Raw genomic sequence first — 72,089 nt, 5'->3', positions numbered from 1 at the left:
ATCCTTATGTGCCTGGAGTCCCACCAATCATCCCTGCTATTGCGCCACCTCTTTTACCTGTTGTTGCCGACCCTACACACAGTCTTGTGCGGCCACCAGACACTCTAGCCCCTTCTGCACTTGCTTCCTCTCATGTACACAAAACTAGCCTTCAACCTCGTGAACTTGCAGCGGATGCTTTTCCTCTATTGTCGCAGATTGATTGCACTTCTTAGTTTCAACGTTGGTTCCCACCTAGAAAAGTAATATTCGCTCTCTTCAAACCACATTAAAGCTTTCTTCATTGCTACCACTTTCAAATGATTTCCCTGATGCTCCTTCTACCACAATGCCAGCATCCCCACCTCTTTTGCCCCATTTTGACAAAGACACTCATTGCACCCATTCCCTTCAAGAGCTATATGCTACCACCACTCGTCTTGATGCCTTTCTAGCCGAGTGTGGAATCGTGGATCCTCTTTTACTGACCACGTTTATGTTGTGGATGACGTTGAGCTCCTTAGTGACACACTTGCTGATGATAGCTCTCTCACTATTGATGAGGCATTAAAAAGCCCTGAACTCCCCCTTTGGCATGCCGCGATGGAATCCGAGCTCTCTTCCCTTGCCCTCAATCACACATGGACACTTGTCCCTTTACCTCCAGATCACAAGCCCATTTCATGTAAATGGATTTTTTGACAAAAACTTCATCCCGATGGCTTCATTTCTCACTATAAGGCTTGATTGGTTGCACGAGGCTTTAGCCAAGAAAAAGGCCTCAACTACAATGAAACCTTTTCCCCTGTACTTTGCATGTTGTCTTTCAGGCTTCTTATGGCCCAAGCCGCATCACTCGACTTGGAGCTACACTATCTAGATGTTCAAATGGCATTTCTACCTAGAGACCTTCCTGTAGTAATTTACATAAAGCAACCACCCAGTTTTGAGTCCTCTACCCATCCCACTCATATTTGCAAGTTGCATAGATCCTTGTATGGGCTTAAACAATTGCCTTGCATAGATCCTTGTATGGGCTTAAACAATTGCCATGTATTTGGTATCAAAAGTTTAATTCTTTTATGCTTTCTAGGGGATACACTCACTTAAAAACTGAACCTAACATCTACATACATCATATTGCATCTCTTTTTTGGTTGTAGCTTTGTATGTTGATGACATTCCCATTTTAGGCTCTACCCCCAAATTGTTGCTCACGCCAAAGCAAAGTTAGCATCCATGTTCTCTATTACCGATTTAGGTCTTTTAACATTTTTTCTTGAAATTCAAGTTTTAAGGGATCGTGAAATTGGTACGCTCATTCTTTATCAAACCAAATTTGTGGAAGAGATTTTATCAGACTTTGGCATGTCAAATTGTTCACCTTCCACCACACCTATGCCTATCACATGTAAGATCTCTACCCGTGATCCACCTGTCTTTCCCCAAGATAAGGACCAAATGCAACAAATTCCTTATCCTCAAGGCATTGGCAAAGCACGTTATTTAGTAAGTGGCACTCGCCTTGACATTTGTTTCATCAATAATTTCCTTTCACAATTCATACATAATCCTGGCATTTAGCATTGGAAAAGCTTCAAAAGAGTTTTAAGATATTTGAATTTCACAAAAGATTATGGGATATGCTATTCCAAAGATCAATCCGGGAGTCCACACCTATCCTTCATGGGATGGTCTGACTCGGATTGGGGGGGGGATGTTGATACACGTAGATCTACTTCGAGTTTCATTTTTGTGTTCGTAAGTTTCATTTTGTACATTAGAGTTAAACTTTAAAATACATATAAATTATTTAAATAAAACCAAAATCTAGGAAAACCTAAGAGTTTTGAAGGCAAGCAACCCAAATTTTTTTAAATAATAATACATTGAATTTTTTTTCTGCATAAAAACTACCAATTGGGTTATTGAAAAATTGTATACTTTTCCACCAACTTGGTTAGAAAATCCATGTTTGCTATGTCATGATCACACAAGCTCATATTATAACCACACAAGCTCTTGTGCCACGTGCTCTGTTGCGGCTTGCTCTCTCTCTCTCTCTCTCTCTCTCTGCGTGATCTATTTTGAACTTTTATCGCACAACTCTCCTCGTGCAGCGCTTTGAGTAAAGCAACTCTCCCTCATCAACCCCCATCAATTACACCCTTGCGCATCACCTTAGTTGATTTGATTTTTTTAATGGGTAGCATAAGAGCGTTTATGAGAGTTTACAGCTCTGAATGCTGCCACTTGGCATGATCTTATTGGTGTCCTTCTCTCTAACCCTCATCAAATTAAAGCTTTGTTTTCACTTTCTACATTACTTTTTTTAGAAACTTGGAATAGGTTGATTAAAAAAGGAAAAAGCTCTCTTAATAATACTCCACCTTCAGCAGTTCCTAACTATAGCCATGATCAGCCACATCCTCATTATGCATCAGTGTGTCACGGGTGGCTCCTGCATCATCATTGTGTTAGGGACTCGGGTGAGTGGCTTTAGACTGTAGTGCGGGAGTTTGCTAACCCAGCGATCTCTTGCTTTGAGTATTCAGTGTCTCATCATTTGTAGTTTGTAATTTAGAAGAGTTTTAGTCTAATACCAATTTTATTTACTCTTGTCTTCTTACAACAGATTTAGCATTGAAGAGAGGATGATGCTTGCTTCGCACAAATGAAAGTCTCTACATCAGATTTACCAACATACTTAACCAAACATAAGTATAAACTTTTAATTTTGCTCACTCTACTCCCAATAATGAGAGTCCCCAACTTGGCTCCAAATAGTGCGAGTCCCCCAAACTCAGCTTCCAACACTAGGAGTCCCCCACACTAACGGAAAGGAGGGCACAACTTTTCATGATTACTATAATTGGGGAGAATAGCGCCACCTCCCCCCGCACACTTGTCTAACCCTCGTGTGTGCGGTATTTTTAATTCTCTACTCACACTAGATTTAGATTGTGCACTTTTTGCTCATATTTTCTATGTATATATGTCATTGTGTGTGTTATACTAATAGCTTTAATGCTTTTCATGTTGATTGGGTACCACTCGTGTGAGCTTTAAAAAAGGAGGATTACACATTTACCTCAATTTAATCATTGTTTTAACATAGGTGCCACTCTTGAAACCTTATCTTATAAAAATAATTTTGTTGCAAGCTAGAGTAATGTTGGTCTTATAAAAATAATTTTTGTTGCAAGCTAGGGTAATCTTGGTCTTAGTTTTTTTTTAAAAGATGTCTTTGTTTGAATGATCCCTTCTTATTGAAATAGTTACAAGCTTTTGTTAGCAAGCTTGCATTGCTACCCATGCAAGTCGAGTTACATTAAGGGGGCATGTAGAAATTATAACGTAAAGTTTTTAAACCATATGAGCATTTACATTATTTAAAACAACAGGGGGAAGAGAGATGTAAGGGGGTGAGGGGTGGTAAGAGATACATACAGCCTCTAGTGGATTTCCTTAAGGCAAGGCTAGACATGTGGAAGCAAGTCTCAAAGATGCTTTAATCATGAGGCTACCTAAATGAACACGAAGAAACCTTGGCCAAAGCTATTGTTTAGGAACATCACTCACTCCAGAAGGTACCTCTTAACAAGGTCAATTGATACGGACAAAATGAAAAGGATAGGGACAATGGTATGATTCCTATCAAACTAGGAAACACAAAAACCATGGTTGTATTAGACACCGAAGATGGCATCAACATTGCTACTAAAGCCATGTGGCAGAAATAGGGGAGTCATGCATTGCGTAAAACTCGGGGGGGGTCACTATATATAAATCCTCTATATCACGTGCGTTCAAGGCCTATTTAAAAAGTCCCTTATCTGTGAATTTTTTAGTGAATATAATGTATCCTTTCCTATTCAAATCTGTAAATTTTTTTTAAAATACAATAAATAAATCCCCTCTGTAAATATATTTCTATAAGTTTTAAATATTTAAAATGTCCTTCTGTTGAACCCACGTGATACTTACATATTTATACGAGTGACCCCCCCCGAGGCGTAAAACAAGAATGGATATGCAATTGGCAAATGGAAATTTAGAACGGCCACTTGGGCTATTAGAAAATTTATTTGTGAAATCCTGTGTAATAGAGTATGAGCACACTTTTGTAGTGAGGGACTTTGGACAGGATCCCAATTATGAAGTGATCTTAGCGATGCCCTTTATGTGACAAATGAAATCCATTCAAGACTGGGACTACAACTACATTTACTTACGCCATGAGGATGTTATCACGTGAGTGAACCTCATTGATTACACCTATAGGGATGTGGCCTGGACACCTGTACATGAGCTTCATTCTTTCTCATCTGACCTGACTCCAGTTTCTACCGAAACTAATTCTAGTGCAGCGAATGCTTGGATCCTGCAAATGCCCAGTCAAGAACTATTGGAAGAGGAACAAAGAAAGAACAAAAGGTTTTTGAAAGAGGAAGCCTATATAGCTGAGCCTTTTCCAAAACTTCTAATGGATTCCCATGAACGGTTACAACTTTTGTCTACCATAGACATGTGCATGGTTCCTAAGGAAACCATGTTCTGTGATGAAGAGAGTTACGATGTAATCCCGATTAGAATGGTTAATTTAGTGCACTATGTGGACGTACTACACACTCACGGTTTAAGATCCCTTTAGTATTGCATGAAGCTAGCACATGTAACATCAAAGTTAATAGTGCAATTGTAGAGCTCATAAGACAAACAAGTCTGATCATATGGGACGAGGCTCCAATGACACATCGCTATACATTTGAAGCTTTGGGATAGAACTTTGCAAGATGTAATGCAGAATTCAAAAGTTTTTGGTGGCAAAGTTATGTTATTTGGGGGTGACTTCAGACAGGTATTGCTTGTAGTGTGCAAAGGTAGCCATGCTGATATTGTGGATGCCTCTTTTTGTCGTTCTATACTTTGGAGGCATGTTAATGTTCTTATGCTCCAACAAAATATGCGTGTTATGCATGGTGCAACTAACCATATTGAGTCAGAGTTTTGCAAATGGGTGCTTGATATTGGAAATGGGACTACACAAGGGAAAGTTAATGTGCCACAACATATGTTGTTAGAAAATGGTTCCTTGGTAACTTTAATTAAGTGGGTGTATGATAAATTACATTCAGTTATGCAATACTCGAGCTTCTTTAGAGATCACGCTATACTTGCACCACAAAATCAAGAAGTTGAGAAAATTAATGCATTTGCATTGAAATACATGGGAGGCTTATGCAGAGAGTATCTTAGCACAGATTTAGTGGTGGTTGGTTCAGATAATAATGCCAATTTGTACACGACAGAGTATTTAAATAGTTTAAACCTTGGGGGTGGGTATCCCCCCATCGTTTAGTACTTAAAGAGAATGCACCTGTTATGATTTTGTGTAACCTGGACCCTCGATTTGGTCTTTGTAATGGTACAAGATTGATATGTAAAGCATTCCATTCAAAGGTAATTAAGGCAGAGGTTATTACTGGAACAAACATTGGAGATAGGTTTTTATCCCTAGGATAACTTTTATTCCTGTGGCACTTCAACTTCCATTTGAAATAAGGAGGAGATAGTTTCCTTTAAAACTTGCATTTGGAATGACTATCAACAAAGCTCAAGGACAAATGCGTAGCGTTCTTGGATTGTATTTGGCTACAGATGTGTTTAGTCACGGGCAGCTTTATGTTGCTATGTCCCGTGTGAGGTCATCAAATGCGGTTAAAGTTTACCTACATGACACTCATCATGCTGGTACACGCAGTGTTCATACTGACAATGTTGTATATGACGAAGTTCTGAAAATGGCTGCCAGAAGAGATTAATGACCACAGTTCCAAGCTAAAGAAACGCCTTCAATAATTTTTTCGCTCACCTGTTTCATTTGTCTTCAAAAATATTACTTGCTGATTTCACTCTTTTATAAATAAAATTTGGCTTACAGATTAGTTGCTTTGAACTAATGGCGGCTACACGTACCTTCACATATTTATTGGAGGACCTTGATAATGCATCAAACCTTCCAAACCGGCGTGGGTCCTCAACATTACCCTTCTTCATAAGACTGTTTAATGATTACTCACATTTGAGGCAAGTGAAAGTATACATGTATCATTTTCTTTATGGTTTATGATTTTTAAGCCTTCAATTTGAAGTTTGATATTTTCAATGGCAGAGATGATTCCAATACACTGGCCATGGTACATACCCTTGCGATCATATTTTCTGTGATTGCTCTTTTTATAATGTTTGCTATGTTCTAAACATAGACAAAGGAGAACTACGGGCAACTGTATCGTGGTTAGGTGATGCTTTGCCACCAAGTATGGATGTTATTGGTGTGAGAACATTCAATAGACATTCATACACTTTTTATCAAAATGTATCTCCACCGATATCTCCCCATTACATTCATTGTAAGTATAGCATATGCCATGAGGATCATACATGTTTAGGAAAAGGAAAATGTATGGTCTTCCCTAATAATGGTGAATGTTTATATTTTAGCACGTGAAAGACGTAGGTCTAGGCAAGCTAGACGCCCAAGGCGTGGAAGGGGACACCTTGCAGCGATTCGTAGACTCTTTTAAATGTGGTAAGTTCTTTACATTGTAATAATAAGTATTTTTGTCCTTTTTTGTCGTTCTAAGCATTAATGTTTTCATGTAGGATTAGATCTATGGAAAGCAAGTTTTATTGGTGGACTTCTTTTAGAGATGTTCTAGATATTCTAGATATTCTACATTTCTTGATGGCAATCTTTCAATTTTTTATTGGTGGACTTCTTTTAGAGATGTTCTAGATATTCTAGATATTCTACATTTCTTGATGGCAATCTTTCAATTTTTTTGCATGTATTATTTCTTCTATATTGACTCATGCGTAATTTGATCATCAACAATACTTTTTAAGTTAAATGGTGTAATGAGCCTTGGTGCCATTTTGTTATGAATGAATGATAATGGTGTAATGTACCTTGGTGCCATGGTACCAAGGTGTTCTCTTTCAATAATTCACATACACACTATGTATGCTTAGGATGGATTATACATGTACATTGCACAGAGAGAGAGAGAGAGAGAAAGTTGATGTGTGGGAGTTATGTACCTACACATGTAGATGGCTATGAATGGGCGTGTGTTCTCATTTGATGTCTATGACGACAAAGATGTGCAAGGTAATAATAATTTGTGTTTTTAAGAGGAAGTACAAGGTTTGATGTAGCACAATATCTAATGGCCATGCTTCCATGAGTTTAGATCCGCCAATGTGGGAAGGTGCTATTTCATGTCAATTTTTAGTTGATCTAATCGAGGCTTCAGGTGTATGGCGGTATGTGAAGTTCTTTGTTATATATATGTTTACATATAGTTAATTTTTTATACTTATGAAATATTATTATGGCAGGGAAATCCTAGATAAATCTATGATACTATTAGGAGTTTTTGGTCGTGACCCATTTATTGGAATGCTCATTTATCTTGGGTTCTATGAGGTTAACATTGAATATTATAAAGAAGAAGGACATGTCCACCTTACAGTTTGATGTATTGGGTATGAAAAACCTGACAATGCAAAATTAAGTGCTCGTGGTGGCTATGAAGATTACAGATTTAGGGTGTATATGCTTTCTTCTTATCCCTTTGTTACGAGAATGGATTGGCATGTTGGTATAGGTAAAGATGATGGTCCTTTGTTTTTAATTTATAAATGTGAATGAATTTTTATTGATATGTCAATATTGAATCTATTATATTTTGTGTGAGGTAGGTTCTCATGAGGTTGGTCCATGGATATTTAGACAAGAGACCCCTGTTGCTCGAAGACTTTTTGATTGATTATGGACATTGTACTTTCTTTTTATTGGACTCTTTCATTTATCATCTTAAGCTGTTTGGGAATATTTCAATTATATGAAGATGCTTTGCTTTTTGGCTTGATAAATCAAACATTAAGTGTTTGTATAAATTCATGAGGATATATGCTTTAATTTGTTCATGCACATTTAAGTACATTCACACAAGCAACCATACCTATCCAAGTGACTTATGTATATCTCTTCATGTCTTAACTCTATGTATAATGTGACTGTGAAGAGAGAGAAAGGGGGTAGAGAGAGAAAATGATGAGAGAGAGGGATATAGAGAGAGACCATGCAAGAGAGAGAGGAGAGAGAGAGAGAGAGAGAGAGAGATTTGTAGAATTGTTTTCCTCCACTCTCCCTCCTAAAGGTCTTTGTGAAAGTCTAAAGACCTTCTCCACTTTCTTAGGTTAGGTGAGAAGATACTATGTACAAAGTGTTATGCCCTGCTTCCAAAATCTATGGCATACTAGGCAAAGGGGACACTGGGACAAGGGTGCCATGATCAGATTCAAAGATACAATATTTGCGAGGTAGAGAGCGTTAATTCTCACCTTGCCTGCTGCTACATATACATGCCCTCCCACATGTGCCGTATTATTAAATTTAAGTTAACTTTTCATTATTGTTTGTCTATGTTGTGCACGCGCACAGAGAGAGAGAAAGAGAGAGAGAGAGAGAGAGAGAGAGAGAGCAGAGAGCAGAGAGAGAGAGAGAGAGAGAGAGAGGAGAATTGTTGTTAGCTTGATGCATGTGTGTTCGATACAGATAAGGTCTTTTTGGCATTTTCAAAATTAATGTTTCAACTCCAAATGCCTTTTAAAACCTACCTTTTGAGCTATGTCAACACCATTTCTTTTCAAGCAATACTCACCAACAGGTGAGTGAGAATTATATTAAAAACTTACCAAAACTTACATACACACTCCGTGCACCAACTGTGCCATGAAGCATCAAAACCATACCATCCATATCTACAAAAACTCAAGGCTACAAGGGAGTTGTGCCCAACAACCACAACAGAAATAACAAGCTACGAGAGCCAAGCCCATACAGTTTGTTATTTATTTTTCATAAGAAAAGAAACTTGACGGGGTTTACCCGCAGCAGCAACATCCAAAGAAATCACACCCACTGATTTCATCCGAACATCATCCTCGACGTGGATCTACATCCATGCCATCTTCAATCCAAAAAAGCACAACATCATGGTCGATACATGGAGCCCTTCTTCAAAATTTTGCATGCCCTGCATCTCATGTATCCACCACAACCGCCAAAAGCACAAGGATTTTGGCACCATAGGTAATGGTATTCTCAAAGCTGGAACGTGTAAAAGTCTAGGGGCTAATTTAGGTGACAAGAAGCAGGTTTGATCTCTTACAAATGTATGTAGTGTGTTTGTGTTTATATTTTAAATACATATCATACATCCGTACACACATATATACATCCATACATACATATCCATACATCTATAGACACTCACATACACGCAAACTTCAGAATGGGAAATAATCATAAATGAAATATGGTTAGAAGAAACTACTGCACTATATTGCTTGCCAAAGGCAGACATAGAAGAGCCAATCAGGGTCTGGTTAGAGGAGTATATATATATATATATATATATATATATATATATATATATATATATATATATGTATGTATGTATGTATGTATGTATGTATGTATGGAAAAAGAGATATATAGAAAGAGATAATATTATTAAGGCCAGTCTAAAGAGTTTATAGGACCGACGGAAATGTGTGTGTGTGTGTGTGTGTGTGTATCTTTATCTGCAATCGCACTTAGAGTGTACAATCTATTAGTAGCAAAAGGTGCAATAAATTGCAATATGCTTCTATGGAAAGAAAGAAGGCGAGACTGTGGGTGGAACCTCTTCCATTGTTCTTTTGACAACGATCATTGACACGGGCAAGGGCACTAAGGTCATTTTTGAAATTTTGAATCTTTGCCTATCAACAAGAAGCACTTGTGTGATTTGGCTATCAACGAGAAGCATTCGTGTGCTTGGCCATCGTCTTTTGCAAAGCTTCTTCATGGCTTCATTCATTGTGGTGAACGATTTTCCATGATTCCAATACTGATCTTGATCTTTATATTGATCTTCCTATTGACTTTGAACATGGTTCTGATCACATCTATGATAATTCTTTTGAGAATGCTATGACTGTTCATGAAGATCCCATTACCTATACATAGGCAATATCTTCTTCAAACAAAAATCAATGGCAAGAATCTATGCAAGCTGAATATGACTCTCTCATCTCTAAAGGTACATGGACTCTTACTGATTTGCCTTCTAATCATATTCCTATCAAGTGCAAATGGGTATATAAAACAAAGATAAAGGCTGATGGATCTTTTGACAAGTTTAAAGCTCGACTAGTTGCAAAAGGCTACTCACAGGTTGCAGGAGTTGATTATCAAGACACTTTTTCTTTTTCACCTGTTGTTCACATGACTAGCTTACGTGTGCTCTTGGCTTTTGCTACTCAATTTGATTTAGAAATTCATCAAATGGATGTCAAAACTGCTTTTCTCAACGGAGACCTCAAAGAAGAGATTTACATGGAGCAACCAGAAGGTTTTTCATTGCCTAGTAAGGAACATCTTGTATGCCATTTACATCATGCTCTTTATGGTCTAAAGCAGGCTTCACACTCTTGGTACATCAAGATTGATATTTTCCTTACATCGCAAGGTTTTACCTCCTCATTTGCTGATCCCAACATATATGTTAAGCATGAAGACAATCTATTTGTTATTCTTGCTCTTTATATCAATGATACCATACTTGTCTCCAATAATCTTCACTTAGAAGGCTTTATCCTCTACTTTTGAGATGGTGGATCTTTATGAGATTCACTCATGTCTTGGTATAAGAGTTCAATGATATCATCAACAAGGTACATTGCTTCTAAGACAATCAAGATTCATTGATGACATTGTAAAGAAATTTGGTTTGATGCACGCTCATCCGGCGCACTCCATGTCATGTGAGTTCAACCAAGTACTATAGAACTTGATTGTACTTTGGTACGGCTTTTATCTACTGAGACATTAGTGTTAGTAAATCAAAAATTGGATTGAAGATTTTGAAAAGTCGTGAAGGTTCTCTTGGTAGTTGTTCTTCCTTTGTTGATTCAAGGGCCTTGGATTTGAGACTGGCCTTAATAGTTCTTCTTTTTGGGACCCATTGTTGCCTTGGCTTGGAATTTATCTTTGAAGATGTTTCCAGCTTGTCAACACAGATGTTCTTAGGGACCCACTTTTGTTTTTGCTTGATGGGTTCAGCTTGGTTGACCTGAGGGTGTAGGCATTACTATTGGCCTCCATTGTTTGGTGGGCTTTGATTGGCATGGCTTCTCTTCTTGGAAAGGTAGATGGATTGTTTGACTTTGAAGAAGAGGTTTTGGTAGTCATAACTGTGCATTCCCCTTGTAATAGCCTTGTGCTCGGATGAGATTGTCTGGGACAATCCATTCTTGATATGCCTTTGATTCTTCTCTTCTAGCTAGGATCCAGACTAGGTGGCTCTTTCCCTTAGCTGATATTTGAGATATCCTCTCCTTAGGGATCCAAGTCGGAACACACCGATGCTGTGTCTTGTTTTGGCCCCATGGTTGGTGGTCTTCTTTTTGGATTTGATCTTCTTTTCTTGCTCCTTTATTACTGTGTTCTTTGTTGGATTTTTTGAGCTCCAGTTGTTGGAAGATCAGTTGTGGAAGACACTTTGTACACTACAAACATTGGCTTGGGTAGCCACATATCTCTATTGCCTTGGTGGTATCCATATGCTTCCAATGACCTTTGAGGAGAAATCCAGCCGTTTGAATGCAGGCTTTCTGTTGCTTGACGTTCTACCCACTTGTGTTATCACCCTTGGATAGTCTTCGCGTTTGAGCATTTGCTTTGGTACTAGACTTGTGATTCTCATCTTTGTTGTTCCCTTAGTGATGGATATTTTGGCTGATAAACTCTTTCGTGCCGCTTGGTGTGAGACTATATCCTTGGTGAGCTTTGGGTTATCGCTGAAGAGCTTGTTGCAAACTCTTGAAAAAGTAGACATTGTGAGGTTTGGACTTGGGAAATTGGAGGTGGAATGGCCAATTTGGCTTTTGCTTTGCCCTTGTCTTGGTAGGTGAGTGATTTGGAGGTAGAAGGGTGGTGCAATCGAGGTGGTGCAACTCCTTGGGTACTCCATGTAGAATATTGAGTGATTTGGAGGTAGAAGGGTGGTGCAACTCCTTGGGTACTCCATGTAGAATATTGAGGCTCCCCCCTTCTGTAGTCTTGCAATGACTGAAATGCCATTTGTACTGCAATACCATCTTGTGTAGAATGGTCTTCTATAGTGGTTGTCACCACTGTCTTCATAGGTTCCTTGAATGTGACCTTCTTTGTTGATGGTTTTGTTTCTGCTGTGGGAGTTGTTATGGACTTTGAAGAAGTTTCCTGAAGAGATCGGACTTTCTGAACTATTTTGGGTTCCTTTGTATAATGTTTTCTTGTGAGGGTTACAGAATTTACCTTGATCAAGTATACGTTAGCCCTTTCATCTGCCTGGTAATCTATTTGACACATCTAATACCAACCTAAAATAGCATCTTCTATTGTCTCACCCCAGTTAGCAACATGAAATGTACAATACATAGACTGCAATTGTATTCTGACTTTGAGTACTACAGATCCTATGATTCTCTGGTCTTCTGGCTCTAGAGAAGTTAGAGTTGGTTTGCCTAATGCATCCCAAATTTTGTATGACACTAAGCTCTGATTTATTTTTGAATCGATATTCACAGAGAAAAACAATTGTCTTTTCAGACACAAGAGTCATCTTTATGTGTGAGTGTTTAACATGTAGATCCGCTCTTGTTACAATAGTTTTCATGATGGGTGGCACAAGTGCCTGAGTTGCATGTGACTATCTGTAGAAAGGACAATCTTTGAGAAGGTGAGTTCTACCACAATCAAAACACAATGGCTTTTGTTCATGTACTTCTTGAGAGTAAGCATGACATGCTCCGCTTCAAGAATGGCTCTAGAAGGTTGAGTCTCTATATGGTCAAACCCTGGTGGAACTCTTGGTGATACTCGAGGAGATATTGAAGAAGGTGCTCCCCCCTTCTTAGACTGCTCTATACCTTTAGGAAGTTACTGTACCATCTCATATGCATTTTCCAATTCATCATGAAGAAGTACCTTACCACTCATGCGAATAAATTGAGGTGTTGCCAGCACTGTGCTTGGTGGATCAATCTCTTGGCGTGCCTTTTTAACAACCTTGTAAAAATTTCCTCTCTCATCCTCATACTCATAAAATTATGGAGGAATTTTGTTGACCAGCTGTATCTGGTATTGCGGTATTGTGGTCATAGTCGTTTGAGCTTTTGATGGGATATCTGCAGATTCTGTTGGCCAAGACTTGGTTGATGGCAAGATATTCTCATTTTGCCTCTCTTCCTCATTGTTTTGCAAGGAATTGTTGCATTCCTCATGCATTTCAAGGATAGGACTCGGGTTAGAATTGTGGTCCATCTCATAATACTCTTCCGCAAAGCTATCATGGTTAGAGCCTATATCATCAGAATCTAGAATCATAGACTTTAAGCATACGTATGGGGATGATGTCATACCCATCTGGGTCACAAAATTGAGTTTGCTTTGGCAATGCACATGTAGATAGCGTTGCTAGTATGTGGATCCATGCTTGAGGGTCTAGTAGGTGTTTTGGAAAAGGCAAAGGGACATAAGCGTCATCTTTTACACTACGATCTATGATCACATCCCCCGGCTTGAGATCTTTGCACGATGCTCCACAAATCCACAAACCCGCTCTATCAATTGACATTGTTTCCCCGGAGTCCTATGAAGAACCAGAGCTAGACTCATCAACTGGTGATTTAGATATACCTTTATATTTATGGTTTCGGAGACTTGCGTGATTACACTTTCATGACAGAGATACAAGTAGTTGTAGCCCCAATCCTGAATCATCTTAAATTGGCACATAAACGGCCATCCCAAGATCACTTCATAGTTCGTGTTTTTGCCAAAGTCAACTATAGCCTTCAAAAGGTCTTCTAATGGAAGCATACAAGGGACTGGAGTGGACATCAAAGCTTGCATATCCTTTCCTTCCCCAAGTCTAGATTTCTCACAGAGGGTATTCCCAGGGTTTTGGTGTGTTTTTCGTAAACGCTTATGTATGAGGGCATGGACTTAAGGGTATGCTTGCTGCGTGGTGATGGCACAGTTTGCACCTCATCTTAAAGAGATTTATCATCTTCATTTGCAGTCTCTCGACTGGTGAAGTCTACTATGGAAAAGGGTGGAGATTTAGTTGAAAAGCCTTGTTCAACTGCTTGTTTTTGCACAGCTTCCTACATCTCTTCCGCTAATGCTTCCTCAAACTCAAGGATTTCATCTCCGAAGTCCGTAGTTAAGTAGAGTTTTGGAGGCTCAGTGACAATGGGTGTGTCCTCAAAAGGAGGTAAAGATACCACTTCACTTCATTTTTCCACACTCGACGTTGCTTCTACGATCGTATCCAAGTTTTGACTTTAGAGAGGTAGATTGCCTTTTGTAAGCAGGTGGTGGTCCCTCTAAGATGGTTTGGGTTTCCCTGATCAGTTGTTGCTGGTGCACAGCTAGACCAATCTTTTTCTCACGAGGATTAGGATACTCTTGCAACTTTTTTGACAACTCAATGAGAGCTACAAGTTTGCTATTGTAGGCTTTGAGAGCTGCATCTAAAGGCTCATTCACTTTCTCTACAAGAACTGATCATCCTGAGTCCTTCTCAGAATCCGATACTTGTTCTTTTGGATTTTGAGCATCCTTTTGTTGCGATGTTTTCTCCTTCACGTTCTGTTTGGGTCTCAAGACTCCTTCTAGCTCATTCAGAATAGAATCCCGCCTTCGGAACTCTTTTTCTATTTTGACTTCCTGCTCCGTCTACTCCTTGGTCGTTTTCTCTTTTGTTTGCTTGAGGATGGAACATCCTCTTTGGTTTTGTCGTCCCTAGGACTTTTTTTCCCCTCATCGATCTCTATTTGCACGTTCCGCTTTGCTTGGGTGCGAGTGATCACTCGCAAAGGAGTTGTCTCACTCTCAGGTCTAGATTTATTGGGAGAAGGTATTACCCCAACATAAAGTAACGGCATTTGCCCTTTCCCTTTATCATCTCTTGGTCGTAAAACAGACAATCCTTTGGGAGGTGTTCCTCATAACATACTCCATCGCATTCCCGTAACACTTCATCTATATTACATCCTTCCCGGAATACTCCATATCCGCTTCGTGTTTGCTCATATTCCGTATTTCCCACAACACTCCCCCCCTTCTATTTTAGTATCCTTCCCTGGACACTGTCGATGATGTGTCTAAGGGTAGCAGTGTTTGAGATGATAAGATGATTGGGTGCATTCTTGAGGTGAGGTGTATGCTTCTGTGGGACGTAAGCTATAACTTGAGGGATCAAATTCTTATAGAGACCCATTAATCTGGATTTGTTTTATTGGTGTTGCCTTTACTGAGTTGATTGTAGGTCGAAGTTTTCCATGATGGATTTATTGGCTGGAAGAAAGAAAAAGAAAAGGACGATGGTGTTGAGAACCTAATAAGGCCGAGGGAAAAAACCCAGTGGGAAAAAGTGCCCTGGCTTGTCGATCTTATTAAGTATGTATATTTGTTGGAGTTCTCCTTAGAGGATATGTGTTATGATGATGATGCATGGGTGGAAGCAATAACAATGCTTAATGCATGTGTCCAGAGGTAGAACACCCTAGTATGCATTCACAGAATATGCAATCAAAATAGTATGTTGTACAAGAGAATAATTATGATGGGTTCTCTTAGAAGTAAATAAAGCACATAGATCACTTAGAAGTGCTCTAATAGCTGTCATTACTCCTAAAAGGGCATTTGACATCAAGGTTCCTCCACTCTCCTTACGTATGCACATGTGCGTGAGTGTAGGACTCTCCGCCACTCCAATGGCACTTAAGTAACTTAGTGTTAACTGCGTTAATGGCGATGAGCTCAGGAGGCCCAAAAGCGGCAACAAGGAAAGTGGAATCAAAGAAGCAGCAAGGAAGCAAGAGTGAAAATACCCTTGAAAGCCATCTTGCAATAAAATGTACTTTTAATTTTTTTTTAAAAACCCGGTCTCTAATTTTTTCGGTCTTATATAATTTTATTTTTTCCACAAAAAGCCTTGTAATTTTAATAAACTGAAGTCTGAGTGAGAAAAGAGGTGCTTGGAGTGCTCCAAGAGTGCCAGAACATGCCCAAAACGGCCTAGGACCATACTATGGGAGCCCGTGCACTTTTCCACGTCATTTAAAAGCCCAATTTTGTAATTTGAAAGGACATATTCTTGGGTTTAATTCAAAAAACGAGATTGCTCTCTCTATTATCCGCTTCCTGTGTATCTCTGTGTATCTCTCTGTGTGTGAGAGAGGGAGAGAGGTGAGTGTGGAAGGCTTGCAGGGAGGCTCTTATCTTAGTGGTTTTGCATCTCCTCGCTATCCTCTATGCGCGTGGTGTACCCAACGTATCCGGCTTCGATCACAAGTGAAAGGGGGAGTGACACACCCTCTTCTTTACCTTTCTTACAAGAGGCTACCCTCTTATTGTGTGTTGCGTAAGGAGTGCATGCATGCACAGCCATAGCCCAAGTCCCCACATCAAACATCACTCCTTTGTTTTGCTTTCCTGCATAAGGGGGTGAAGCAAGGGGGTCGTCTCTTCCTGCATAAGGGGAAAAGGGTGGGAGAGTGCTTAACATTTGGCGCCGCTGCCAGGGAAGCGGACAATAGCTAAATGTGATTGAACTCGTCTATGGTTATTGGTTATTTCCATTCCGCTATGTGTGTGTGCGTTGATGCATGAAGAGGTGATTTATGATTGATGCATGCACGCATATATGAGTGTTGAATGTACATAAGAAGATTGATGGTATGCATGTTTGAATGATGATGAGATTTTGATTGGTTGTGTGGTGAGTAGAAGGTATGGAGTATGGTCATGAAGTAGATGTAAGGATGATTAAAATGCTGAAGTTAGGTGTGTATGGAGTGCGCATAGCGCTTTATACTACTCGGAGATGAAAAAAATCTAATTTTTTCCTCTTTGAGACATCAATTTCAGTGACTTGTCATGCTTAAACGGTAGATACGGTGGATGAAGTGATTGAATAGGCTTGAAGAGCATACTAAGTAGATTAGGATAGAGATTTAGTTTGTGCAAATCGGATGCGTGGTTGTGGAGTTATGACCCGATGAAAAACGACTCCCAAACCTGAGGTAATTAGTGAACCTACGTTCACTAATCCAGATCTAACTCACAAACGGTGTGTCCAAATGCATATCTGCTTGTTGGGGGAGCCTGGGGGGTTGTATAGATATCCGAGAAGAGGGAAAAAAAATTGCAGCTTTTGGTGAAAAAAGAGAGCATAATCGCACTCTTGCGCTCAAATTAGGACCGCTGTTCATGTAACAACAATTGGGGTGCATAACCTTAATCCATAGCTACGTGTGACAATGACCATAGACCAATTGGAGACGTGGATTGGGTGGGAGCACTCCATCTACGCATATAGGAGGCGGTTTTTGATGTTTTTTCCAAAAAAAAGCAAGTGTAAATCCACTCTCACGCTCAAATGAAAATCATCGTTCACATAACGATGATTTGGGTACGTAGCCCTAGTCCTCGGCGATGTGTGGTGACGATCGGGGACCGATTTGATGCCCGGAGTAAGTGGGAGCACTCCGTCTACGCTCGTGGGCGGCCGTTTTTGACAATTTTTTCAAAAAAGCAAGCATAAATCCGCTCATGCGCACTCAAACGGGATCCGATTGAGATGAAAATTCATAGACACATGCAATAGGGTGAGTAGAACTTGGCTGGACCATCTCACCACATTCCAGCGGGTCCGCCGATCGGAGTCCGGGATGGCCATTTTTGACTCCCGGGACGCCTTTGTCGGTGCACGAGTAGACTGCGTGAGAATGGGTGATTTGGCATTCCAATAATGGCAAGGATTGGTAGGAGTGAAGTAGGGTATGAGGTGAATATGTCTACAAAACAGCTCGACGATCTGACCCCATACGGTCAAGTTATGTACGTCTGAAAACTAGGTATTCGTCGCTTTGTGTGTACGCGCGAACCGGCTAAAAATCGTGATTTGTGCGCACATAGTGATGATTTTTTAAACTTTGTTGATAGATTAGAAGTCTTCTCGTCGAACCGGATGCGTTGATACCTAACACGCCCGTTTCACACTCGGCCCTCGCCAACGGTGCCCGAAAATCTTCAAAAATCAAAAACGTTCGTGTGGTGATCTTCTCTTCATTTCCCTCTTTTTAATTTTTTATTTTGGCACTATTAAGCACTGAAAAATCTACTCCGCGTGCCACCCGTAGCACCGAGAAAGCGTCCCGGGCGCTCCGCTATGCCTGCCCGCAATGCTTTTCCGCTGACACTTGCCCTGCACCTTCTCCTCACGAGGGAACGCGCGTGTATTTTTTCCTAATTTTTCCCATTCTATTTTTTATTTTTTCATCTTTTTTCTATTTTTTCTTTATTTTTATTTTTTCTATTTTTTCCACCCGATTTTGGTGCCGCACCCCGATTCTGTATCCGCACACACACACACACACACTCGGTTCCGGCGTCGCCATATCATCGACTCCACCACGTCATCGGCGCTGCCACATCACCAACTCTCTCTCTTTCTCCACCCCACACACTTACGCATTGCCGTACCAGCACGACGTCGCCCACCACCTACGGCCACATCACCGCCCTCACATCGCCGTCATGTACGCATCCACGTGCCCACGCGTCGCCATCATAATCTTCCACCGCCGCCACCACCTACGCATACCCACATACACACCCCCCCCTCTTCTTTCATTTGTTAATTTTTTTTAATTTGTTAATTTTTTTTAATTTTTTAATTTTTAAGTTTTTAATTTTAATTTTTATATTTTATATTTTCTATTTTATTTTTATTTTTATAATTTATTTCTATTTTTAATTTTAATTTTTGATTTTTAAAATTTTTTCTTTTATTTTTTAATTCTCTCTCTCCTTTTCTTTTTCTCTCTCCCTCTATCCCATTTTTTTAATTTATTTATTTTTTCCTCCCAAACCCCCCCGGCGGGGGGCGGGAGAGGGCCTTTACGAGAGCCCTTCAATTTATTTTCGCTAATTTTTTGAATTATTTTTATTTTTAATTTTTAATTTTCTACCCGCCCCCTCATCCACGGGCCCTCACCCGCCACCCATGCACCCAGTTACACACCCACACACCCCCCCTCATGCTCACTCTCTTGTTTCTCTCTCTCCCTCTGCCCCGTGCTTTCATCCTTTTCCCCCCGCCGACCCCCCCCGGGGGGGCAGGAAGGGCCCCTTTTAAGAGACCTTTTAATTATTAATTTTTTATTTTTATTTTTATTTTTTTATTTTTATTTTATTTTTTATTATTTTATTCCCTACTATTTAACTTCTATCTCTCTCTAAACACACACACACACACCCTCTTTTTCCCTCTCCTCCTTCTCTCCCTACCCGCACCCCCTTTTTTCTCTCTTTCTCTCTCTAAATCCGCTCCCCCTCACTCTCTCTCTGCTCCACCCTCTTGCTCACCCCACCCCGCTTCTCTCGCTACACCCGTGAATCCCCCTCGCCTTCTCTCTCTATTCTCCCCTCACCCCCCTCGCTTTCTCTCTCTACCCTCATGCACCCCCTCTCTCTCTCTAGACCCGATCCCCCTCACTCTCTAACTCCACCCCCTCTATTCCCTCTCTCTCTTTCTCTCCCCTTCTCTCTCTACTCTCCCCTCCACCCCCCTCGCCTTCTCTCTCTACCCTCTAAACCCCCCTTCTCTCTCTACCTACACCTCACTCCTCACCGCATCTCACTCTCTCACTACCCTCTCTCACACTCCCCCTAGTGACCCCCCTCTAGCCTCACTTCCCCCCACACTTTCCCTCACCCGCGCTCCCTCCCCCTGTGACCCCACCCCTAGCAGGCACCCCCGCACCCCCTCTCTCCCTTGCTTTCCCACGGGCACCCCCCTGCCAGTTGTCGGACCACGCCCACCGCCAGTTCACACCACTCGCGCCTGCCATGTCAACGAGCCATTGCTGCCATGTCAGCATACGCCGCCACCTCTCTCCTCTCTCTAGCTCTTATTTCTCTCTCTTCTCTTTCTCCTTCTTCATTCTCTCTCCCCGCCGTCGCTGCTATTCCTAAAGCTTTGAAATCAAAAGCTTTTAAAGCTTTTTAATTTAAAGCTTTTAAAATAAAAGCTTTTTAAAACTTTGCAACTTAAAGCTTTTAAAATTAAAGCTTTTAACGCTTTAAAAGGAAAGAGGACCCCCCACTCCCGCACAATCTTTCTCGCACCCGCTCCAGCGTACCCCCTCCTCGGAGCAAACGGCCGGCACCCGAACCCCCCGCTCGGAACCGAAGTGCACACACATGCGTATAAGGTACACTCCCCCCCTCTTTTTTCTCTCTCATTTTTATGCACGCACGCACATGCATGCACTTAAAGGTACGCACACACACACACATTAAAATTAATTAATTGATTAATTAATTCATTAATTAATTTTAGTTAAAAAACAAAACAAAAACAACAAAACAACAAAACAAAAACAAAAGGTGCGTGCTCCGCACACACATTCGCACACATACATGCGCACTCACACACCCACCTCCATATTGAGAGACACACGTACACGTATACGCATGCATTAAAAAGCAAGCACCCGCTCGCACACACATGCACTCCCCCCTACATGCATAAGGAAATGAGGCACGCCCACACACTTCAGTGATAGTAGGCATACCTAGGCCTACGTAAGTACACGCCCATCCCAAGGATCAAAAAAGTAAACACGTGCGGCCCCGCACACCCCTGGAGCATGAAAAGCAATAAAAACAAAGCAGATTCTCCGCACCCGCGTGAGCCTGCCCCAAAGAAGTCGGATTGGCCTGCAACTTTGCACGCCTATTCGGCACATCAGTGGGTACACATGCAAGCCATCACTTGGCTGAAAATCAAAAATTACAGGCCGTTCACGCTCTGTGCAGTGAAATTTAGTAAAAATTGTTTATACTCATGGGAACCCAACCGAACGGGATCGGAATTGAACCAAACTTGAAACGAGAGATCAACACACTAAGCTCCATAGGTTGAACTAAAATTTGACCAATTCTGATTACTTAAGGTTGCGTTCATACGCGAAAGTATTCTTTTAGTATAGAGACTAACAACCTTGACCAAACGAACTCGATTTTGGACCAAAATTGAAACGAGGCATTCTCGCACTGCTTTGCACAAAGAGAACGGGGCGTAGCTCATTTTGAATAATTAAGAATGCGTTTGCATGCAAAACAAGCTTCCGGACACGAGGCAATGGACGGCCCGACGTGGCCCGAATGAGTCTGAACTAAGTGAGCCCCTTTGTCATACCTAATTCTACACATTGATAATAATTTTTGTAAAATTGAGTCAAGTTAGGCCACGTTCGCCTACAAAACTGTGATTTTGACCGTTAGGCCTAAATGACTGATCAAATCGACTCGGTTTCAAACCAGACTTCATAAGAAGTGTTATCACATTGTCTTCAATAAGTAGAACAAGATTTGATTGATTTCGAGGCTTTAAGGTCAAGTTCACATGCAAAATTGGCTTTTTGACTATAAAGCCTAATTTATTGTCTTATTGAGACCGGAACCCAAGGTTGGATGTGCTAGTGAGCCTTAGCTACTTTGATATATCTATATTACTTTGCATCCAATCGGGTATCATTAGCTCGCATTCATGCGCTAAAAGGTGTATTTGACAAGAAACGAGCTTTATTCACATGAATCAAGCCGTACTGGGCTAGCCCTCTTAGCCTAGATCCTTGAACCTTATCAATTACCGACTAGACCCCGAGTCGAGTTGTAATTGACATCCAAAGACTATGTTCGCATGTTAGGCAAATTTTTTGACCAGTTCTGTATAAAAGAGGTCCCTCCCTTGTCAAGTGGTGTGTATGTATATACTTTTAGTACTTTTTTTCATGCACTTTCACGTACACACCTAGTTAAGCACTTTCCACCTACACGCACTTAACCCTCGGTGGATGATGCAGGCGAGCGCTCTGATTTTGCGAAAAGCAGTTGGACGCACGACATCATCATCCGTCAGATCAAGGTGTGCATAGTCCCCTTTTGCAATTTGTTTTTATTTTTCTCTTTCATGTTCATTGGCCAAAAAAGCAAAAACACAAAAGAAAAAAATAAAAAAACCTTGTCAAAAAACCAAAAAAAAACATCAAAAAACTTGCAAAACAAACAAAAACATCCACAAAAACCCAAAAGTAAAAACAAACCGGCAATGGGATTGGAAAAAAACTTATCTCTCATGTGTAGGGTTAAGTATTAAAAACACCAGCAGTGTTTGTGTGAGTGTAGACCTCTACAACTTCAACGTGTCTACCCATCTATCCCCTCTCATCCACCTAATCAAACTCGGAGTGTCCTATCAGTAGTTGAGCAAAGGCAAATCCACGCCCGTTGGTGTTGGGATTCATACGTGTACTGTGCCGATACTCCCCTCGGTGAATACTGTGGTAAACTCCTCTTAATCACAGCTCACAAGAGTTATCGAGAGAGGCCAACCACTGCTCTGGATCTAAATATCCCCTTAAATACTCTACTACCCCCCAGTCGTCAAGACCATAGTACTTGGAACATTGAACAAACAATAGAAAATCTGACATTTTAAGGTCTTTGTGCTCACACCGAAAAAGAGCACTTGAACCCCGAGAAAATATACAAAAAGGGAACAAAAGTTAGACTTATGTGTAGAGTTCGTTGTAACACGCATCAACAATGTTTGTGTGAGTGCAAACCCCTTCACCTTCAACGTCGCTCCACACTTTATCACGTATCTAAAATCTCTCATAGTGTCTTAATATTCATTGAACAAAGACAAATCCACACACACTGGTGTTGGGATTCCTATGTGTATGCAAGTTACAGATGCCAAGGGAGAATTGTGTATCAGATAGCCCATAAAAACCCTTTCCAATGTGTATGCAAGTTACAGATGCCAAGGGAGAATTGTGTATCAGATAGCCCGTAAAAACCCTTTCCAATGACCCTTAACGGTCTTAGATGCCCCTAATCCCATCCCACTTCCCCCAGCCCAAGGCCAAGAAGAAGAAGGTCAGTAAACAACCCTCCTATCCTAATACCAATCTTATGCGTAGTGAACTTTGCGAGGGACACGGGCAATGTAAGTATGAGTGCAACCCACTTCATGCACAAAGCCCACCTCTTGGAGCCTTAACAGGATTCACTAGCCGTATTGCCAACCTTGCAATTGCCATAGACAGAAGCCAAATCTGTCCTAATTGGAGTTGGAACTCACGCACCCTCTATTGCTTACAAACCAGTTGCTCGCATTATAGAAAGTTGTCTAGAAAATACCCCCATTTTGTCCTGTGTAACCACCCCTACCCAGGAAACCCTTCTTGGACAACACATGAGCCGAATCCAACCCATGATCACAGTTAGAGGCCTATGAACTTGAGATCCGGACGTATCATTCAACCGCCTGAAGAGAGTGGTTCAAACGATCCGCGATCAATCCCTAGCTTTGGCATAGGCCCCTCTGTAGAGCCTTGCTCTAGTGCACTAACCAAGCTTCACCGAATCTTTAGTGAATCTTCATTTTCTTGCGACACCATGAGTGCTTACGAAGAAGGAAATGATCCAAGGGCCGAGGCTCCTAGCAATAGCGCAAGTCTGTTGGATAGGTTCTCTAATTTCATCGGTCTAGGCAACACAAATACCAATGTCCCTATCGATCCTCCCATTGAGGAGGAGGTCAGTTCATACTTTGCTAACAAGGGATTTAGCAGACGCCCACACATTGAAGTTGGCATACCACCCCATGCTGACAATGAGGAAATAGAGCTCGCCCTCAATGGCATAACTCACTCACGAGGAATTACAACAAATTGAGGAAGCTCTCCAATTAGCTCGCCAACTAGAAGCGGAAGCCACCTTGCGAGGTCAACAACAATTTATCGAGTGTCAGGCCAAAGCTAAAAGAGTTGTCGACAAGGGCAAAGCTAAAATGGAGAGCAATACATCCATAGATTCAAAAATCTTTCACACAGCGAATTGGGAATATGCTGTCAAGACACAAACTCTGCATGACAAAGCCACAAAGCACACCTACCCAGTGTCATGGGATGAGTTGAGAGCGCATATTGCAGCTGCCACTATGTACCCCGAATTCAAGCAAATGTTAGGTGACTGCATAAACCAAATTATCATGCAAGAACGCTTTAAATTGGGAGTGTCCATTCGAAGTGAGGGTTCCATCTATTATATTCGGACGAACGAGTCTTGTGGGCCAACCTTGGAAGAAATGGAGACCCCCTTGAAGAGTCGAGATGATCCCTTAATGATCGTTTCACCCGGTTACCATGATGGACCATCCATGATTGCCTCAACTTCTGCTACAATTCATGTAGTTGAGGAACCTCTCCAAATGAGCTATGCACCATATGAATCTATTGGAACACAACCATTACCGGCAAGTGCTATCCCAAGCACTAGAAAATTCACAGCGTCACTTCCTACAGAGCCTATCCTGACTATGTCGCCAATTGGGCCCACCTATACATTCACCTCAAGCCCACCACTTACTCTAGTCTTCGGTTCTAGACCGCCAATGTATGCTCCATACATTCCTAGGCCTACAGCAAGGCCGGGATTTATGCCGCCTACGACCACACCGATGCATCGCACTCCCCTAGCATTTCCACCACGTGCACCTACACATAGGTATGCACCATCTCCCTCTGCAACCGTGTCATCCCAGGTGGTTATTCCTCTTGTGATCAAGCTGTTGTACAACTCTGTGTGATTCATGCCATTGATGAGTCGATCCAATAGTTGATCATCTCTAACTCATCCGTGGGGTTTGCATTGAGAGTTCAGATGCTTAAGGCGATTGATGAAATCACGCATGGATTCACCAGCGTTGCGCTCTACTGAATGTAGTTGTGACGCTAGTCCCCACTTAGGTCCTTGCTTAGTAAAAGCGACAATGAAGGTAGCTTTAACCATGGCCATGTTTCGCTTTTCTTCTGGCTTCAACAATTTTTTGGCCTTGTCATCTAAGGTTAAGCTAGGACGCCCCAATGGAAACAGATCCCAGGTCTTTATTTTGACTTCGTGTCAATATGCTTGGTGATTACTTTGAAGGCGATCATTCTAATGTGGTGTTACCAATTATTTGCAAGGGCAATTCCATTTTAGCCATACTCCATGGTGGAGCTAGTGTAAGCATCATCACAAAATGATGTTGGGAAAGAATGGCACGGCCATCCATGGAAGTAGCCAATCTCACTGTCAAGGTAGCTAATGGGAGCTTAGTCAAAGCTCTGGGATTGCTCAGAAACTTCAAGATAAAGGTCTTAGACCATTATGTCTGCCACACATTTCGCTGTCATGGACTTTAATGACAAGCCAGGTTCCTATGAAATGATTCTGGGACGACCCTTCATGAGATACTACCATATGGTTCATGATTGGTCTCATAATCAAGTTTATTTGACTCTTAATGATGAGCATGTACGAGTAGATCTTCAGTCTGAAAAGGCACATCCAATGGCAAACGGATTCTTTCGCAAGAATTCCGATACAACAGTATTTTTGGACTCAGAGGCTACCACCTCGCTCAACTATTATCAAACTTGCAAAAAAGAGACCGACCCTGAGCATAAAGACTACACCCCAGATTATATAGCCCCATTCGATGATGACTGGAATCAATTGTTAGCTACAATTGATGTGTGGGGAAAGTGAGGTATCACTTGTGTTACGGCTGATGGCATCCCCAATTCCAGAGGTTGTACCCTTGAATACCCTATCTGTAGAACATTTCAATGATACGGATGAATTGAGTGATTCCGACCTTAACATTGATTCCAGTCCTAGTCATTTTGAAGGTGATTCTACAAACACCATACCCAAGAGTAGAAAATCCTTCAAGACCTGGCGCCAGAATAAGAGAAGCACTGCGCATCGTAATCAAAAGTTGAAGGATTGCGCTACCACAGTCCAATGGCTTCAATTTGTAGGTGCCTTTGATGCTAACCAAAATATGCTAGATAGTTGGGGAGAGCAATTGCAACACATGATGCATCGTAAGCCTCCTCATATTGAGCTAAAAAAGCTTGAAGCACACAAAGATGCTAAATCTAGCAAGTCATTACACAAAAAATAAAACCATGAGGCTGCCCAAGCCGAGAAGCAAGCTAAAAAAAAGCTAAAGGAAAAGGAGACTAAGAACCCAGAAAAAGATTTACATTCCGCACCCGATAGGTTTAAAGCTTTTACTATTGGGGAAAGACACCTCATCTTTGACAAAGCTCAGAGAAAGCCATCTGAAGGGAACACAACAAGATATGATGGCCCAACTGATGAGGGAGAAGATCCAAAGCCTGTTTTCATAACAACAGATCTTTCCCACCTTGAGGAACAAGAATTGCTAAATCTACTTTGAGAGTTTAAGGATTGCTTTGCGTACAAGGACATGCAAGGCGTTCCCCTCGAGGTTTGTGAGCATACTATACCAATGAAGCCTGACGCTAAACCGGTATATCAGAGGCCATACCCAATGAATCCTGAGTATGCCTCACAAATCCAGGAAGAAATCAACAAACTCATTGAGTGTGGATTCATCTATGAGATTCAACAACCCACTTGGGTATCGCCCATTGTGGTGGTGCCTAAAAAGAATGGAAAACTCAGAGTCTGCATTGATTTGAAAAAAGTAAATGTCGCCACCTGCCTCGATCACTATCCTCTCCCTTTTAGCGAGCACGTGCTTGAGAGAGTGGCCGGCAAGGAAGCCTATAGTTTTTTGGATGGTTACTCAAGATATAATCAAATCTCGATTGCTGAGGAGGACCAGCCAAAAATTGCTTTCATTACAAAATACAGAGTGTTCGCGTTTAAACAAATGCCATTCGGTTTAACTAATGCACCCGCCACATTTCAAAGACTTATGAATCATGCATTCAAGGAGTTCTTGCGACAGTTCTTAGAAGTATTCCTGGATGACCTCTTTGTGCATTTGTCATGGAAGGAGCACCTTGAGTGCCTACGAAAGGTCTTTATTAAGGCAGATTTGTGGAGGTGACATTGTGTGACATTTGGGGCTTTTGCTCATTTCCCCCAATTTCTTGCACACATTTTGATCACATTATAGGTGATTTTACAGTTGCACGCCAATTTCTCAGTTGACATTGCATCTTTCTCGGCATATGTATACACTTGTGGGACATTTCAGCAGCCTCCATAGATTCTTAGGGTTCTACCTCAAATTTTGTGGGGTCATCAGGACATTGGTAATTTTGATGAGCACTTGGATTGCTTTTGCAGAGAGCGTATGTATTTTGGCACTTTTGCTTGGGGCTTTTCCCTCAGTTTTTCTGATTACATTTATGCGTTGTTCGTTGTCATAGCAATGTATGTACACTCTTGTGGGTCTCCTACAGTACATGTATACACTTGTGGCCTTTCTCAACAGACTGCATAATCCTTTGGGAACTTCGTCACTTTGATACAGGTGCTTTATCATTGGACATTAGGGCATTTTTTTAAATTTAGAGATCCTATTCACATTCAACTAACGGTGCGGTCCTTTTACGGTGTATGCACACATTTGTGGCTTTGCAGCAGTGTTATATACACTTGTGAACATTGTTCGCAGATTGTCGTGATATTTGGAGCATTTTTTTCCAATTTTTTGGGATCTCCTTGGATTGGAGCTGCTCTTTGTTTGCATGATGTGATGCCCTTCGCAGATGTAATTATCAACCATTGGGGCTTTTTTGGTCATGGATGCTAGTCTTTAGGGGGTATTGGCAGTACTTCTCTTTAGCATATTTGATGCTTCTTGATTTGATGCAGTTTATATCCACATGTGCTTTTGACATGCATTTTTGGTGATGCATTCATGTACTTTGGTGCTCTAGCATTAGCACTATGATATTGGGCAGCTTAACAGATATGAAGTGGAGGAGGATCTGTGATAATATGCAAAGGTGTTTCACCTCTATAATCTGCTACATATCCACCTAAAGCTACTCCAGGGGGACGTAAGATATAAAATGGCCTGTGTGGATCGAGGTGTGGATAGGATCTTCCCCATGGGTAAGATGACATGTGCATGTAAGCCGACCCCTACAGAAAAGATGGCCCAAATGACAGTTCATGCGGAGTCAGAGGGCATGTTGCACTCTCTATAGGAGTCCTCAATGGCAATACATAATTGTACTATGCACTCGTCTGTGATGCCAAGAGATCCTGTGACGGAATGTCCCCCCCCCCAACCCCCCCCCCCCCCCCCCCCCCCCCCCTCATGAACTAAGATTCAAATGTTGAATATGGGAGCAAAAAATGAGAATTACTATGTGTGATCTCCCAAGGCTAGCCTATGTGCACGAGGCTCTCTCTATGTACTGTGGAATACACATCAATGCTGATGTGTGATCTCCCAAGGCTAGCCTATGTGCACGAGGCTCTCTCTATGTACTGTGGAATCCACATCAATGCTGATGCAGTGTCGTCGCATGTCCATACATGCTCATATCATATTGCCTACACCTGTGGTGGTGTGAATGACAACAACATGCAAGGGCCCGCTTCTCAGCATGATCACTGCAACGCTCTAGCATCCCGTGATGAAAGCGGGGGTCGAGGAAAGAGATGATGGAGAGAGAGCGAGGGGAGGCCAAAAAGAGCCGTGGCTGTTGAAGCTGCAAAGAGGACTCTAATGCAAGAATCTCGGGACTAAGCAAGGTCCATTGTAGGTCTCGTTGTAGAGCATCATTTTTGCTAGAAGGGCAATCAAATCCTGCTTATTAAGTGTGTGCTATAGTGATCAAGGATAGCTTCATTACAGGAAATTTTGCAACAAGGTAGCTAAGAGCTAGCAATAGCTACTCTTATGTTACCCTACTTACTATTGGCAAACTAGGACCCACAGTCATGTCTCTCTCACACACACGTGTTCTTCCTATTGGCAAACTAGGACCCACAGTCATGTCTCTCACACACACACTTGTTCTTACATGCATGCATTGGTTATTGCTTCACTCTCTCATTCATGATTTACAAACATTTGTTACTGCCTGGGCAGAGAGAGAGAGAGAGCTTTTCCATGTCTTATTAGTGATCTTTTTTTCTATTTTGCACATCATCCATTGCACGTAACATGTTGAATGCCAACTCCATGAGCTAACCAATCTACCACATGGGTGATATTAAAGTAAGCCCATTCCCCCCCCCCCCCCCCCCCCCCCCCCCCCCCCCGCGGCCCTCCCTTTAGAGAGCTTTTCCATCTTAGGAAAAATACCAAGATCTATCAAACAGGAGTGGGATTCAAACACATAATATGTTGAATGTAACCAATCTACCATAGAATGGTTTGCATTACTATGATGATAGTAAAGCCAAGCATAAAAGGATTTTGTCAATGTTGTATGTTTTGAGAGTTGATGCTAATGTGTGTTTTTATGGGCATGTGTGTCATTGACCAAGCAAATCATTGTCATCAATGGATTAAGATAGTCTTCAGGCTTTCACAATGTTATGTTTCTTGCCTTGATAACTCTGGAGCTATTAACTCTGGAGCTATTTATTGTTCTCAGTAACAAATTCATCTTAGAAGAAGAAGAAGGCAGTAGCTCAAAGGAAAGAAGATGTGCTACAGAATGTGGAAGCACGAGTGGTGGGCAAAAGCCACCAAACCAAAGGTTGGAGTATATTGCATTGCCCACCACCAACTCTTGCAAGAAAGAAGTCGCCGCCACCACCATCATATCCCCTCCCCTTCCATGAAAGTGTGTGTGTGTCTGAGAGAGAGAGAGATATATATATATCTGAGTTTGTGTGTGTGTGTGTGTGTGAGAGAGAGAGAGAGAGAGAGAGAAAGAGAGAGAGTTGAAGAAGTTTATATGCAAGAGGGAGGGGGTAGGACCGTGATATGAGAGGGCAAAATTGGGAGGCAATAGTGGATCTGCAAGGCATTTGAACAAGCTTAAGAGTAGGTCCATGATGTGTGTGTGTGTGTGTGTGTGTGTGTGTGTGTGAGAGAGAGAGAGAGAGAGAGAGAGAGAGTTGAAGAAGTTTATATGCGAGAGGGAGGGGGTAGGATCGTGATATGAGAGGTGATTCTAATGGATTTAGTGATTTCTGTACAGATCCATTCAAGGAAGTTGATATTGATACAGTTGCAGTACCAGGCTCGGCCTCGGGCTCAAAAGGGGCAGTGCATATTCGTGTGCAGCAGCGGAATGGACGCAAATGCTTGACGACAGTGCAGGGGATCAACAAAAGCTTTAGATACAACAAGATTTTGAAGGATCTGAAGAAGGAATTTTGTTGCAACGGTAACGTGGTGGATGATCTAGAGCTGGGACACGTTATCCAGCTGCAAGGTGACCAGCGCAAAAACGTCGCGCACTTCCTCGCCCAGGCCGGCGTTGCAAAGAAAGAGCATATTAAGATCCATGGATTTTAGCTCTTCTCTCTTGTGATATTAGCACTTGAAGCCTTAAAAAGGGCTATGCAAGGTTAATTCTGCGTTGATAATTGTATTGATCTTCTACATCTTGATATTGTACCAGTCACTATGCAATATGAGGCTTACATTCAGGCTTAATTTTGGATCTCTCTCTGTCTCTCTCTCTCTCTCATTTTTCATTATTTATGCAATCTGGTATGCAAGTTTTTCTTCTTATCTGAAGAGAAGATAGTAGCATGTTTTTGTCAGAATATGCAGCGGAAATGATATCCAAACTTGGGTAGATAAGAGCAAGTAGACTGCAGAAAATAATCAGCACAAGAAACACTGAGAGATGTGTGTAAACTCTTCTCTATACACAAGATCCCGGAGATAACTGAATGAGAAAGTGGAGGAGGATGGGGGGCAATATATACAAGCCCATGAGGGCAGTCGGCCAGCACTAAAAAATGCCCACGACTAGGTAAATGTCCACGATTGCTGCTGAAAAACAGCAGTCGGCCAGCATCTGGTGCCCCACGTCTGCACAGAACAAGTCGGCCAGCACTCAGACAGCCCACGACTGCTACAGATGCAGTCGGCCAGCTTCAGAGTGCTCCTGGCATCAACTGGCAGCCCTCCAGCCACTAGAAAAAAATGGGAAAAATAGGGAAAAAAATACGGGGAGTGTGGAAAAATGATATACGGGCGGGCACACCCACAACAGAGGCCCTGGTGTATACAAATAGACAGGAGATGACTTCTAACACCCCCTCTCAGCTCCTGGCTGTGTAACCAACCCCAGGGAGCTGGAGTGCCGCCTGAGCATAGCCTGAGGTAGAGACTTCGTGAAGAGGTCCGCCGCATTGTCCTCCGTCGAACAATAAAGTAGCAAGATGTCACCCGCCAAGATCTTCTCACGAACAAAGTGATACTGTATCTCTATATGCTTGGTCCGGGCATGGAAAAAGTCTTATGAGTGATAACTACTCGTAAAACGGTTCACTGATAGAATCAAATTCTCTTGCATGTTGCTAGCCTGAACAATGAAGCCTGGAGGCTGCTCAACGTACACCTCCTCCTGCAGGTCACCATTAAGGAACGCCGATTTTACATCCATCTGGTACACGGGCCACCTCTGAGAAGAAGCAAGGGCAAGAACGGTCCGAATCGTGGTCATCCGCGCTGTCGGTGCAAAGGTATCCTCGTAATCGATGCCTGGCCGACCGCTGAGCATAACCCTTAGCCACGAGCCTGGCTTTGTGTTTGTCCACCGACCCATCAGCCGCGTACTTGGTCTTAAAGACCCATTTGACACTAATGACTGACCGCTTCGACGGCCTCAGTACCAACTCCCAAGTGTTGTTCTTCTCGATGGCATCAAGTTCCACCTGCATGGCTTCCCTCCAAGTATCCTCTGAAAGGGCTTCCTTTACGGAAGTGGGCTCTTTATCCCGCATGATACGAGACATAAGAGCATAGTTCACCTGAAGAAGCTCCGCCGTGTTGCTTTTATCTCGAACTCGATGTGATCTTCGAGGGCCGTCCTCTGTGGTCCGCTCGGAGGGTAGCTCCGTGACACCGACTCCCGAAGGGTGTCCATCAACCACCTAGGTACTCGAACAGATCGTGGAGCCTCCTGTGGGTCGCGGGGACTCAACTCCAGCTGCGGGCTCAACCGAGGTGGTTCAACTGGAGTGGTAGACTGGGAATCATCATCAGACTCTGGATCTCCAAGAAGTGGCGGCTCCTCGACAGTGGATGCTGGAACATGCTCGTCAAAGACCACATCCCGGCTGACAACAATCTTGTTCCTCTCTGGATCATACAACCTGTATCCCTTGGAAAGAGAGTTATACCCCACAAATACCAGCTTGCGGGACTTGGAGTCAAACTTCCCCCTCTGCTTCTTCGGAATATGTACATACGCGTCACTCCCAAAGACACGGAAGTGCGAGACATCGGGTTTTCTGCCAAAATATGCCTCAAATGGAGTCATATGGGGTACAGAAGTCGTCGGAGAGCGGTTAATGGTATGGACAGCTGTCGCCACAGCCTCACCCCAAAGTGGACGAGGAAGATCTCGATGCTCCAGCATGGTCCTCGCCATCTCCACCACAGTCCTGTTCTTACGTTCAACAACTCCATTCTCCGAAGGCGATCCGGTATTAGCCAATTCCCTCTTGATGCCATGATCTGCACAAAACCGAAAGAATACAGTCGAGGAGAATTCCCCTCCTTTGTGAGAGTCTTGACCTGAAATCCAGACTCTTTCTCCACCATCACGTGCCAACCCTTGAACCGAGCAAAAGCTTGGTCCTTCTGTGAAAGAAAGTAGACCCACGTGAATCTGGTACAATCATCAACAAGCAGCATGAAGTAGAGAGATCCTCCCAAGGATGGTATCTGCTGTGGTCCACACAAGTCAGTGTGAATCAACTCCAAAGGTTTCGAAGCCCGCCTGGAAGCTTGCTTCGGAAAGGATTCCCTGTGCTGCTTACCACGTATGCAAGAACTGCAGCGTCCTTGCCTACTACCAACATCTGGCAAGCCAACCACCATCTGGTCCCGGAAGGCGCGCCGCAAAGCATCCACATTTAAGTGGCCAAAACGAAAGTGCCACAAGTCTCCGACCTGAGAGCCTGTCAGTGAGGAGAGTGCAGAGAGTTTGTAGATACCGTTCTCCACACCGCCTTCCCAAACAACTTTGCCTGTCTCACGGTCCCTTAGAGCAACTGAATGCTCCTCAAATTCCACCCGAAAGCCAGTCTTGCATACCTCATGCACTGACAAAAGATGAAAGCCCAGAGCAGGGACATAAAGAACACGGGAAGCATGCTTGCCCCCCTTGCCGTCGGGAATGATCTCCATCCGGCCCTCACTATGAATCGGAATAGTGGAGTTATCACCAATAAAGATACGACCTGACTGCTGCTTCAGATCCAGGAAGAAGTCACGGGATGGAGTCATGTGCCTGGAAGCACCACTGTCGAGAATCCATTCCCGAGTATCCTTTGCGGTGAAGCCAACTGCCTCCTCGCTCGAAGACGATGAATCATCGGAGTCCACCATCTCCAAGTGCACAAATGCCGGAGTCTTCGCAGCTGAGGCTGAGGACTCAGCACTCTTCCCTGTCCGCTTAGGGCACTTCCTCCAGTAGTGGCCTTTCTCGCCACAATCATTACACGATCTTTCGGCCTTCAGCTTCTCTCGTTCTAGATCAAGCTTCTTCTCGGAAGACTTATCGGGTGAAGCCTTCCCTTTGCCCTTGTTGTTGGTATTACGGCCTTTCGACCGTTGGCCAGTTAAGGCCTCCGAACCTCCGCCGTGAGGAGGGTTCGTGAAACGTTCCTCCTGGTCCAATACCATTGGCACAAGCTCCTCCCAAGTAATGGTGCTGAGCCTGCCACTAGTGATCAACGAGGAATAAAAAGCGGAATACTGACCAGGCAAGTGGGAAAGTAACGTGATGGCCATATCTTCGGACGATATATCTTTCCCAGCTTGAAGGACTTCCTGCTGAAGGGCCTGCAGCTTGTTAATGTGTTCCCGTATCGTCGAAGACTTTGCAGGGTTCATAACCCGCATCTGCACTTCCAAGGATATCCGCTTCATGGGTGACACCCTGTTGTACAAAGAAGCCAAGTGCTCCCATATGCCTCTCGCCAGCGTCATGTGCTTCACATGGTTGATCACCTGTGGTGTGCAATTGAGGAATATAAACGACCGGACCCTGGCGTTGACACGGTCCCACATTTGTGCCTGTGCCTCTCGGTCCTTCCTCGCGGATAAAACCTCCCCTTCCTCAGCTTCCGACCTTGGCACCCCTTTGATAATAAAATCAGCAAGATCATATGACTCCAGAACTAACTCCATCATGACCTTCCAGATGCCATAATTGGACCCGTCCAACTGCCGATCCACTGGGAACGTGGGAAGAGTCGGAATCTTCACGTGCTTCTCTGCCATCTCGAGTAAATCCGCCATCTCGGAGAGTAACCTGAAAGGGTGCGTGGGTGGGAAAAAATCTGAAAATCAGAATATATGCAAGTGGCTGTCCAGCCCCTCTGCCCGCCTTCCTCTTGCACCTTCACTTCCCGTTCAGCCCGAAACAGTCCACCGATCAGCAACCTGTTGCTCCCCCTCTTGCTCAGAAAAACGCCCAAGATCTACTAGAGCCTAGGGCTCTGATACCATGTCAGAATATGCAGCGGAAATGATATCCAAACTTGGGTAGACAAGAGCAAGTAGACTGCAGAAAATAATCAGCACAAGAAACACTGAGAGATGTGTGTAAACTCTTCTCTATACACAAGATCCCGGAGATAACTGAATGAGAAAGTGGAGGAGGATGGGGGGGCAATATATACAAGCCCATGAGGGCAGTCGGCCAGCACTAAAAAATGCCCACGACTAGGTAAATGTCCACGACTGCTGAAAAACAGTGCTGAAAAACAGCAGTCGGCCAGCATCTGGTGCCCCAGTCTGCACAGAACAAGTCGGCCAGCACTCAGACAGCCCACGACTGCTACAGATGCAGTCGGCCAGCTTCAGAGTGCTCCTGGCATCAACAACTGACAGCCCTCCAGCCACTAGAAAAAAATGGGAAAAATAGGGAAAAAATACGGGGAGTGTGGAAAAATGATATACGGGCGGGCACACCCACAACAGAGGCCCTGGTGTATACAAATAGACAGGAGATGACTTCTAACAGTTTTTTGTGAACAGATCTTCTTTAAGGAAACAAATTCCTCAAATTCTAAAGAGAGGATGTTTTGTGTGCATATTTTTCTCAAGAGTCGGCACTATTTCAGCATTTGATTAACATACAATGATTGAATTACACTAGTGTACTTTTGATATGGTGTGAAAGTCTTGTGCTGTCCCTCAATGCTATATGCCATTAAGCGCCATCAATCCCATTGTTCCCTTATGGGATAGGGCATCATTTAGTGTTGTGGTGCACCGTATGTGCACACGTGTATACAGTATTGTACTTCGCAAACCTGGTAATAATTTCTCAAAGTTTAGTCTCTTGGAAAAATGCAAATGAAGATGCCAATGAATAATCATGTTGGAAAGTTAAAATTTGCATTGGGATTCGGGAAGCTATGGCATGTACTTGGTTTACATGAATTTGGAGAGTAGGAAGTTATTAATTAAGCATAATTTTTTGGGGGGATTTGCATACTAAATTTGCATACCAAAAGGGCACACAATAAATCCAATTCTTTTGGACACGCAGTCCGTGCGAGATCTCGGAAAGCAGAGGGGAAGTGAGTCACTCACAACCCCAACCACTGCAGACAAAACCACTAAAATGTGTGCCCATGGGCATTTGTATGCTAGTTCTTACAAACTTGACTACATACTAAATCTTATAAAAACATGAAACATTTCTACTATGTAGTAGGTACGTGAGCATTTGGCCACTAAATTTTACAAACATCTACATACTGAATCTTGTAAACATGACTATGTAGTAGCTTTTGAATTATATGAGCATAAGCACACACAATTTTATAGACATGACTACATGCTAAAATCTTTTAAACATGACTATGTAGTAGCATTTGAATTGTAAAAACATATGCAACAAAGGTCATTATATCAGTATAAAAAGATGCATATCCCATCTAGGCAGTGAGAGAACTTAAGATGACTAATTAACTTCTATAAATGAGCAGGTAACATGTTGAAACAATCTGTGAGCAGAGGCCCCCAAGAATCCGGCAAAAGTTACAATGGGTTACAAAAACATAATGTACACCCGAAACAGTGAAAAATATTTCTTTTAATGAGTTACAAAACTACTTCAGTTATAAATGCAGTTGCTCTGCAAATGTTTGACACTTGGGCACGCAAGCACACTAAAAATTTGTTATAATTTGAATTATAGTATATGTTCCATGCTTTATATGATAAAAAAACCTTCCAAGTCATACAATAATGTCCACAAACAGACCAAATTTCTTTGTTGGTTGAGTGCACATTTGGTCCTCTAAACATGAGCGTTTTGAAAGGCACATGGGAGAGAGAACAAAGACACCATATGAACGACATTGCATCAAAAAGTAGATGTACTAAAGGCCATCGATGTACTAAATGCCGGCAACTTGTTTGTGAAAATAGAATATACGAAACTTGGTATGCTTTTAAAAGTTGTACTATGCAGATGGGGGTTATGGGAAAGGAAAGATCAGCCCATTAACTTGATATTTTCAGTTACCGGATCATTTATAAAAACCTTAAATAATAGGCTTCATATATCTGACCTGCACATATTGAATATAATCTGCACATCAATTGCTCTACCCTTACTTCAAACAGACAAGCGAGTCAGGGTTGCAGATTTGTTGGGAGCCCAAGATTTCAGCGCGCATATAAATAATCAATGCATGATGCAGCAATAATCAAACGTCCAATCCTCCTTCGATCATTGCTGTGACGAAATAGTTTTAAAATTTTTGAGCAGGCATGTGCACCTGTAAACCAACACGTCACCAGTTTATATGCAGGAACTCTTTTCTGACTTGTGAATACATAGTTTACAGATAAAACTGGGGGGCGTTTATTGCATTAAGTTTATTCTTGTAAACAATCTTGAAAACAGGTGTTGACGAGGACTCCTTATTGTGCATGTGTGCCACAATCAAATACCTCGCACTTGCTATGGATGCTGGAGATGCTAGCAAGTTCCATGTGCTATAGGCCTATCTGGCCTTGCATGTTTATTTGGTCAAACCCTCTAACTAAAAGAAGACTTTGAAGATCAAACTTGCATGGCAGCACCATATTCAAGATTTAAAAATGTTTATGTTGCTTCATTAAAAGAAAGTACCATGATTAAGGAAGCAAAAATCTTATGTTGCTTCATTATGAGAATGTGCACATCCTTTACATGGCAGTGTACTCCCGCCCTCCCAATAATATAGAGTTGGGTTATGCACAGGAGCCCTGACCTCAATACATATTTACATAGTCAAGTGCCTAGGCCAATATGGGGCTATCAATGAAGATTAGGCTTTTTAAAATCTATATATGCATATTTCAACATGATGAGAAAATCAATTTGTGAATATTGTACAAAGAATCATTGAGTGTAGACCTGGCCTTGGTCAAAAATTCTGTTCAGAATAGCTGCTAGCCTCACACCACCTTGTGCAAGACGTGTCTCAACAATAGGCATCCTTGTGAGAAAATAATCATCTGGCAAAAAAAATCACACCAATATATACTGAATTACTACATTATTTGAAAAGGTTCCATTACAACTTTATAAGGATACATCTGCAATGAGAGAGAGAGAGAGAGAGAGAGAGAGAGAGAGACCATCTAAATACGATCCGGGGGTTGCATTCCTGTAAGCCCACTTGCATGCAAGGTTGATGCCTTCTGCTGCGTAACTGGGCAAAAGAACATAAACAGAAGTCAAAATCAAAATGAGATAAAATCTGGCAAGCAACTAAAATTTAACAAAAAATATCAGACCTCAACTGGTAGCTAAACACAAAATACAAGGTGTAAGGGCCAAAAAACGACAAGAGCACAATCAAAGTCAAAGGACACTTAATCAAATCAGGTGCCATAAAGTATGTTTCCTGGATACTTTCAAAGGGGCACGAGGGGGTCAGACCGCACCCAAAATAAATAGTAGCAAGATCAATGCAACGTAAGGCAGAACAAAGCTTAGTCGACATACATCATATTACCATACAAACACGCACACATGCAAGTATGCTACATACATACGCACAAATATACATATACGTGCAGGCATGCACGCATGCATACATACGTACAAGCGTACGTGTGTGTGTGTGTGTCTTCTGGCTCTCAAGTGTTCACACGTGAGAGAGAGAAGTAATTGCATAGGGGAAAGAACACAAGCAAAAGTCTTTAAAACAAGCAGCCCCGATGGCGCGGGATCACGACCAAATATTACAAGTACAGAAATCAGATCCTGTCACGACGCTGTGACAACCACTAACCTTAGTTGTTGGTTTCTTTCCCTTGATTTTTGTTTAATTTTTGGGACCCTCTTTTTGAAGTCATAAATGGCCGGACATTGCATGGCCAGTGTGAAACGGCCAAAGGCCGAGAGTTTCACCGGCAATAGTATAGGTCAGGTCGCTACAAATTGGTCGGGCCAGTCGGCACTGAAATCCGGGTAGAAAAAGGATGCCTAGGCTCAATTTAAAGTCAATTTGACCCTCACATGACCATTTTTGAGTTAGTGGGAACCAGTTATTAACTCTAAATTGGACACTTGGCATTTGAAAAGTTCATCCCAAAGCCACCTATGCATCAAAAGTGCGCCACTTTGAAGAGGAGAGAGAGACTCATTTTCATCACTTTCAAGTGTGTGTGGTGTGAGTAGTGGGTGCAGGTCTTACAGCTTTAATGGAAAGCTTGCCTTCTCCCTTGTGCTATGTAGCGTGATGATCTCACTCTCGTGCATCTCTCTCCCCTTTTGAATACATATTCGTGATGCCCCTCTCGAGGGCTTTTCATCTGTATGTACAGTCGTGTGGTGAATTGCGCGTTTGCCGAGGCAAGAGCCTCTCGATCAGGTACAAGATTAGCTAATTGCTAAGCCCCCGGAGGTACAGGTGAATTTGGAGAGACGCGCGAGAAATCTCGTCCAATTCAAAGGGCAGGTAGCCCTACAGGTGCAGGACCTCGAGGACTTGCTTGGGATGCGACCGGCACGCGAATCGGAGCCCGAAACAGTGAATTACAGCTTGCTGTATTTTTCTGCAGGACCCTTTTTGATGCCTAATATTCCCAGGAGCTTCAGGGAAGCTAGGGAATGGTCAAACGGGTGTTTTGGTGCATTTTAGGGGCCAAAAACAGAGATTTCAGCGTGCTGTATTTTCTCGCCAGGTTCGGAAAAGCGCTCCAATTGGTGAGGAAAGTCAAATAAAAGTTGGGGATTTCATCCTGGATAAGTTCTACTACAGTTATGCTGTCGAAATTGGGCCAGAAATGTGAATTTTCAGCCTTAGGGATTTGGGACAGCTTGTAGATTTGTGCAGGTATATCTTCCCACTCATAAGAATAAAGAAATACCGCAAGGGGCGCCAACCTTTGGGGCCAACAGGGTGTCATTGTCCTCTTGGAAGCGCTCTAGCTTTCGAGCCGTGTTTTTGTTGAAGTGTAATTTCCAGTTACAGGTTGATCTCTGTGTCATAGAGTTTATTGGAATAAAGATCGGGTGAAAGCTAAAGTTTACTGCCCTCTAGCAAGTCTACAGGCCGGTTTCATGGTTCCGTTGCCGGGACCGAATCACGTTTTCCTTAAAGAGTGAGCCTTGGTTGGTTTTCGGCGAAGACACAGAGCATTGGAATTACACTATGGCTGACAGCGTGAATGACACTAGGGAAGAGGGTTCTTCCTCTAAGGACAGGCAGGCTATTCCTCCAGTTTTTGAGGTTGGCGAGAGTTCCAGACCACCCCTACCTGTACCTTTTAATGTGAATGCTCCACCAGCTCCAGGGTATATGACTGGACAATTTGAAGATGATGCGTTCAGGACACAGTTAGTTGCCGCTGTGAATGTGTTTACTCGATTGGCGCAGAACCCCAGGTTCATGGAGTTCCTACAAGAACCTCCAATGTCACAGCAGACAAGGCAACTTACACAGCCAGTAGAGCCTGTTGAGGCTCAAGCTCATATTCCTCATGCATCTCAGCAGGACAGGGAGCACTCGCAAGTTGCGGAGTCAGTTGGGGCTCCAAGACAAGTTCCTTCCGTCCATGAACAGGAGTCAGTTGGGCCTCCAAGACAAGTTCCTTCCGTGCATGAATATGTGGTTAGGACGCCTATTCCACAGGTTTTACCAGTTCAGCCAGCCACCTTTCAGGGTTTAAATGCTGGATTAAATGGACAGGGAGTTAATTTCCAGGCTATGCATCAGGTTTTTCCACCACCCACGGTACATCCTGGGTATTTCGGGGGTGGATCTGTGTTCCAAAATATGGCTGGTTATGCGCCTGGAAATCAACAGTATATGCCAGGAACAGTTTTTGGGGGTATGCAGGTGTCAAATCCCCACGGATCCCCTCGTGATCGATCTTGGTTCGAAACTCGAATCCTGCAAACAAACGAACAACAAACAAGCAACAAGGGGGGTGCAGGCCTGACTCACCTCCCAACCATGACAGCCGTGGGCAAGCCCACAGTCTTGGCTGTCCCCACCGAGCCACGAGCTGAGCTAACTAGGTTGACGTACCGACCAATCTCCTCCTCGCGACGTCCCATACCGCCACGAAACTGCCCTCGCGGGCCTCGAGACTGTTGCCGGCCTCGGCTGCATAAAGCAGGTGCACGTCTGCACTAGATCCAGGCTCCATGACCATAGAGCTCTCACAAACTCGCGAGACTCTCTATCATACAATAACTAACCTTGGCCACCCTTTTATAGGCTCTTGGCCGGTCATCGAGCGTCCACACTTGGCCGCCCACCCGTCCATACTTGGGTGCCCGCCCGTTAGTATTTCCCTAACTCAGCTCGTCAATCAGCCTGCCTAGTTCCAAGCTTCCCCAAGCCTCGAAACTAGTCTTGCATGCGCATAGCACACGGTAGATACCCACTGTGCACATGACATACTCCCCTTCCTCTAAGAGCTCACTCCTGAGCTCACTAAAAAGCCAGGGTAATCTCTCTGAAGAGAAGTCAATGTCTCCCATGTAGCGTCCTCCTCAACACGATCCTTCCACTTGATCTTGTATTCCGTGATCAGCGTATGACGCAATCTTCGTTCACGAAAGCCAAGAATCTTTTCAGGTTCGTGCGGAACAAATGTCATGTCCTGGACATCTATAATTTCTTGAGGAGTAACTAACTGATCTGCTCCACCCAGTACTTCCTTAAGTCTACTGACATGAAATACAGGATGAACTTTCACATGAGAAGGCAAATCCAATTCATATGCAACTGAACCAATCCGTCGTGAAACACGAAATGGTCCACAGTATCTAGGGGATAATTTTGGAGATCTACCTGCCCGTAAAGTCTCGAAATCTTTCGGAACTCGCAAATACACCATCGTTCCTTCAGAGAACTCTCTAGGTGAACGATGTCTATTAGAATAAAACCTGTCTCGGTCTTGAGCACTTCTAATAGATTCCTTTGTAACTTGTAACATTTCCTGCATATCTTGCAAAAAATTACGTGCTGCATCATGCTGAAGTCCTGAGAATCCTACTGTAACAGGTGATCTTGGTTGAAAACCGTACATAAGCATGAAAGGACTAAACCCTGTACTCGTATGCTTAGTACTGTTATATGCAAATTCTAACATAGGAAGATAATCCTCCCATGAACTCTCTCTTTTGGATACATATGCTCGAAGCATATCCTCCAAAATCTGATTCACTCTTTCAGTCTGGCCATTAGATTGAGGATGATCTGAGGAACTCAAATTCAAAGTTGTTTCCAACTTCTCAAAAACAAGTTTCCAAAAGTCACTCGTAAACTTAGAGTCCCTATCACTGACTATGTCCTGCGGTAACCCGTACAGTCTAAACAATTGCTCGATAAACTGCCGAGCTAATTGCGTAGCTGTAATAGTCTTCCGGGTCGGTAAAAATCTAGCCATTTTTGTCAAGCGATCTACCACAACCCAAATAGAATCGTGGCCTTGATGTGTTCTTGGCAATCCGGTAATAAAATCCATGGAAATACTTTCCCATTTATTACCTGGGATTTGCAAAGGATGCAACAACCCAGCCTGTTTAAAGCGTTCAACTTTATTTACCTGACAAATCTGACACTTGAGAATATAATCTTCTACTTACCCTTTCATCTTTGGCCAATAAAAAGTGTGTTTCACTAATGATAGCGTCCTGTGTACCCCAGGGTGTCCAGCAGAAGGGGCGTCGTGACACTCCCTCAGAATCTTGGACCTAATGTCCAGGATCTGTGGTACACAAATTTTGTCATTACGGAATAGTAAACCATTCCGAATCATCCACTGACCTCCTGCAGCCTGAATAGTAGACTGCTCAGTCACCGAGTCCTGGTCAATCAATGAGCTCCCGTCCTGGATCTTCTGCCAAAATGGACCAAAATAACTATCAGTCCTGCAAAGCTCTCTCAATGACTGAAATAAGTCAGTAGAAATCTCGGTGAACGACAAAGTATTCACCTCTCTAATCCGACTAAGCGCATCTGCAATATTATTCATGTACCCTTTCCGATAACGGATCTCAAAATCAAAATCTTGCATCAACTCTGCCCAACGAGCTTCCCTTCCTCGAAAAACAACAAAACCGAGAAAAGAACGGAGTTGTTTCACTATTCGCGGTATAGGCCAGTCCAAAACCTTCTGAACTCGGTCATAGTCAATGCTCAATCCATCTCTAGTGATCTTGTGTCCCAAGTAAATGATGTCGGTCATAAAGAACTCACATTTACTGAATTTTGCATATAGTCGATTCTGTCTTAAAATAGATAAGACAATCGTGAGGTGTCTGACATGATCCTCAAGAGTACGACTATAAATCAAAATATCATCCAGGAACACCACCACAAATTTTCCCAAATGTTCACGAAAATGATCGTTCATCATTTGCTGGAAAGTGGCTGGAGCATTGGTTAACCCAAAAGGTAATACGAGAAACTCGTAATGGCCATACCTAGTCCGAAAGGCGGTTCTTTCGACATGCCTTTCATGAATACGTATCTGGTGATAGCCAGTACGTAAATCTATCTTCGTGAAATATTTCGCTCCTGCTAACCGGTCAATTAGGTAATCTGATCTAGGGAGAGGATAACGGTTCTTAATTGTCAGCTTGTTCAATCTTTTGTAATCTATACACATTCTCCAAGTATTGTCCTTCTTTCTCCTAAGCAACACAGGTGCACCCCAAGGTGATTTACTTGGACGGATCTGGCAAATCCTCAAATAATCTTCGAGTTGTTTAGCCAACTCATCTTCCTCAGCTTGGCTCATCCTATAAGGTGGAATACTCACAGGATGAGCACCAGGGATCAAGTCAATACGATGATCTACTGCCCGTTCAGGTGGTAAACCCGATGGCAGTTCCTTAGGAAATACATCTTGAAACGAATCAAGTATCTTCTGTAATTCTTTGCTTTCAAACACACTTAATTCATTCACATCCATGGAAGGGATGAGAAAAGAAGAAAGCGGAATCAAGACACAATGAAAAGCGGTGTACAAAGAAGAATTCATTATATTTCCAAAATCAATTGTATTTACAAGAGGTCCCTGAGAGGGATGAATACAATCACCTAAAATACTATACTTGGTGTCCCTATGCTGAAAAGAAAAAATATGACTAGACCAATCTATCTGGACGTCAAGAGTCTTAAACCACTCAATCCCTAATAACAAGTCTACATTTTCCAGATGCATAACATAGCATTCCAGAGTATCTTTGTAGTTTTGAATCTGGATTGGAAGCATCTCCACCTTGCGATCCCAAACTTGTCTGCTCGCAGGTAGACGTACCTCATAGGTATGGTCGCTGAGTGTCGTATCAAGACTCAATTTCTGCACGAGTTTGTAGTTAACAAAGTTATGCGAACTGCCAGGGTCTAACAGAATGTGAATTTTATGGCCATTCACTTCTCCATAAACTCAGAGAAGCTCATGCATGCCAAATACCTTAGAATTGAACAGACAATCAGAACAAGTACTAGGGCGAGAAAGTACAGTAATTGACATACCTGTCAAAGACAACTGGTTAGCTGCCTTTGGCTTGGGTCCTGCGTTTGACTTGGTACCCTTTTTCTTCGAGCACTCATTACGCATGTGTCCTTTTTCTTCGCAGATAAAACAACGTCCTTCCTTCTTGAGCTTCAAAGCCCTAAGGAGTCGTTTCTTCTTCGCTGGTGTCGAACTTGTATTCTTCGAAGGTTGGTCCGAAGACTTGCCTTCAGTCGTGTTAGCCTTAGGTGCGGAGAACTTTCTTTTATGCTTGTTCCCCTGCTCGGTAACGGGTTTTGACTTGGAAGAGACCATCGTATCATCATAGATATGAGCTGAATGAATAGCCTCGTCCAAAGTTTTACATTTGTTATTTTTAACCTGTAATCGGTACGAGTTTGGTAAACCAGCTACGAAAAACCCCAACAGTGTAGTGGGATCCATCTTTGTAGCTTTCATCTGCAAGTCACGAAACTTCTGGAGGTAGACCTCATAAGTGAGTGTAATATGCGGAAGCTTCGGAGAAGGATCGGTACTTCAAAACTCAGGAAACAGCACTCTTTTCGAGACGGAATTAACGCACAAACTGAAAGATGATGTGCAGAAAATAGAGAGAGAAGGGGGGAGATGGAGAGGACACAGTATTGGGTCCCAATTACCCTCTGTAGGGCCCCCACCACGGATGGTGTATTTGCTTTATTAGAATGATGTAAATCTGAAACAAATACAAAGTACTTGACCTTTTCTTGGCTGGAAAACCTGCCCTTGACCTTCAGTCCTTCACCCCTTAGCTTTAGCAAACCCTTGGCTGTCCTGGCCCTTGAATGCTTGAGGCTCTTGGTGAATTGTGAGATGACTACAATGAATTATGGGCTGGGCTTTTATACCCTTCATAGCATCCAGTCGGCTGGCTTTATGAAGTCCCACGACTGAGATATTTTTAATAAAGTGTTTTCACACTCTATTCCATGCTTTCACACCTGGCAGCCTGCTGGCCACCCTGCGCATTCCTTCTGGACAGCTCCTGGCTGCTGGGCATGCTGCGCAGAGGTGTGGGACTGCCCCCCACACCTGGCCGACTGGCTGGGTAGGGCTCCTAACCCTGTCGGCTGCCTGTCCAGCAGCCCTAGGGCTGGCCGACAGCCCCTCCAGCCCATGCCATGGCTGGTGGGCACAATGTGGGCCCTCCTGGCCCCTTGGGGGTGGTTCTATACCTCCCCCATGCCCACACTAAGAGTGCAAATGCAAGCTCTTCTAACCTGGGGTAGCCCTATGGGCTGGCCCCTATCTCTACATGCAAACCTACATGCCTACAGAGGCCTGGCATCCAGTTGCAAACCAGATACTCAGCACATCTGACATCATTCCAGAGGGAGACTCACAGCGCGGACTGGCACTGCTTCATGTGCAGGACAATGCACACCTGACCTTGGACTCATGTGCAGGACAATGCACACCTGACCTCGGACGACTGAGATGGATCCCTGGCTGACTCGTCCCGGACTGGGCTCACATGGGACCAGTTCACCATCCCAGGTCCTGCACCTTCTGTACAGAAATGTCTACGTGGCATCCAAGTGCGGGATGCACGTGACATCCCCTTCTGCTTAACTTGACGGAAGCTGCATAGCCTCCAAATAATCCGTCAATAAAGCCGGATAGTCTTCGAAAAATTCCTTGTCGAGCCATACCGCTTCATGAGTTCCTCGGTCCTGAAACTTCGTGAGGAACTGTCGTAGTCTTCGGCCTGAGCCATGCTTGAAAAGGTGCAGAAGGATCTGTTCTGGAACCATTACTTCGGCTTCATCAATGATGTCTGGTTCCGCTTCGTCTTTGACCTCTGAAGGGGGTGGCACTGCATATGGCTTTAACCAACTGACATGAAATACATCGTGCATAGTCCAACTCGGAGGTAGCTTTAACTGCATAGACACCTCATTAATCTTTTTCCTGATGGGGAATGGTCCGAAGCTCCTGAAAGACAACTTTGGGCATCGCTTGCCCACCTGCTTTAATCTTTGCTTCATAATCCGAAGATATACCCAATCTCCTTCCGAAAACTTCATGTCCCTTCGGTCTTTATTGGCCTGTCGAGTGTAGGCCTCTTGCGCTTTAGCCAACCTGTCTTTGACGGACTCTAGGATCTCCTGGTAAGACTCCGTCACTCTGTTCGCCTCCGGTACTGAAGACGAGGTCCTGGTTAACAACGACTGGAAAGGCCTTCCAAACGCTGCCTCATATGGAGTCCTGCCAATAGCTGAAGAAAAAGAGTCATTCAGAACAGCTTGAACTAAAGGCAAAAACGATTCCCACTTACCTTGCTGATCGTGGACATAACACTTCAGCACATCAAAGGCCAACTGGTTGTATATCTCTGTCTGGCCATCTGTCTGTGGGTGGAATGCACTGGAAAAATTCAACTTAGTACCAAAATTATCAAACAATGCCCTCCAAAAATGACTGGTAAACTTGGCATCTCGGTCTGACACTATGGTCCTAGGAATCCCACCAATCGAGTACCAATGCCGAATGAAAAGCTGGGCAACATCCTCGGCAGTCACAGTGGCCCTGCAAGGAATAAGCATCACAAATTTGCTGAACCTGTCAACAATAGTCAAACACTGTGTATTACGCTTACTCGGACTGGGAGGCAGATTTGTGACAAAGTCCATCGAAATGTCTTGGAAAGGACCCTCAGGAATTGGCAAAGGCTGTAACAACCCTATCTTCTTTCCACGAGGAGCTTTCACCTTTTGACAAATGTCACAGCGTTGTACATATGTAAACACATCACGCCTCATCTTTGGCCAATAGTATTGCCGTTCTAATTTCTCCAGAGTCGAATTCATGCCCCTATGACCACCTGTAATGGCGTCATGGGCATCATGGAGAAGAGCTGCCCGGAATGATTTCATGACACACAGTCGGCCTTTGTAGTAAAGCCAACCACATCGCGTATCAGAAAATGGCATGGTCCTGTGGCATCCAATGCCTGTTCCCACTGAGTACCGAATTCCTCGGAATCCGCGTACGTGTGCTTCATGTCTTCTAGTCCTGTACCAACAAGGTCTAGTCTAGTGGTCTGAATCGTAGATACTTGTCCCTTCCTGCTCAAAGCATCGGCCACTGGATTGGCCTTTCCTGGAAGGTACTCAATCATGCCACCAAACTGCTGGAATATCTGACTCCAGCGGTGCTGTCGATCACTCCACTGTGCACTGGGCATCGTCTGAATCCAGCGCAATGCCTGATGGTCAGTGCGAACCTCGAAGTCACGGCCATACAGGAAATGTTTCCAATGTTTCAAGGCCTGAATGACTGCTAGGAGTTCACGATCGTAGACTGAGTAATTCTTTTCGGCGGGCAGTAACTTACGAGACATGTAAGCTACTGGATGACCATTCTGTTGCAATACACCTCCAATTGCGATGTTACTCGCATCGGTGATCACCTGAAATGGTTCGTCCCACGAGGCAAGGGCTAGACAAGGCGCTTCAGACAAAGCCACCTTGAGGTTCTAGAATGCCTCCAACGCTCGTGGAGTCATTCGAATCTTTTGCCTCCTTGTTTTCACTCCCTTTAGCAGATCGGTGAGGTCTGCCCAGAGATCAGAAAACTTGTCAATGTGGGTGGAATATGCCTGGCATATACCCACAAATGATCTAATGTCATAAGCAGTCTGAGGTACTTCCAGTTAACAATCTCGGCCACTTTAGCCGGATCAAGTCGAATGCCTTCAGCACTAATTATATATCCCAAGTAATGTACCTGGAACAGATAAAATTCTGACTTCTTTTCATTGATATAGAGCTCGTTGCTTTCCAGCAACTTAAGGACTTTCTCCACATCAATGTCATGCTGCTCAACTGTAGCTGAAAATATGAGTATGTCGTCCAGAAATATGAACACACACACTCCAATCAACTCCCGAAAAATACGCATCATCATGCGGTTAAATGTAGCTGGGGCGTTCGTCAAACCAAATGGCATGACCACAAATTCATAGTGGGCCCGTTCTGTACGGAAAGCTGTCTTGGGGATGTCCCCCTCAACAATCCGAACCTGGTGGTACCCACTCTTTAAATCCAATTTAGAGAACACCTTAGCTCCATTCAGCCTCTCGAGAATATAGTCAATTCGAGGCATCGGGAATCTGCTTTTAATAGTCAGCTTGTTGAGTGCACGATAATCGACACACAACCGAGAAGACCCATCTTTCTTCTTGACAAACAAGATCGGTGCTGCAAACGACGACACGCTGGGGCGGATGAAGCCAGCTTGCAACAATTCTTGGAGTTGGCGGTCCAACTCCGATTCCATTGCCTTAGAAAGGCGATACGGAAACTTGCTCGGGGGTTCCGAGCCTGGGAGGAGGTCAATCTTGTGACCCTCCGGTCTGGACGGGGGAAGCTGGGGAGGGAGACTATCCCGAAGAAAAATCTTCTGGAACTTTTCATGGAGAACCGAGTACTTCTCGGAAGCACTGGCCACCGTCTGGGCTGTCTGGATGTAATCATCGCACACTGTGCGCCTTTCCTGACTGCTCGCTTAGCCTGCAAGTGGCTTATGAGCGGAAAGTTTGGAATACCTGGCTCACACTTAATGGTCACCGGGGTGTTTGACACATTCCGATCAATCTGGAACGTGTGCTTGTCCCACTTGACATCAGGAAGAAACTTGTGAAACCACTGGATACCCAAAATTATGTCTGCTCCTACAAGAGGGGCAACCATAAAGTCACGCACAAACTCAATGCCCTGAATCACTAATGTAGCACCTAGAGCTTCATACTTGACGCTCGTAGTCATACCTGTGCTAAAACCCTCAACTTGTTTGTCCACCGGAGTGAGCTCGAAGCGGGCACGCCTAGCGGCCTCTTCCGTGATCACATCCTCCGTGCTGCCGCTGTCAAACAAGACGACGACTCTCTGGCCACCTATGTAGCCAAAGGACTTGAGCAATTCGTTGCGCTCATACTCCTGGTCATGGGCGCCCTTCTGCTTATCTTCGAGCTCCCGGCTAATAATTGCTCCAACTGAAGCACCGGGGTTTGAAGAACTAGGGGTAGCCACTGGGGTCTGTGTGGGAGCTGTGCTCACCACGGAAGCTGTGGAGGCGGCGGCGGGCTTTGGAGGCTTCTTCGGACAATCCCGAGAAGTATGTCCTTTTGTGTAACAAAAGTAACATCTACCCTCCTTCCTGTACTGAGCAAGCTCCTCAGCACTCAACTTGCCACCTGTCTTGCCTGCCTCCGCTTTCTGGTCTGGAGTAAGCTTAGACGCATTGTTCGAGTTCTTGGAGCCAGAGGCTCCCGGGCTCTGTCCTGGGGAAGACCCCGTCTGGTTCTGGCTTTTGCCCCCCGAGGTGTTAGCCTTGGGAGAAGCCGGCTGGGAAGTCTTGGGCTTGCCACCATTGTGTTTCATTTCTGCACTCTGCGCAAGCGAGAGTGCGTCCTCAAAGGTGGCTGGTCTAAACATACGCACCTCCCATTGGATGTGCGTGTCCAGGCCATACAAAAACTGCCCTTTCTTGTCCACATCAGATAAGCCTAATTGTAGACACAAGGTCGAAATTCTATTGGCAAACTGAAGGACTGGTTGCGCGTTCTGACGCGCTCCCCTGAACTCGTCTTCGAGTCGCTCAAGGTAGTCGGGCGGTAAAAACCGCTGCTTAAGGTCACGGACGAACTCGTCCCACCCATAAGCTGCCATACCTGATCTGGTGTGGGCATGGGCCCACTGAGTCCACCAAGGAATGGCCTCACCTTCCAAATACCAACTGGCTAAGATCACTTTGTCAATATCTGTTTTCCTAACTGCGGCAAAGTAAGCTTCAAATTGATGTAACCATGAATACAGAGTAGTGGGATCGAGTTTACTATTATACTTACTGAAGTTCATTTTCTCGGGAAAATGATTCGAGGGCGCCGCCGGTGTCAATCTGGCGTCCAAAGCTCGGAGGTAACGCTCGTGTTCCACTCGTCGCATGGCTTCGTCTTCTCGTTGTCGAATCTCCAATGCCCGTATCTGCATCTCAAGCAAGGAGCTTGACTTCGGCTGTGACCCCTCGAGAGGGTCCCTGTGACGAGGATCTGGTATCTGGGGTACGGAAGGAGAGGGAGGAGGAGATGGAAAACGCGACGCTGGAGAGCGAGAACGCTCCTCCAGAGCCAAAATCCGCGCCTTCTGCTCGTCCAACTTGGTTGTCTGGTCTGCGATTGCTCGCATCATCTGCTGGAACATGTCTTGTACACTCAAGCCGGGTGCCCTAGCTGGGCTGCCTGGTGCACTCTGGTCCCATGGTTCTGGTTCTCTCTCGTCGCCAAAGCTCGCCATAGCGGGAATATGCAGTTCCTTTCCGGAACGCAATCTGACCATCCACTATCTGTGTGGGAGACTTCCGGAGGCTTCCGGAGGCTAAAAACCAACCGTCCTTCGAGGGACAGGAGTCACTCCGAAAGGGGTAGTCCACCGGCGTCTAAAAACCAACCACACGAGCGAAAAATTTTCTGGTTTTCTTTGCTGAATCTTCGTCCTTGAAGTAGGCTCTGATACCACTGTAATATGCGGAAGCTTCGGAGAAGGATCGGTACTTCAAAACTCAGGAAACAGCACTCTTTTCGCGACGGAATTAACGCACAAACTGAAAGATGATGTGCAGAAAATAGAGAGAGAAGGGGGGAGATGGAGAGGACACAGTATTGGGTCCCAATTACCCTCTGTAGGGCCTCCACCACGGATGGTGTATTTGCTTTATTAGAATGATGTAAATCTGAAACAAATACAAAGTACTTGACCTTTTCTTGGCTGGAAAACCTGCCCTTGACCTTCAGTCCTTCACCCCTTAGCTTTAGCAAACCCTTGGCTATCCTGGCCCTTGAATGCTTGAGGCTCTTGGTGAATTGTGAGATGACTACAATGAATTATGGGCTGGGCTTTTATACCCTTCATAGCATCCAGTCGGCTGGCTTTATGAAGTCCCACGACTGAGATATTTTTAATAAAGTGTTTTCACACTCTATTCCATGCTTTCACACCTGGCAGCCTGCTGGCCACCCTGCGCATTCCTTCTGGACAGCTCCTGGCTGCTGGGCATGCTGCGCAGAGGTGTGGGACTGCCCCCCACACCTGGCCGACTGGCTGGGTAGGGCTCCTAACCCTATCGGCTGCCTGTCCAGCAGCCCTAGGGCTGGCCGACAGCCCCTCCAGCCCATGCCATGGCTGGTGGGCACAATGTGGGCCCTCCTGGCCCCTTGGGGGTGGTTCTATACCTCCCCCATGCCCACACTAAGAGTGCAAATGCAAGCTCTTCTAACCTGGGGTAGCCCTATGGGCTGGCCCCTATCTCTACATGTAAACCTACATGCCTACAGAGGCCTGGCATCCAGTTGCAAACCAGATACTCAGCACATCTGACATCATTCCAGAGGGAGACTCACAGCGCGGACTGGCACTGCTTCATGTGCAGGACAATGCACACCTGACCTTGGACTCATGTGCAGGACAATGCACACCTGACCTCGGACGACTGAGATGGATCCCTGGCTGACTCGTCCCGGACTGGGCTCACATGGGACCAGTTCACCATCCCAGGTCCTGCACCTTCTGTACAGAAATGTCTACGTGGCATCCAAGTGCGGGATGCACGTGACAGTGAGGTGCTGCGAGGTCATGGTCAACGCTGAAAACCGGGCAACAACATCATAGTCATCCTCTTTCTTGAGGAATTCTTTCTTGAAATTGTCTTCAAATTGTGCCCAAGTCGTTGGCTTTGGGTTCAGTTCCTTCCACCAAAGCAAAAGCTTTGCCGGACAGGAAACCTGCTGCTAACTGTATCTTCTTTCCATCATCATATGGATGAAACTGAAAGTGAACTTGCCACTTGTGTAGCCAAGTGTCCATGATCTCCTTGGTTCTCTGCTTTTGCTCGCCCCCGAACGGTTCTGGAGTAATATTGGGGCCTAAAGCAGAAGCCAAGGTATCCATTCCCGAAAAAGTAGAGAGGGTAGTGGTCAAGAGAGCGATGGAGTTCTGCAAAGCCTGCATCTGGGCTGCGATTTGTGCCTGACGTTCCGTCGAAGAAGCTTCGAGAGTTACTTTGAACTCTTGGAAATCTGTTTTTGACACAAAATCGTCAAAAAGATCAGCATCCGTACCTTCCGTAGCCGACAAGTCTTCGCGTTCCACGAGGGGCTCCAACTCTGATTCTTGGGTCGACATCGTGAAGAGGATACGTGGAGCGAAAATTTGGTCTTTGCACGACAAAAGTGCGAGCGAACTTGAGAGCTTGAGAGCTTGAAAACTTGAGAACTCGAGAACTCGAGAGATGTGTGGCAAGAAGCCCACGTGAGGGGGTTAATAAAGGTTTCCCAAAAGCCCAAAAAATCTCGAAAAGCTAGGCTTAGCTTTTGCTTTAGCTTTTGTGTTTTGTTTTGTTTTTTTTTTCTCTTGAATATATATATATATATATATATATATATATATATATATATATATATATATATATATATGGATATATATATTCTCTTGTCTAAAAAAAATAAAACCTTGGAAACCTTTTGAACCTTGGAGGTGTCTTTTTAAAACTTTGAAATTTTAAACTTTAAAAAAAACGAAAGCTAAAAAAACGTGCTTTCCTAGTGTTTTTTTTTCCCCTCCAGGATTCACCCGTCGGTGAGCTGCCGGCGCCTGGATTAGCTGCCGGGTGTAGTTTCCGTCGCCAGCTGCTGCTAACGTCGCCTACGTGTCCTGCGAGTACCCGTGCCAATTCGCCAGCCTGCGTGGGCCTTAGTGTGCCAACCTGCCGTGCGTGGCCTGAGCGCTGGCCGGGCCTGGGCATCAGCCCGCCTTGCCTGGCCTGAGCGCCGGCCTGGCCTGGGCACCAGCCCGCCTAGCCTAGCCTAAGTGCTGGCCTGGCTGGGCGCTGCCTGACGTGAGCACTGGCCTACCCGACTACGCAGGCCTACACGGCCTTAGGCGCCTTCGCATGCTTGGCCCGTTGCAAACTAGCCGCCTGCAACACGTCAACTACAACAGCTTATACAACGCCTACGCCTGCCATACTTCGCTCTCTCTCACTCGTTCGTTCAACGAAAAGCAATAAACGTGCTTTTTTCTTTTTTTTTTCTGTTTTCTCTCCCTGCAAGTTATGCGACTGCACACAAGGCCTCTTCTTTGCAAAGCAATCAACCCTACTAAACCTACCATCTCCCATCAACATCATGGGTTTCTTTGATAAAGGAAAAACACATACCAAACTGAAAACTGCAGTATGCACAGAAAAAACAGCAAGCTTTTTTAACACATACTGTTCTTCGACCTCTTCTTCTCTACCTACCGACTTGCTCGTTCACGAGGTATGCTCTGATACCACTGTCAAATCCCCACAGATCCCCTCGTGATCGATCTTGGTTCGAAACTCGAATCCTACAAACAAACGAACAACAAACAAGCAACAAGGGGGGTGCAGGCCTGACTCACCTCCCAACCATGACAACCGTACCGCCACGAAGCTGCCCTCGCGGGCCTCGAGACTGCTGCCGGCCTCGGCTGCATAAAGCAGGTGCACGTCTGCACTAGATCCAGGCTCCATGACCATAGAGCTCTCACAAACTCGCGAGACTCTCTATCATACAATAACTAACCTTGGCCACCCTTTTATAGGCTCTTGGCCGGTCATCGAGCGTCCACACTTGGCCGCCCACCCGTCCATACTTGGGTGCCCGCCCGTTAGTATTTCCCTAACTCAGCTCGTCAATCAGCCTGCCTAGTTCCAAGCTTCCCCAAGCCTCGAAACTAGTCTTGCATGCGCATAGCACACGCTAGATACCCACTGTGCACATGACAGCAGGGCATGATGCCAAACCCCATGTATGGTAACATTGGCATGCAGCAAGGGTTTCAGTGCAATCAGGGCAGATTTGGCATGGCTGGTTTTTCCGACCAGCAGCCAAGTATGGCTCTAGTGACTCATAATGTCAATGGCCAAGGGGCGCCGATGATCCCTATTACAGTGCCCATGTTGAACACACTTCCTTATGATAATCTGGTAGCATTCGAAAAGCCAAAACCATACAAAGAAGGTGGTGCAGCGGTGAAGTTTGATACTTTCAGTGGGTTTGAGGACAAGACGAAGGCCCTCACTTTCCTTCAACAGTTTGATAGTACTTACTCAGGAGGGAACTTTACAGAAGCCCCCAAGGTCAGGAAAGCTGTTACTTTCTTGAAAGGTAATGCACGTACATGGTGGACCTCACTGTTGATGCAAGGACAAGCACCTGCCACATGGGTTTACTTCAAGCAAATGTTTGCATCTGCGTGGCTGTCAAATGAATTTGAAGGCGATGTCATGACAAGTTGGCACCAACTTACTGTAGCTACTTGCAAGAGCCTAGACGAGTATAATAGCAAGTTCAATAAAGCGTTACTTTCAGTAACTTCCTACAGGTTCGTGCCTAAAGCGTTACTTTCAATAACTTCCTACAGGTTCGTGCCATTGACAGAGCAGATTGAGAAGTATTGTTGTGGGCTGCCTAAAGGGCTCAGAGATTACTGCACAAAGAACAAAGGGGCCACCCTTACTCAACTTATGGAGGTTGCCAATACTGGAAATGCTTTATTGACAGGAGAAGACAGTGGATTCCAGGGCATCGCGAAAGAAGGCCAGCCAAAGAAAAATTCAGCAAAGAAGCCCTTTGCAAAAGCGGCTCCTGAAGCGTCACATGAGTCAGAAAAAGTAAATAAAAGCAAATATTCAGCCGAGAGGTTTGAAGGACAGGATAAGAAAAAGAAAAGGAAGCCTTTTGCGCGCAAGTCGTTTGAAGAGAAGAAGGCTTTAATGGCTGAGAGTAAATGCTTTATTTGCGAGGAGCCTGGTCATTTTGCTGCAGATTGTCCCAGACGAAGAGGCCAGCTGACTCAGAGGACAAAGAGGATAGGAAAGGGAAGAAGCCCAAGCCCACGGCCGGGTTAGTGCCAGATTTGGTGGGTGATAGGCCAGACTCAGATGCCAGTGAGTAATGCAGAGCGTGGGGTAAAGTTAGAGATCAACCAGCACTTATCTTCTTTGATCCAGGTGCCAAAGCAAACTTTATCTCACCAGAGTTGGCCATCAGGTTGGGCATCAAAGCTGAAGAGATGGGGTACATAGCAGAGGCAGGATTGGCATGTCCTGGCCACTCAGCGTGTGTTACTCCTATCATTGGAAAGCTACGTTTGCATATTCAGTCATATGTAGATACAGAGGAGTTTTATATCATGCCTTTGGAAGGGTGCGATGCATTGTTGGGAATCCCGTGGATGTTCCTTAAACATGGCGTATTGGATGTCTTCAACAAAAAGATCACTCTTCAACATAGGGGCAAAACTCATTTCCTAGATGTAAAGCTTAAAGGGGAGTCTGTTCCTGTTGTATCTGCTTCGGCTATCACTTCTGTAATTAAGAATCATCTTTATGCGTACTTGATTTTTGCACATGATGTTTCAGATAATTGTCAGTCAAATTTATCTATGTTAGATAAAGAAAGGTCAGCATTTTTGCAAAAGTTTAGTGACTGTTTTTCTGACTCATTACCGTCCCGGTTGCCACCGGAGAGGCCTGAGGATCATGCGATAGATTTGGTGCCAGGTTGTAGCCCACCAAATAGACCCCCCTACTAGATTAGTGCAGCACAGCAGAAAGAGATTATGAGCCAAGTTCAAGAGCTGCTAGAGAAAGGGTTGATTCAACCTAGTTCTTCACCCTTTTGCTCCCCAGTGCTTCTAGTGCAGAAGAAGGATGGCTCTTGGCGCATGTGTATTGACTACCATGCGTTGAATAAGAATACCATCAAAAACAGGTTTCCTATTCCAAGGATTGATGATATTCTTGACCGTTTAGAGGGTGCTGCAATTTTCAGCAGGATAGACCTTAAGAGTGGATACCATCAGATTCGTATTAGGCCAGAGGATGTGCATAAAACTGCATTTAGGACAACATTTGGTCTCTATGAGTTTTTAGTGATGCCATTTGGTCTTACAAATGCTCCCGCTACGTTCAATAGGATGATGGATCGGATTTTCCGCCCACATCAAAAGTTTGTTGGCACATTCTTTGATGATATGATAGTCTATTCAAAGAATGAGGAGGAGCATAGGCGTCACTTGACCACGGTGTTCGAAGAGCTACGGAGTCACAGGTTGCTTGTCAATCCTAAGAAAAGCGAATTCTTCTTGGAAGAGACCCACTTTCTTGGCCACACAGTGTCAAAGGATGGTGTCCGAATGGATCCTGCTAAGGTAGAAGCAATTAAGACATGGCCACATTTGAAAACTGTGCATGATGTCCGAAGCTTCTTGGGATTATGCTCTTATTATAGAAGGTTTATCAGGAATTTTGCCGAGATTGCTTCACCCCTTCATGCTTTGCAAAAGAAAGAGGTCACTTTCAAGTGGACACAAAAGCTTTTAATCTCTTGAAAGAAAAGATGACTTCAGATCCCGTAATTGTTTTACCAGATCTTAGGAAGTCATTTGTGGTCCAATGTGATGCGTGTGGCAATAGTATTGGTGCAATACTAATGCAAGATGGTCGAGTAGTAGCCTATGAAAGCAGGATCTTGCAAGGGCCAGAAAAGACTATGCAAATCTATGGGAAAGAGTTACTGGTTGTGCTTTTAAGTTGAAAGCACTACCTGTTAGGTGCTGATTTTGTTGTCCAAACAGATCATCAGACCTTGTGATACTTCTTGACACAGTCAAAGTTATCGGAAAAGCATATGCGATGGGCAAACATTCTCTCTATGTTCCACTTTCAGATTGTGCATGTGGAAGGTAAGAAGAATGTTGTAGCTGATGCGTTATCAAGAAAGCCACAAATTTCAGCTGTGTCAATTCCATATCACCATGAGCTTGATGATATGAAAGAACAGTATGCCACTGATGAAGATTTTGCAAGAATCTTTGAACAGTTACAAGATGGACAACCTCATGAACACTATCTCCTCAAGGATGGTTTTATGATGATGCATGGCAGACTATGTGTCACTAGGCCATTACGACATAAGGTTATGGTAGAAAGCCATGTTCCACCGTATGCAAGGCATGGTGGTATAGATGCGTCAGCCAAAGCGGTTGAGACATTCTTTTATTGGCCTACTTTGAGGAGAGATGTGGATGCCTTTGTGCGAGCATGTGTGATTTACCAAAAGGTCAAGTTTGACAGGCAAAAAGCACCAGGGTTGTTACAGCCACTACCAATTCCGGACAAGACATGGGAAAGTATAGCTATGGATTTTATCTTTGATCTTCCAAGAACGCCAACAAGAAATGATGGTATATGGACCATTATTTGCAGATTCAGCAAACAGACTCATTTTATCCATGTTAGGAAGAAGATAAAACCTGATCAGATGGCACGGTTGTTCATGTACAATGTATTTAAGTACCATGGCATGCCGCAATCTATTGTCAGTGATCGTGATCCTTGTATGACGAGTTTGTTTTGGAGAGGCTTGTTTGAAAACATGGGCACTACGCTCAAGTTTTCTTCTTCATTTCATCCACAAATTGATGGACAATCAGAAGAGGCTAGTTCTACTGTCTTAGATCTGCTGAAATGTTATGTGTCAGATAATAAGAATAAGTGGGAACAATATTTACCCATGCTTGAGTATGCATATAACAATACCGAACAATACCGTGCATTCGTCTACCGGCAAGACACCTTTTGAAATTGTTGAAGGTGACAAAAAGGTTCCTCCTATCTTGCACACAAAGGAAAAAATTTTTGAAGCAGATCGATACGTTGAGAACATGGATGAAATGTATAAGAAGATTAAATTTGCCTTGGAAAAGACTCAGGCAAAGCAGAAAAGGACTGTTGATCGTCACCGACGTGAACTGTTGTTTTCATCTGGTGATTGGGTACTATTACGGTTTGAAAAGGCACGGTTAAAGAAGGTGAAGGGCAAGGAAAGGTTATTTACCAAGCTCAGCATGCGTTACTATGGGCCTTTTCAAGTACTTGACAAGATCATTGATGTTGCTCATTGGCTGAAACTGCCTGACACTTGGAAGATTCATGATGCGTTTCACGTGAGTCTTCTAAGACCTTTTGTAGGTGATGTGCCAGAAGATATGCCAGATGAAGATCAGCCAGAAGTTGAGGAACTTGATGAAATCTTAGTACCTGAGCAGATTTTTGCACGTAAGGAAAGAAAAGTTAAGGGAAAAGTTGAACGACGCTATTTGGTGAAGTTCAAGAACTATCCACCTATGGATGCAAAGTGGATCGAAGAGTATGAACTTTTGGAATCACCAAATGTATTGCAACTTTACCTTGAGGCTTTTGAGTTACAACCTACGTATGCCCCAACTCAAAGTGTTCAAAGCAGGGGTGATGATAGAGCTAGCACATCATATGTACATACGGATTCAGTGCAATAGATAGAGATGATGAAAGCATGAAGGTTTCATTAAGTCATTTGCATCAAAAGTGTGCCACTTTGAAGAGGAGAGAGAGACTCATTTTCATCACTTTCAAGTGGGTGCAGGTCTTACAGCTTTAATGGAAAGCTTGCCTTCTCCCTTGTGCTATGTAGCGCGATGATCTCACTCTCGTGCATCTCTCTCCCCTTTTGAATACATATTCGTGATGCCCCTATCGATGGCTTTTCATCTGTATGTACAGTCGTGTGGCCAATTGTGCGTTTGCTGAGGCAAGAGCCTCTTGATCAGGTACAAGATTAGCTAATTGCTAATCCCCCGCAGGTACAGGTGAATTTGGAGAGATTTCACGTGAGAAATCTCGTCCAATTCAAAGGGCAGGTAGCCCTACAGGTGCGGGACCTCGAGAACTTGCTTGGGATGCGACCGGCACGCGAATCGGAGCCCGAAACAGTGAATTACAGCTTGTTGTATTTTTCTGCAGGTTTAGGGTTTTGACCCTTTTTGATGCCTAATATTCCCAGGAGCTTCAGGGAAGCTAGGGAATGGTCAAACAGGTGTTTTGGTGCATTTTAGGGGCCAAAAACAGAGATTTCAGCGTGCTGTATTTTCTCGCCAGGTTTGGAAAAGCGCTCCAATTGGTGAGGAAAGTCAAATAAAAGTTGGGGATTTCGTCCTGGATAAGTTCTACTACAGTTATGCTGTCGAAATTGGGCCAGAAATGTGAATTTTCAGCCTTAGGGATTTGGGACAGCTTGTAGATTTGTGCAGGTATATCTTCCCACTCATAAGAATAAAGAAATACCGCAAGGGGTGCCAACCTTTGGGGACAACAGGGTGTCATTGTCCGCTTGGAAGCACTCTAGCTTTCGAGCCGTGTTTTTGTTGAAGTGTAATTTCCAGTTACAGGTTCATCTCTGTTTCATAGAGTTTATTGGAATAAAGATCGGGTGAAAGCTTAAGTTTACTGCCCTCTAGCAAGTCTACAGGCCGGTTTCAGATCCCCTCACACACACGCGGGGAACGTCCGCTAGTGTAAGTAAGGAGCTCACACAACAAGGCTTAGGTTCTATGATAAAAATGTGAGAGGGCGGAGGCCTTTTACAAAGATAAGTGAGAGAAATCGGGTAAAAATCATGACCCCTCCTTTCTACATTCTTCAAGACAACAGTCTCTGTCGTGTGTGTGTGTGTGGACATTTCAGCCCATGTACATGCTCAGCAGCGCACCTCTCTGTTGCTTGCCACACCGCCACCACCTGTACTTGCATCTTGCTCTTATACTTGCATCTTGCATAAGAGCAGGGTAAAAGTATCATATTCTGTTCTCAGCTGCATCATCTCTTTGTGGCCCCAAGTGGTGACAATGACTTGATGGGAAACTCATCCTACTCGGAGATGATGGTGGTCTCCAGGAAATTTTGGTGCCAGAATAGGTGGTTTTGCATGAGTATAAGTGGGAACTCCAGTTTCTTATCAAGTCCATAGGCATGATAAACAGTGTGGCCAACTCATCTTCATCCAGGGGAGAGCTCAAGGCGGAACCATGATACTCAACCAAGTCCCTGCAATGGAAAATTGGATGCATCTTACAATGATTGGAAGCTCCAATCAAAATACCATATAGCTCAACCTTTTTAGTTGACTTCCCACTTATCTAAACTTAATGCTGCTAACCATGGTATGATTTACACAACAGATGTATGTTGCACAACCATCAACAACCATCCAAAAGATAAAAGGCTACATTACATGATCACAACTTTGAGAATTGTAATTCAACCTGACCACTTGCTCAGCCTCCTTAGCTTGGAGATTTTCCCACCTTTCGCTATAGTTGATCCATGTCCTACATCAATGCATGACGGTTTCTAAAGCCCCCATCATGGGATTCAAAATCGCACCCATAAGCCACCTCAAACGAAGTTCTCTTCGTTAAAGCTTGAATCGAGTCATTGATCTGGATAAGCACCATCTTGTGGTCCGCACGGCAAGACGTAGGTACTCGACCGGCAGCTTATCAATGAAGAGATCGACCGGCAGCTTAGAGATGAGCACCATCTTGTGTCCGCACAGCGAGGTGTAGGTACTCGACCGGAAGCTTATCAATGAAGAGATGGCAAAAAGTTGTGTCAACCTACATCCTCCATGTCTATATGCTTGGCTACGTTTACTAAGATCTTACTTCAATTGAAGCGTAAAATTGACAATTATGGGGTCCAAGAGTGATAAAATGGCCCCTCCAATTAGATTGATGACAAAGGTCAGGCGGAGTGACAGACCATGGTCCACACCCTTGTTACCATACAGCCACCTGTGGCCTTGGATAATGTCCACCTGGTCCAAAGAGAAACCTTGAAAGATAGCTGTTCTGCAGACATTAGCTTCGGGCAAAGTCACTTTTTAACTAGTTGGACTTTTTTATATAGCCATGCATCGGGGATGGCTAGGACAATCCCACTTGGTCAATGATATCCACAATTATGGGAGAGCTTCAAACATGTTACGCACCACGAAGTGATCCCACAATATGCACTTGTAAGCCCATCCATCAAAAAGAATGGACACCACATGCAAAGAACCTCGGCCCAGGTCGTGCCGTCCAAGAACCATTAAGGTGCGACTACACTTCAGCCCACGCACATGCTCAACGGAGCCCCTCTCTACTTCTCACCTCGCCGCCACCTCCACGCCTTGTGCACACTTCATTGAGCAATGCTGTGCGCACCTGCTCCCACTGTCCTGTGGGCATATGCATATGAGTGGGCATGGGTGTGCGCACAAAAATGAGCACACGCAACCCACTTGCATGCACACACACAGAATGACACTCTTGCCCCACCAATAATAAGGCATGTGGACATGCATCCTTGGATCTCCATGTATGATCTTCAGATATTAAATCTAAGGATGTGTTACACAATGCTGGCTTTGACGTGTTTACCACCTGTTGGAGGCTTTTTCACTCAGTATCAAAAAATCGTGCCTATACAAACTCTGAAGACAGCAAAAGACAAGTATAGGTGAAATAAAGCTGAGTAAAACCCAAATTTGCTTTTGCTGCACTCATCGTCTTCATGCACCAAAAAGGCACGTTGACAACAAATACTTACATATCTGGACATGCAAGATCTCCACCACTGCAACTTGCCCATTTGGAAACTTCTTCATTCCATTGACCCATCTGATAATACAAAAAAAAAAAAAAAGAAACGTGATTGGGTTCTGGTAGGAAAACTTTAGGAAATCAGGAGAACAGCAAACATTGTGTTTCAGGAGACAAAAAAATTGACTTAAATCAGTTCTTAAGTAGGTCGTCCTCTTATACTCACTGTGATGTTCTTGCCAATGTCCTCTACCAAACTATTGATAGAGGAATCATAAAACCTTTTGTTGGCTGTTGCAATAATTTCATTGTCCCAAATCTGGGACAAACATTATCAAAGAAAATTGCAGCTTACGTCAATCACACGGTAGAACTTGTCATAAATTAAACTGCCAGACAGCCCAGAGGGTAAAGGTGATCAAAGCTTACGTGATGAAGATTCAGCACACGCCGGTACCAATGAACTTTTATGGTATTCCCACCTAAATCTGTGGTAAAACCTACATGAAGAGGCTGACATGAAAGTAACAGGTACAAGGGTCAAATAAAATACATCAGACTCGATCAGTACAGAACTCGCTGAAGAAAACTCAATCTTGCAGAAATACGTGACCAGGAGTACAGAGAAAGTGATGTATTTAAAGCTTATACCTGATGAATGTCTCCGACAATGTGTGCAAGGAACAGAAGTGCTTCAGTCAAGTTGTCTGAGAAACACAATCCAAGAACACGAGTAGGTAATTGATACATGAAATACAAACATTAAGCCAAATGAGATGCTTCAATGTCATTTACATTGCTGTGAGTTTGAGAAATACGAGGTCAATTGAGAAGTATAGTTGTTTATGGCACCCGCTGCACACCTGCCTTGGGTGCCCGTTGAATCATGGCAATCACCTGCTCACATGTAATTGAATAAAGAATATGAGTTAAAAAAGCAGCACAGCTTTTCATTACCGGCATGTAAATTTCTCTCTCTCTCTCTCTCTCTCTCTCTCTCTCTCTCTCTCTCTCTCTTGGTTGGAACCGAGCTTGAACCCATCATATTACTTGTGACCAAAAGGCCATTTACATCACAGCCGAAGCCAAAATACATAACAAGAATCCAGGGTGAAAAACCCCTCAAAATATACAATAAAGGCAAAAGCTGAGGGGAAAACCCTGCCAGAGCAGAATAGAATGGAAGGGGAGTCGATGAAGAAGCAGCAAGTGAATGGGATCACCAAGCTGTAGAAGACTACAAACCAGAATCCAAATCCGACCGAAGTCACTGACAGGTACAGCGACACCAAACTTCATGAAGATCAGCACTACACTGGAATCTTGAGCAGGAGCACCACATCACTGAACCACTGAATCAGTTAGGAGAGAACGGAAGAAGAGGCCATAAGAGAATACCGGCCACCCCCGACAGCAATCAACGGAGCTGTAGCAGGGTGTCCTCGCCGCATATGATCAATACCACCAATGAGGAGAGGGGTGCAGAGGCTGGGGAGAGAATTTCTACAACCCACCAGAAAGAAACCTCAACCCTAATGCTATGCCCAAACCGAAAAGGTTGGGGGATAGCGATAGAAGTTGCAGGTTTCGGGGTGCATTTAGCCTCATGCTAGTAACCTAGCATGAGTTTCCAGTGGCCGCCGCGTGGAAGCAGCACCCCTGTGGCCGCCTCTCTCTATCTCTCTCTCCCCTTGTCATGCCGCCTGAGATCTACAAGCCCAGCCAGAGACTACACATACCAAGCACCCCTATGGCCGCCTCACTCTCTCTCTCTCTCTCTCTCTCTCTCTCTCCCCCCCCTTGGCCGCCTCACTCTCTCTCTCTCTCTCTCTCTCTCTCTCTCTCTCTCTCTCTCTCCCCTTGTCATGATACCAAGCACAATGAGAAACCTTTCCTTTTCTGACGTTCTCACCTCTTCTACAGAGAAACCCACTCCATGGAAGAAGTATTTCCATTCTCCAAGATCTCCAAAAAGCGAATGAGCAAATTCAAAAGCTAGAATCCAAAATTGTCAAACAAGAAGGAAATATCGAGGAACTCAAATTACACCAAGAAGAAGAGGCACCTCATGTACAGAAACAATTTTTCTTGCTCCACATGGTTGAAGTTTGTTGTTTGTAATATCTCAGATCAAAGAACGAAAATGGGCAGAAGAGAGCGCACATCACATCCACATAGGAGATTGGCCGAAGGTTGGCAATATGTAGAAGTAATTCAACAAGAAGAAATCAAGCATGATATTTATATCCATGAATCAGATATAATGAGAAGGAAAGTAGCCAGAGCTATCCCCTTTGTGGACATAGGCAAGCCAAGTCTTGTCAAGGTAAGTATGTCCTTTTATGGTACCAACAGCTAAATGATAAGATCAAAGTAATGAAGCAAACAAGATCATTGAAGGGCACATCAGTATGGTTGGCAGATGAACTTACTCCAACACAGCTTAAAAATAGAAAGTAAGAATTGGCAAAGGTACAAGAAGCAAGAAGACAAGGTAAATGGGCAGTCTACCGAAGAGGAAAGGACGTCATTGAAGAGTTCCGGAAACCAAAGACATCTAGTCCTTAGCCTCCTATCATGGACATGGTATTTTATTGTAATCACTAGCCAGTTCATCATGGTTTTTAGTACGTTATTTTTGTTTGGCCATATGGCCCCCGAAGTGGATTGAAAATTGGATGTATCTAGTTTTGTTCCATAGGTCGATGCGGCCTCCAGTGGAGGTTAATCTCTCTCTCTCTCTCTCTCTCTCTCTCTCTCTCTCTCTCTCTCTCTCTCTCTCTCTCTCTATATATATATATATATATATGTATGTATGTATGTATCTCTCTCTCTCTCTCTCTCTCTCTCTCTCTCTCTCTCTCTCTCTCTCTATATATATATATATATATATATAGTTTTGTCCCATAGGTCGATGCAGCCTCCAGAGTCCAATGGACGTTAATTTAATCTCTCTCTCTCTCTCTCCCGCTACAACTCAAGAACAGATCGGGAAGCAAGAAAGAATGGCAAATGGGCAATATACAGAGGAGGACAAGCAATTATTAAAGAATTCCGTACCCCACCGCCCTCAAGAGCAAATCCATCCATGGATGAAATATAGCTATTTTTATTTTGAACCTCAATTGCAATAGAACCCATTGTAATTTAAACTCTTAAGAGTCTTAAGAGTTCATTTTGAGTTATTTTTTTCCAGTTTTATGCCTCTTTGGCATCGATACCCAGAGTGGAATGTAAATGGATGTACCTGATCTGTCCCATAGGTCGGATTTGGCCTCCCGTGGACGTTAATATACCTTTCTTTCTTTCTTTCTTTCTTTCTGCGCGCGTGCATGCATGGGTTCGTACAACGTGCACACACTCTTCTCCATCCCTCTATGTGCGCGCACTCTCTCATCCATTTCAGTCAACTTTTCTCTCCCCACACTTCTTTGATGTTGCTTTCTTACAAACCTCATAAGAACAAAAGTTCATGTAAATCCTTAATGTTTGAAGTAAATGCACAAGATAGAATGTACAAAGAACAAATTCCTTCACTTACGTGTGACAGCTTAAAGAGAAAGAGAGCAACTCAACAAAACAGCATGTGCTAACAAGTACTCCTGACTATCCTTGAAAATCTATAATATAATAGCTGATAGGATGTAATCTCAGAAGACAGGGAACAAAAATAAAGACCGAGAAAAAACAGGAACAAAATTGCCTCTTCAAAAACTAAGACAAGCACTTACGGTCATAATTGTAATTGCAGTAAAAATCCGGTGTATCGATGAAATGGAGTGAGCTACTCCACCTATACCTAAAGCGCATCTGATCAGGCCATGAGCAAAGACTTGCAAGGTTTCCCTCTGCATGCTCTGGGAGCAAATCCTGCACCGCGTCCTGAGTAGCGTTCGTAAAGAGCATCTGCAAAAATCAAAGTTTATCAATGTAGCCGTTGTCTAACTGACACCCACGCACATGCACACACACATGCATGTTAAAATTTGAATTCATGTGCTTAATGCATAGACGTCTGTAATTTGGACTTAGCGAGCAAAGGGGTGAGCCCAAAAGGGAAACAAGGCACACAGAGAAGGTATGTGCAAACAAAAAGATGCAGAGATAGGTACCTGGGCGACGGCGCAGGTTGCGTAATGACCTTCGACGCCCCATGCCAACGATGGCGCAGGTAAGAAGACAAAAAAACAAGCTGCAGCAAGCGAGACGAGCACACGCACACAGGTCGCCATGCCTCCTCCTTCTTCTTCCCCTTCTTTGTAGTTCGAGACGCTCCACCAACTGCGCTACTTCTCTTTGAGTAAGTTGTTCTCTATTTAGTTATTGGCGTGCTGAAGGAAGGACTACCCACTTGGTTTTGGCACATTTTCTTAGGCAAAAATAATCATTACATTGGGAGGTATAGTTTCATCTAAAATTCACTTCTTCCAAATGCTTCTTAATTCCTATTGGATACCACTTTGTTTCTAACTTTTTGGCCTGCCAAAGGTAGGACTATGCATTGGGCCTTAGTGTTCACTTCAACATTTTTCCTTAGGGAGTATATCTAGGTGAATTTAATGCTTACTTCAACATTTTTCCTTAGGGAGTATATCTAGGTGAATTTAATGCTTGCACATTTTTCTTTGTACTTACCTTACAACCAAAGGAATAAAATTCTCATTTAATATATTAAATGAAAAGAAGCTCTATATATATATATATATTTATTTATTTATTTAGTTAAAACAGCTGAATATATTAAAAAAGGGTAGGGTTACAAGTTCCCATGAGGAAGGTCCATGGGTAGACGCCTCGGACTGTTAAACCTTGCAGGTGAAGGGGAAAACTTTAAACCTTCTTGACGTTGGAAACAGAACTGAACCAGTAAACCAAAACTTGAAACAGAGTTTGATGAGCCGGTTAAAGAAACTCGACATTATGAACATCCTGAAAAACTAGGCTGCGGCGGCGGCGGCCAGAAAGGCCCAGACGCAGATAGACTGGCTTTTATTCACTGAGGGGGGCTGATAAAACATTATGAACAGCAGACTGAGCCCTGAAGGGATTAAGAAACCCCTCATAAGCTTTCCGAAGCCTGGATGTAGAAATCAGAGTGTTGAAGCCTTCTTTGGCATTCGGGGGCCAGACCTTGAAGCATGCTTTCCTTTCTTTTGCAATGCGCGGATACGTGAAATTTTCTCCATTTTCTCCATGGTAGGTCCTACCAAAACGATCAACCTCCATAGGAGCCCCTCTAGGTTGCAGCTGCTGTACAAGCTTGAGAGTGCTGTCAAGAAAAAGAAAAAAGTGTTGATTAGTTTTAGTAGCGAAAAGAGCTTCATTACGTTGATTCCAAACATGCCATAAAAGAAGAAATCTGATGGAATGCCATGTAAAGGGGTCAAGAGTGTGACATTCTCCAAGGAGGACTTCTTTCCAACTGAGAGGGGTGTTCCTGATTTTCATAAAAGCTTTGTTAAGAACACTTAAGAATTGACTCGTATCTGGGCAGGAGAAGAAAAGATGGGGGACAGTTTCAAGCTTGGTTTTGCAGCGGGGACAGAGACCATTTCCATGTCCAATCTTCATAGCCTTGTCAAGGGTCCAAGTTGCTTTATGAATGGCCAGCCAGGCCAAAAGGGCATGTTTCCTTTCTTGAGCGAAGGCCCAGATAAGCTTGAAGCGGAAGGCCCATTGATGCTTATTCCAGCCCAAAGACCATCTATTGTTAAGTTTGAGGACAAGTTTGCCTGTATGAAAATCATTAGGCAGCTTGCCGAGGTTGCTGGACCACCCCCACAAAATGGCTTTAGAAAAGTTTTTGCAGTCACGGCCCCGGGGGAATGGAAACATTGAGAGAATTACACCTCTGCATGACAAGCTCAATTCCACCCCGGGGGGCAGGCTGAATTTGTTACTGATTTGATCCCTGTTTAACATTCCGGATGAGTCACATAAGTCACCCCACACCTTAATACCAGCTTTGAAACAAGATAGGCTGATCTGGACCCGATCGTTGGAAATCGGAGCTATAAGATGGCCAAACCAGACCGAGTCAGCAGCATAGGCATACCACCCTCTCTTAGTGTAAGTTTGGAAGCAAAAGAGCTTTTTATAGTTCATCCAAGACTCCCACATCCTGCAGCAAAGTTTGCTACCTATTGGGGAGAGAGAGGCCTTTGAAAACAGAACTTCATTAAGCGAGAACCCCTTCCAAGATCTCTTACCTTTGAGCCAAAATTTCCCAACATCTCTTTTGATCAAGTCAGCCCAAACATCATTTGAAAAGATGGCCCTTTGCACCCATTTAGCCGCGAGCTTTTCAGCCAGCAACCCAATATTAATAATGCCAAGACCCCCTTGCTCTTTATCTAAGCAACAAACCTTAAAAGCAACTTTGCTGATCCTCTTCCTGTCAAGGGACCCTCCCCACAGATAATTACCCAAGATAGAGTTAAGGGATTGGAGTTGGGTCTCTGAGGGCCTCCAACAGGCCAGGAAGTAAACGACGGAGGGGATGATGAAGTGATTGAGGACAAAGGCTCCCGGTGTTAATGTGGCTCCATTTCTTGACCTGAATCTTAAGTTTATTAAGCACATAGTCCCACCTTTGTTTAGCAGAGATGTTAAAGCCCATGGGGATACCAAGCAGCCTGAACACGACACCCTCGGGGATAATCTTACAGCCAGCGGGGCGGCAAGGATCAAAGGAGGGGGCCCTCCTTCGAACACTCTGAAGCTGGTCTTAGAGTGGTTTATTTGAGATCCACTGGCCAGGCAAAAGGTTTCAAGGCAGGACATGAAGTGGGCTGCCGTCTGCACTTCATTCCGAAGCAGCACATTTGTGTCATCAGCAAAAAGTTGAAGGCATAAAGGGTTAGGCCTGTTGGGAATCTCAATACCCTTAATATTGTTGCTGCTGCTATTTCCTTGTTAACCAACCAACCCAGGGCATCCGCAACAATGGCAAAAAGAAGGGGGGAGAGGGGACAGCCTTGCCTAATAGATTTCCTAAGAGGAAAGGCTTCAGTGAGAGACCCATTAACAGCAACCTTGGAAGACGCATTACCCAGTAAAGTTTGGACATACTTAATGAACTTCCTGTTGAGGCCAATATCCTGAAGGGATATTGGCCAATATCCTGAAGGGATTGGAAGAGGAAAGACCAATATCCTGAAGGGATTGGAAGAGGAAAGACCAATCAATTCTATCATAGGCTTTATCAAAATCTATTTTGAGGAAGATGTAGTTCTGCCCAGAGTTTTCAGCATGCTCCATGCCCTCCCAAAGGCTAATGATAGCATCAAGAATATACCTACCCCTGATGAAACCCTTTTGTTCTTTGAGGATCCATTCGTCCATATAGGGGTTGATTCTACTAGTGAGGATATGAGCATAGACTTTGTAGAGGGAGGAGAGACATGTTATGGGTCTCCAGTTTCCAAGATCTTCTTTCTCATCTTTTTTGTGGATCAGTTTGATGATCCCCATATTGGTCCTTTCAGCCAAACCTCCTTTCTTCATGGCTTCCCTCCAGATGTTTAGGATGTGAGGGGTCAGCTCATCTTTAAAAGCAAGAAAGAATTCATTAGGAATCCCATCTTCACCCGGAGATTTCCTCTTTTTGAGATGAGAGATAGCCTCCTTGACCTCCTTCTCAGAGAAGGGGGCGTCAAGCTTAAGAGCTAAAGCGGGGTTAACGACCTTTTTCCTAATGAGAGCAATCTTGGCCCTAGCAGCAATAACTTCCTGAGAGGGAGGCTGAGTTGTGGAGAACAAGTTAGAAAAGTGCTCCTTGATGACCTGCAAGTTTTCCACATCATCGGCACAGCGGAAAGACCATTGGGCTTCTTGACCATAGGAATAAGATCCCTAACTTTTTTCCTTTTGAGGAGAGCAAACATCTTAGGGTGAGGTGTGTCAATTTTTCCAGCCCACACCTCTCTGTACCACAATCTAGTGGCCTTAGCCGCCAACAACTCCTCAAGTCTGAGTTGATTCTTAAGATCGATCAAGGATTGATCTAAAACCCCTTTTTTAGAAAGATATAAGTCCTGGATTTGGTTCCTGATCTGGACTCTTCGATTCAGCCGAATCGATAAAACTTTACGCTTATGCTCCTTGCAGATAGAATGAACCTTATTGACAAGACATTCCCATCCCTTGGAGGGGGAGGAGAAAAGACTGAAGGCCTTAGTGATGGAGCCTTTAATCATTTGTTGGATACACGGAAGACGGAAGAGAGAGGGGTCAAGATGAGGCCAACCCGCCCTACCTTTGGCCTGGCCTATAGACAGCTTGCAAATCAGAGGGAGGTGATCAGAGATGGTCAGGGAGGAATCCGTGGTGCAATTGATCTTTAAGCACATATCAATCAGGCTACCCGAGGCATACAGTCTGTCCAATCTAGCAGCTCTGTAATAGGAACCTTTTTGATTGTTAGACCAGGAGAATCCAGTTTTAATAGAAAGGTCCGAGAGATCTTTATCAACTTTGAGCAAATCCCATTGAACCTTTTCCTGGCCACTGATGGTTCTACCCAGAAACCTATTTCTGCCCCCCTGGGATTCAACCATGTTAAAATCACCAACAAGCAACATGGGACCCTCAATCTCAATGATAGACTGCCAGGTTGACGCCCTCAAGTTAGCCAAGCGCACGGGGCATAAACAGAAACTAGAGTGCAGTTGAAAGGATTGCCCAGTCTTACCGCAGTCCAACAGTGATTAACATTAGACCAAGCATCTAAAATAGCATGTTCCCACTTCGTGTGAATGCCAATAGCTGCCCCACCTCTCCCAGAGTGATGGTTGGTAAAAAACCACCGAGCATTATTGGAGATTCTTTGAAGGTTCATATGCAGCTGAGGACCCCCTATTTTTAGCTCTTGTAAACAAAGAAGGTCGAAATCAAAGGCTAAGTCCTTTAACCAATTATTGATGGTGGCTACAGCCCTTTCCGAGTTCGTAAGCCCCTTACAGTTGAAGGATAGCAATTTACTAGACATCATTTTTTAATGGTTTTGGATGGTTTACCCGCGGGACACGGAGGTTCTAAGGGCTTCTTGACTTTTAGCCTTTTTCCTCTTCATTTTTGAACCCAAGAGAAGGGGAGAGAAGTCACCCTCCTCGTGATGTTTCATAGGTGAGAGGGACATCCTCTTCATCATAGCAGCATCTTCTTCGTCAAGTTGAGCTTTGAAAGCTTCATCAATACGTTGAGTTTTATCAATGAAATCCTCATCTGATTCCATAGGGGAATCAAGATCTTGATTCCATAGGGGAATCAAGATCTTGGCTGAAAATCACATGGTCCTTGTTAGGGACCCTTCCCGGGGAGGGATGATCAGCACCTATAGGGGCTGAAGTCGGGGCCTCTTTGGCCTGAAACTGAATGCTAAGACCATCTTGCACCTCTGCTAGGAGGGGGTAAAATCTATTGGCTGGGATGTGCCAATTAGCTTTGTTGTTTTTAGACTTGGAAACATGTTTTTTCTGGGGCAGAACAAAGGTCTCATCTTTGGCCGGGTTTTTATCACTAACGGCTAGCTGTTGGAGCTCAGGGCAGTCCCTGATCAAATGAGCTTGCTTATTGCAGTTAAAACAGGCGTTCGGGAGGTTCTTATAGGTTAGGGTTTGCTCATAAATTATCTGGCCCTCACTGTTTTTCAAGGGGACTTTCTCCTTAAGGGGTTTGGCGGTGTCTACTTCAATTATTGTTGATGCGCCCATTGGGGATTGACGACTTGAAAAGGTTTTTGACCTAGAACTTTTCCTACAGCACCCCCAATCCTCTTGGCCCATATGGAATACTTAGTGGGCATATCAGTCAATTCAACCCAAACAGGGATTTTGGTGGGTTTGGGGCCTTTGGGATCAAAGGAGTCATACCATCGGAAGAACGAAAGGGGCGTGTTTCTTATAATCCACTGGCCCGCTGTTGATAACAGAAGACGCACTTAAAGTATCCTTAAAGAGGAACATATAATAAGAATTTGGAAGATGCTGAACAGAAGCTACCTTAATCCCTTTCTGTTCCCAATTTGATTTAATCCAGAATTTCAAAGTATCGACAGGGGGTCTGGCCCCATGACAAAGACCTATCAAAGCATGGGAAGACAGATGGTCCTGCCATGCCTCCAACTCATCATTATCACAAATTACAGCGCCATCTGAATCAACATCAAACTCACCCGTTTTTTCTTTAAATGTCGGGTTCTGCGACAAATTAATCAGATGATCAAACCTGGGGGGAATCGACGTCTGACCATGACCTGAGAGCGACCGTGTGGCTGCAGGGAGTTGGACAGCATCAGCAAAGGATGCCGGGTGACCGTTAAACGCAGGGCCAAGATGCCCCTGAGAGGCGACATCACGATGCGACCCAATAGCACCTTCAGAATCAAGACGGCCTCCAGAACCGTGTTGCT

General features: G+C 43.9%; 2 protein-coding genes and 2 pseudogenes across 2 annotated transcripts; 3 read left to right on the top strand and 1 right to left on the bottom strand.

Annotated features, from left to right (window-relative positions):
* Positions 1-29,600: 29,600 nt before the first annotated feature.
* LOC147629470 (protein translation factor SUI1 homolog pseudogene) lies at positions 29,601-30,628 on the top strand (annotated as a pseudogene).
* Positions 30,629-36,345: 5,717 nt separating this feature from the next.
* LOC147629467 (endonuclease 4-like) lies at positions 36,346-66,014 on the bottom strand. Its single transcript, XM_086812729.1, has 10 exons — positions 65,791-66,014; positions 65,410-65,584; positions 62,474-62,575; positions 62,330-62,385; positions 62,108-62,191; positions 61,905-61,997; positions 61,686-61,756; positions 37,803-37,876; positions 37,579-37,679; positions 36,346-36,955 (listed from the first exon to the last, which is right to left on the bottom strand). The coding sequence occupies exons 1-10, from the start codon at positions 65,908-65,910 to the stop codon at positions 36,929-36,931; spliced, it is 903 nt and encodes a 300-aa protein (XP_086668855.1). The 5' UTR covers positions 65,911-66,014; the 3' UTR covers positions 36,346-36,928.
* LOC147629469 (uncharacterized) lies at positions 38,455-56,178 on the top strand (annotated as a pseudogene).
* LOC147629468 (uncharacterized) lies at positions 57,941-58,869 on the top strand. The gene has a single exon (XM_086812730.1). It carries the CDS (start codon positions 57,941-57,943, stop codon positions 58,571-58,573), a length of 633 nt encoding a protein of 210 aa, XP_086668856.1. The 3' UTR covers positions 58,574-58,869.
* Positions 66,015-72,089: the final 6,075 nt, after the last annotated feature.

This window comes from Cibotium barometz, chromosome 18 (genome assembly GCF_041138505.1).
Source record: "Cibotium barometz isolate CiBa-2024 chromosome 18, ASM4113850v1, whole genome shotgun sequence".
Taxonomy (NCBI): Eukaryota; Viridiplantae; Streptophyta; class Polypodiopsida; order Cyatheales; family Cibotiaceae; genus Cibotium; species Cibotium barometz.
Note: the sequence above shows the minus strand (reverse complement) of the source record. Positions and strands in the feature narration are given on the sequence as shown.

Coding starts and splice junctions, on each gene's coding strand:
- LOC147629467 (XM_086812729.1), bottom strand. CDS start 65,910: ATGGCGACCTGTGTGCGTGTGCTCGTCTCGCTTGCTGCAGCTTGTTTT. Junction 61,998..62,107: donor GTGTGCTGAATCTTCATCAC/GTAAGCTTTGAT, acceptor TGTTTGTCCCAG/ATTTGGGACAATGAAATTAT. Junction 36,956..37,578: donor GAATTTTTGACCAAGGCCAG/GTCTACACTCAA, acceptor GTTGGTTTACAG/GTGCACATGCCTGCTCAAAA.
- LOC147629468 (XM_086812730.1), top strand. CDS start 57,941: ATGGATGAAATGTATAAGAAGATTAAATTTGCCTTGGAAAAGACTCAG.